General features: G+C 41.0%; 1 long non-coding RNA gene across 4 annotated transcripts; it reads left to right on the top strand.

The window, feature by feature from the left end:
* Positions 1-37,827: 37,827 nt before the first annotated feature.
* Positions 37,828-51,137, top strand: LOC102007947. 4 transcript variants are annotated; one of them, XR_262199.2, is made up of 5 exons: positions 37,828-38,028; positions 38,939-39,179; positions 43,288-43,433; positions 48,361-48,624; positions 49,374-51,137. It is a non-coding gene; the product is annotated as an uncharacterized LOC102007947 (long non-coding RNA). The 4 variants fall into 4 exon arrangements; XR_001235447.1 differs by having other exon boundaries at positions 48,361-49,481; positions 50,430-51,137; XR_001235448.1 differs by having other exon boundaries at positions 38,972-39,179; positions 48,361-51,137.
* The last annotated feature ends 20,952 nt before the right edge of the window (positions 51,138-72,089 follow it).

Raw genomic sequence — 72,089 nt, 5'->3', positions numbered from 1 at the left:
AGCCCAGTGTTCAGGCTGTGGCATGGGTACTTGCCACTGGTTTTAGGGAGATTTACAATGAGAAGCAGGAGCAAAGAACTCATTTAAAAAGTTTTCAGGTTCCTCCAGAAAGGAAGTGCCTGCAAAGTTGGAACAAAGAATGGTTTATTTGTTGAAAAGACTAGTATTAAAAAGAAGCCAAATACTTTAAAACAGAGCAGGAGGAAAGAGAGTGTGCCTAAGTCTCAGAGGAGACTTTCAACTTGAACTCAGCAATGTTGGAGCTACTAAGACTTTAGTGACTCTTAGAGATGGACTAAATGTATTTTGCATAGTGAGATTCACATGAGCCTTTTGGGGGCCAGGGGCATGAGGTTTTGTCTCATATTTAGATGCCCCCAAGGGTCTCCTGCAGTGAGAAGACAACTCATGAAGTGGTGATTTGTAGCAAAATTCAGTCTCTCCAGGATCCACAATCCAGATACTGGAAAATAACAGCTTGTTAAAGAAAAAAATAGAATCAGATTGCTGGGAATTGGAAAAGAACTGATAGGGAAAGTTAGAAGCCACAGAGAAGTTGGAAAGATGTCTACATGCAGAGAAAAGAAAGACACAATTTGGGCTCTCTTTCTGGCTCTCAAGGATTATGAGGGAGGAGAACCAGGCTCCCCTGAAGCAAGGTAAGCACATGGGGCTGGAAGATCCAGGGAGAAATGGCAGTACAGCCCACAGCCTTTGTGAACTGCAACATGGAGTTTTTTGCCAAAGGGATTCCTCCTGTTGTAGTTAGGGATTTTGCAAGAGGAACAACAAGGGACATATAATTTATAAGATTATTTTATAGTAGTCACCCAAAGAGTCAAATGCAAAAGAGTGCAGGAGATCTGTCCACACACTAGAGACCCAAAGAATCCAGCTGAGGGCCTGGATCCCACAGCAATGGCCTTCATGAGTCCAGCTGGAGGCCAAGAGCCCAGGACAATGTCTCATGCAGGCCTGTTTCATGGATCTGTGCTGGGAAGGCCCAAAGGTCAGTGGTAGAAGCTAGAAAATCTGTGCCAGTGGGATGAAGGATCTGTGCTAGCAGGCTGAGGGATCTGCACTGGAGCCAGGAAGTGATGCTCAAAGTAAAAACCGGAGCTCCTCTGAAAGGTATCACAGCCATTCTCAGTGTTAACAAGGTCGCAGGCTCCTCTGATGATAACAGCAGAGTCCATATTAGGGAAGCCAGCAAGACAAGCTTCTCCAGGATATTGAAGAGTGCACCATTTCCCCTCTGGAGCCAGGAAGTGATGCTCAAAATAAGGACCAGAGCTCCTCCAAAGTGAACCATAGCCATGCTCAGTGACAACAAGGTCCCAAGCTCCTCGACAATGGGAACAGCTGAGTTTATCAGGAAAGCCAGCATGACAAGCTCCTCCAGGAGACCCAGCGGCTCCCTAACAACACCCAACAGCTTAACCTCTTCTTCTCCTGTTCTTTTTTGTTGTTGTTGGCAACAACCCTCAGGTGGGCCTCCCACACCCAGCACCATGCTGGTTCAGTTCAGCTGGGTGTTACAAATTGACCACCACTTGTCAACCCACCATTCCTCTTACACAACAAACAACACCCAGAGAAAGATTCAAGCACAGGTGCCTGCCACATCACCAGAAAGTGCTTATTCAGGCACCATTTAAAGAAGGGTTGTTCCCAAATGTCCATCCACTGAGGAATGGATAAGAAAATTGTCATACTTTTATATAATGGAATATTACACAGCTATAAAGAAAGATAAACTCGAGGCTTTTATAGGTACATGGTCACAACTACAGACCATACTTATAAGTGAAATAAATCAGACATGCATGTGCAAACACCACATTGTTTCACTAGTGTGAAACCTGAAAGACTTAATTTAAACTCAGAGGTATGATAGACATTGTGAAATGATAGGAAAATGCTCAAGGGTAAAGGGCAACTGGGATGTGAGAAAAGAGAAAGGAAAGAAGGAGAAATTTTGTATGTATGTATATACAGGATAGCTAACATAGTTGTTCTACTGTCTTCTATTTCTTTGCTGAAAGAAACTGTCAATGAGTCCTTGATTGTTCAATATTGCATGTCTCTATCTGTTTTCATGAGAAACCACTTTGAAGATATCAATATGTAATACAACAAGCATTGTTAATTTCCTACCACTTTGTTTGTAACTCTGTATTGTCTTTACTATTCTTTTGCTATTTTGTAAAAGGTTGTCTGTCTGTTAATGTTTTCCTCCTTTTATTTTTAAAATAAAAAAAAATAAAGAAGGGTTGTTTATTTAAATCTGGGACTTAGAACAACTGAAAAACAACTTCACTTCAGGGCTCCTACTGTTATCCTCCCACAGTGACTAGGTGGTAGACAGCCATAGTAGACAGTTGCTGGACAGGGAGCAGGTTAGAAAAAGCTCCTCAGAGAAGTTTAAACTCAGGCCCAGAAGGACATAGGCTCCACCCTGACACACACCATGAGAAGCCACTTGAATTGTGCTCAGAAATATCTGTGTCTGAAAGTACCTGCAGGCATTAAATACTTGAACCCTTGTCCTGCTGTCTACATCCATCACAGATCTGAGGTCTGATATCCTTCCCTGTCCATCAACATGAGCAAGAACATGTCTCATTGTGTACAGTGCTGCAACCTTGGGGTAAACAAGGGGCCTCTGGAATAGGGGGTGCACCACATAAACCCATAGGCCTTAAAGCTAGAGAGAGAAAACTGAGACTTGCTGGATTCCAAACTTGCAGATTTTAAAAGAAACCACTGATTCAAAATATAGAAAAAAGTTTTCATATTTTTAGATTTGTTTTCTTTCTTTCTTCATTTTTCTAAACCTTTTTTCTCTTTTCCTTTTAATATTTTTCTATTTTTATTTTCTATATTATCTTTCTTCACCTTCTTTTTCTTTTATCTTCTGTTCTGCACTGTTTTTTTCTGGTATATTTAATTCTATAAATGTCCTTCTACCCCTTAATAAGATCCTTTGTCTTGCTTTTCTTTCTCTCTTGTCTCTAAGTGTTAATTTTTCAAATTTTTCTTTTTTAACTCTCTCATTTCCAATTTCTGTATTTTTAATAGTATAACCTTTAAGCTTTATGAATCTTAGATAGTTAACTCTATGTTATCTTTTCAATCATTAATTCTTCTCACTCATTCATGGAGTTACAGTTTTCACACTTAGTAGGTATGTCTCATGTGACAATAAAATTTAAACTATAATTGGAGATTTCTTTTCTATGAAAAGAAATGGGGATACATCACTGGTTCTTATGGAATGCCAATATCCAATTTGTCTTGATGATATTACTTATGGCTGATTTACTTGTAATTGTTGCTATTAATCTCTACATGGCAATACCTGGATTACCTTTGTGACATTAACAATACCATGGGCAATTCCTGGATAACTGGTTGCTGGGCCAATTACACTGCATCCCCCTCTCCCATATTAATAGAGATGATCAGATCTTGGGATGGCATGGAGAACTGTATTTAGCCATGTCCTGATTGAGTCACTGAAAAACAGACTAAAGAGATCTCCATTCCAGCAACAAAGTCTAAGTAACTTATACATAAGCACAAAACAAAACAAGCAAACAAACGAAAAACCCATAGAAACATGAGAAGACAAGGCAAAAAGAAAAAAGCCTCCCTAAACTCCAAATTGTCCCTAAACTGATCTATGGGGCATGGAAGGAGACAAAACAAAAGCCACAAGCCAAATTATTCAAAAGGATAACAGAGGAGGGGTGATCTAGCTGCAACATCTGTCACCCCATTGATTGTTGGGGCTGATTTGACTGATTTGGCCAGCTAGGCAGGTGTCTCCTTCCTCCTTCACCATTCCATGTGCATCCCTCCTGAAACTGCACATTCAGTAGAAGAGGACAACAACCCCTGATAAAGGAGGATCCTTCCTCAGTCAAGGGTAGACGAGTAGCCACACTCCCCTGCTAGAGCCTCCAAAGAAGCTCTCAAAAGGATAACAGAGGAGATTTAAAAAACAGATCAGTGAGTTCCTTGGCATGATCATAGCAAATATAACTAATCAGATAATGGAGGTAATAAAATAATCAGGGAGCTTACAGAAGATACCAGTAAAAAGCTAGCTGATCAAAACAAAACAATATAAAACATGAATGATCAGTTTAAAAAAGAACTGGTGTACATGAAAAGGCTCTAAGCAGAAATCCAGCAGATTACAAATTATATTTCAAGTATGGGCAGCAGATGTGACAAATGTGAGGATTGAATATTAGAATTAGAAAAATAGGAATGCTTTCAAAGACCAGTTATGCAGAGATACTTTAAAAACAAGAGAACATGGATTTAACAACAGAAAAATGGATTTCAGATTTAACACCTGCTACATGATATAAATAAGACTAGTCTAAGAGTAATTAGAAAAAGTGAAAAATCAGAAGGCAGCACAAAAAAACTAAAAGAACCTAAAAACTAAAAAACTAAAAAACTAAACTAAAAACTAAACTAAAAAACTAAACTACAAAACTAAAAACTAAAAACAAAAAAAAACTAGAAAAAACTTGTTCCCAGAAATAACACCAGAAAATTCTGAATACTGGGAAAGAATATGGATAAGTGAGGCACATGAAACCCCAAATAGCCACAATTGAAAGAGAACCTCTCCATGTCATATACCACAAGTCCAAAGAGGGACGGAATCTTAAGAAACAAAGTGACAAATCTCTTTAAAAGCAAATCCATTAGCATAAAAGCAGACTTCTCCAAACAAACCTTCAAGGCCAGGAGCTTGGAACAAGCTAGATAGATTCCAAGATACATATAAACTAACAAAGCCGAACCAAGGAGACATAAAAACTAATATCAGTGATTCATCATTAGATGATAACAACTTCCAACACAGACTTATACATCCTACAGAACTTTCATTCAAAATTAATAGACAACATATTTCCATGATAAAGAGCACCACAAGAATTTTGAGCACCAAACTGGCATTCAAAGATATTCTCAAAGATATTCTCAAAGATATCCTAGAAAGAGACAAGGAAGCTAATAATGACAAAAAAATGAATAGGATGAACATACCATACCTGGTGAGAAGTTAATCAGAAAGGGGCAGGAAGAGGGAAAAAGGGAAATCAGCAACAGAAAAATAATGCAATGATAGTAATGTCAATACCTTTCAGTAATAACTGTCAGTGCGAATGAGATTCCCCAATCAAAAGACATAGATTGACAGAATGGGTCAAGAAACAAAACCTAATGATATGCAGTATAAATGAACCACATTTAGTTCAAAAAGAAATATACAGATTAAAAATCAAAGATGAAAAAAACAATATTCCATACAACAAGAACCTGGAAAAAAGCAGGAGTAGCTAACCTAATTTCAGAGAAGGTGGATTTCAAGCCAAAACTGATCAAGAGTTAAAGAAGGTCACTGCACACTGGCTAAGGAAATAATTCAATAGGAAGAGACAACACTTTTAAACATATATGCACCAAACACTAGCATGCCTATCTTTGTGAAACAAACACTACTAGACACAAAAAAATCAGATAAACACCAACACAATTATAACACAGAACCTTAATACTCTATGGTTACAAATAGATAGATTAACTAGACAAAGAAATCTAAGTTGAGCCAAATCAAATGAACTAAATACATATTTACAGAGTGTTCCACCCAACAATAGAATACACATTCTCAGCAACACATGGGACTTTCTCCAAAATAGACTATATGCTAGTCCATAAAGCAGGTTTAAGTAAGTACTAAAGAATCAAAATTGTCCCATGCATATTATCAGATTATAGTGGAATGAAATGAGAAATAAATGACAAAAGAAACCACAAAAATTATGCAAACACATAAATATTAAACAATACCCCCTTGAATCATCAGTAGGTCATAGAAGAAATTACGGAAGAAATTAGTTCCTGGAATCAAATGATAATGCTAGTACAGCAGACCAGAATCTATTGGACACAATAAAAGCAGCCTCAAGAGCAAAGTTTATAACTGTGAATGCCCACATTAGAAAAACAAAGTGAGCTCAAATAAATAGCCTAATGATGTACCTCAAGGTCCTAGAAAAACAAGAATAATCCAAACCCAAAGCTAATATAAGGAAGAAAATTATAAAGATTAAAGCAGCAATGAAATTGAAACTGAAAAAGTCAATTTAAAGAATCAATGAATTGAAGAGCTAGTTCTTTGAAAGAATAACCAATATAGATAAACCCCTAGTCAATCTTACAAAAAAAGGAAAGCAAAGATCCAAATTAATGCAATTAGAAATTAAAAAGTTGAAATCATGAAAGACACTACTGAAATCCAGGAGATTATTAGTAACTACTTTGAGAAGCCGTACTCTAATAAACTGAAGAATTCAGAAGAAATGGATAGATTCCAAGATACATATAAACTAACAAAGCCGAACCAAGGAGACATAAAAACTAATATCAGGCAATGAGATCCAGATAGCAACAAATTCTAGCCAGGCTTCATGGAAAAAGGGATCCTTCTACAATTTTGGTGGGACTGTAAACTAGTACATCCACTATGGAAATCAGTATGAAGATTCCTCAAAAAACTAAAACAAGAAATTCCATGCCATTCAGCTGTTCCCCTCTTATGTATTTTCCTAAAAGAGTTCCAAACATATTACAGCAACACATACATACCCATGTTTATAGCAGCACAATTCTCAATAGCTAAATCTTGGAAGCAGTTTATATGACTATCAACAGATGAGTGGACACGTAGAATATAGTATTTATATATAATAGAGTACTATTCTGTCAAAAGGGTAACCTTGAATAATTTATAGCAAAATAAATGCACCTTGAGACCATGATGTTACATGAAATAAATCAGATACATAAGCTTAAATATTGCATGGTTTCTCTGTATGAGAAACCCAAAATATAAATAAAGATCAAAATAAAAGACAGGTAATAAAAAAAGAAATTGAGGGAGTAAGGCTAGGGGAAAAATGTAGCTGGGAAGGAGGGGAAAGAAAAGGAGTGTCAGAACAAGATGTGTTTGTACACGTACCAATTCATCATGATGAACATAATCATTATACATGGGAAACATGTATTAATACAATTATAAAAAGAAAATCAAGTTCTTATAGGTGGGGTTTCTGAAGGACTATGGGGTGCCATAGCTGACTCGCTGTTTAGGAGGTGAGGTCTGGTCAGAAGGGCTGGATCACTGGAGTTATGACTTGGAAGGGTATATCTCTTTTCCTGGCTCCTCCTTTCATATATTCTGCTTCCTGATCACCATAAGGTGAGCAGCTTTCTTTCATCCAGACCCATCCACCATATTGTTTCCATGTTTGGACTTGCTGAACATGGAATGAAACTTCTAAAATGTGAGCTGTAGTAAACTATAAACCCCATTTCCTTTAAGTTGTGGGTGTTAGGTATTTTGTCTCAGTGACAAGGAAGGTGACTAAGACATTCATGCTGATCTATTTGAGCAATTCTCTTACATGCTTTCAAGCCCATTTCATTGCACAATCATCTTTTAACTTTATGTTATAGATTTTAAAGAAAGAGTAAGAGTAAATTAAGGATGTTGTCAAATATACTTTTATCCTCCCTTGAAATGTTGCTGTAAAATGTTATCTTTGTATTCCTACCTTCTGCTTCAGAAGATGTTTGGAAAGCTTTCCTACACTATGTCTTATTTATCACGAAAGCATGTAGGTTCTGCACAGCATATGAAAACTGAAAGGAGAGAAACATTCTAGTGGTTCCCTGTCCTGATTCTGGAATGTGGTGGCAGATGTCCAGCCCCACCTGAGCCAGCCAAGACTTCTCTCCTTGTCTTATTTCTCTTTCAAGAGAACCACTATATGGTTTCCATGGTTCTCCAAGTTTCTCAGACTTTAGCCTGCATAAAGATCACCTAAGAAACTGCTGTAAAATGTAGAAACCAGTCTTGCTCTCAGAGATTCTGTTCACTAAATATGGGGTGGGGCCAAGGATTATGGATTTTTGAGAAACACTTCAAGCCTTTCTATTGCATGCTTTCTAGAAGCACTCTTGAGAAACCTTGATCTGCCTGTATTTTCTTATCAGATCCTTTGGATGGACACACTTCACTGTCTCTCTGAATTATAGACTGCATCCCTCCATTTGAGTGATTTACTCACGGGATACATTGGCAGATACTCTTCCACACCCAACCACTTCATAGGATCTCCACATTCTACTTCCACCCCACAGAGAAGATAGAAGGAACCTGGAGAAGAACAGTCCTGATAAGAATCTTCCCTAGACTCACTTGAATTGGCCATGAACAGTCTTTTGAATCCATCTGGAAAAAGCCCAGGCCACCTGGGACCAGGTCTGGTGAACTGGGTTGATCATTTTAAGCAGGGAAATTACTGTCTAGAATGTAAAGCAATGTCTAATTATAGCATTTATTATAATTGAGATTCTGAGTTGGGTCATCAATATATTTATAGATCAGATGAAGAGTTTGAAAAACATTCTCTACAATGACAGTGGCTAGCACAGCCAGGCTGTCCCAAGATAGATGCACAAGCTGCTAGCAGTCTGCTGTGGTTCTTAAAGCCTGGGTGGCTCTGTTTATGGCTGAGCGTCTCATTTGATTGAATGGTACCTCTACTATGTTTCTTCTGAAGAACAAAACTCCTGTGAATACCTCAATTTGAAGTGATATTTTAAAATCAAATCTTATAAATTATAGTAATAGTGTTTGTAAATGACATAAGTCATACGGCTCACATTTTAAGTGAAAGACTATATTAAACCAGGTTAACATTTGTCCTATCACATTCTTTCCAGGTATTAACTCACGATAGATATGAAATCTGTATGTTGTGTCTATTGTTATAAGCATTATCTTCCAAAGCATAAATAAGGTTGGTAACTTGATATGCCAAATACTCCAGCAAAAAAGGTGCCTTTAGCATTCCTGGCCATATCCTTCACTAGTTTCCTACAGATGGTATTCTGCTGCTTCATTTCCTGATGGTGTACTTGAGTTGACTGTTTACTTCTTTAGAAGAATGTTATAAATTGGGCAGTGATCAGGTGGGCTGGGGTTCACTGTTGAGAAAGAACACTGGCTAATAAGAAGAAGCATATGATATAGTTTCACTGAGAACATATTTATAAATAACTATATGTCTGGATATATACATGTATATAATTTATTTTTAAACAGACAAAGAATTTAAACTAAATATAAAGGTATTCATGTGTATATAACAAAAACCAATATACCACTTAAAATTACTTTATTTACTTTGAAGAGAGTAGTATAAAACTATATATATATATATATATATATATATATATATAAAATTTGTTTATTTATATTTTGATTTTGTGGGCAAAGAAAGTGGTGAGTTCTCAATCCTCACCATACCTGATTTATCAGTGAAACATTGAATACTACTCATGACTCCTACCTTCCTTACTTTTTCTTCCAGAATATCATGGAACTTAATTCTTCTCCTGCCTTCCTGACCACACTACCTATTAACTGCCTTTGCTTGCTCTTTTGCCTAACCTCTTAGCATTGGAGTGATTAAGATTTAATCCTTACACCTCATCCTTACCCATATTTCAGATGAGGATATCCCAATTGCCTAGCCAACATTACATGTGGATGTGGCTCAAACTAAAGCTGTCCAACAAATAATAATCTTAATTTATACCCCCTAATTTATCCTATTGTTGCTTTTCTCATATTAATAAAAGGCAACTTTGTTATTCTCTGTGCTCATGTCAGAACCTAAACCTTATAGTTGACTGCTTTTTTCTCCTCAAATATGAATATTTGATTTGTGTACTCATGTATTTTTATTACAATATACCATTACTCTTTTCAAAAGAACCTACCATTCATGTTGTTCTTAGTAATGAGCAAATACCATTTACCAAAACCTCTAAAGCTCCTGTCTATTCTCGTGAATCCTAATTGCTAATTAGGATATGGACAACAACGAAGCACATAAACTCTATTACAGTTGGTAATAAGTGTTATGCAGGAAAACTGAAGCAAGGTGGCAGGATGGAGAATCTTGGTCTACGATGGAGGACTGTACTTTATATAGTATGGTCAGGGTGCCTTTATTGGAATAGGTAACATTTGATCAGAGATCTGAGGGCAGAAAGAGAGCTGTATCTGGAGGAAGAGCTTTCCAGGACAAGGAGACAGAATGTGCAAAGGCACTTAGCATGGTATCTTAGTTACTTTTCTCTCATTGCTGGGACAAAGTACCCAACGCCCAAAATTAGGGAAGGAAAGGTTTATTTAGCTCACAGTTTGTGGAGGTTTCAGTCCATACTTGGCTGGCTCCGAGGCAGAAGATAGCAAAGCAACAAGGGCAAAGGGGGAATGGCAGCGGAACAGCAAACAGCCAGAGCAAAAGGGAGGAATGGCGGCAAGCAGCCTCTTTCCCTGCCTTACTTTGTAAACAGGCTACCCTCACCCAAGGGGCCTGTAGCTCTCACATAATTTCCATGCCTTCCTATTCCCCAGGCTCAGGATGTATACAAAGTAAGCACCCTGGCTTCCTACTGAGTCACTTAGCCAAACCTCTAGACTGCCCAAGTTGACACAATGTATCAACCATAACAGGTGGTAATATCTTGGATCACACTGAGGTTTGGGTCTAGGCAAAGACAGATTCTATATCTCATTTATAAGAAAATCTTGTTGGTTTAAGCCGGTGGTGGTGCACGCCTGTAATCCCAGCACTCGGGAGGCTGAGGCAAGAGGATCGTTACGAGTTCGAGACCAGCCTGGGCTACCAAGTGAGCTCAAGGCCAGCCTGAACTGCATAGTGAGACCTTGTCTCAAAAAGACACACACAAAAAAAAATCCTGTTGGTTCTTCCTTTGAAATATAATCTGACAGTATCGCCACCTCTATCATACTCCTAGTCCATGCCCTTGTAACCTCTCTACTTCACTATTTCCGCAGCCTAATTACTGAGGCTGTCTCTTGTGCTCCTTACATTCTTCTCAAAACAGCGGCCACAGGGATTCTCTTAACGCTCAAGTCCAATCATATCACTTCTTTGCTCAAAACCCTCCACTGGTTTTACAAATCACTCAGCACAAAAGCTACAGTCCCTGCAGTGGCTTATGCAGTCCTTCCCTCAATGCCAACCTTGTCACCAATGCTCTTGCTCACTCTGCCCCAGCCCCTTGGGCTCCTCTGCTGTCCCACAAACCTCCCAAAGATGTTGTCACCTCAAGTGACTTTACACATTTTACCTCCTTGTCCTGAAAAGCTCTTCCCTCTCTGTCTTCAGATCTCTGATCCAATATTTCATTCTCCATGAAGGTTTCCCTAACCATGCTGTGTAAAGTAGTCCTTCATCTTACTTTTTCAATCTCACCCTTTCTACCCTGGCTTGGCTTCCTTCATAACGCTTATCACCAATTGAGACAGAGTTTGTGGATTTCATTGTCTATCTCCTAAAGAGCAATCAGGATTCTTCGAAGTAAGGGTTTTAAAGGTTTTGGCAATTAGTATTTATTTATCACTAAGAATAGCTTGAATGGTAGGTACTCAATAACTCTTTGTTGAAAAAAGTAATGATATATCACAGTAAAGATATATAAGTACTTGAATCAAACATACATCTCCAAGATGTCCTTCCAAACTTGACCTCCTGCTGGTCAAGAACTTGTGTATTCTACCTCTCAAACTATATCAAGGTTAATCTGTGTAACCAATAGATTATGTGATGGTGTGTGACTTCTGACATTAGCTGACAAAGTAGTGTAGTTCACACTTTCCTCTCTTGGATCACTGACTGACTCTGAGAGAAGCCAGCGGCAATGAAGACACGCAGGAAGCCCATGAAATACATCATGCGGCAGGCAACTAAAACCTTCCCCCAACAACTGACACCATTTTGCCAGCCATGTCAGTGAGTCATAGAAATGGGTTTGCCAGCCCAAATCATGTCTTCAAGTGGCTGAATCTCTGGCCCATATCTTGACTAAAACTTTATGAAAAGTTCCAAGCCAGAACCACTAAGCTTATATTGTTCCCATATTTCTACCCCAAAGATAGCATGGAATAGTTTTAACCTTTAAAATTTTAATTCTTAAAATTTCTTGTTTCTTTATAGTGATATTTTTGAAGTACCTTGCCATGAATCAGTAGTAATTAATGTTGATTTTTATACCTGGATCTTTGCTCCTGGAAATGCTATAACAAAAATATAAACTGTAAAAGAAACTTTGGAATTGAATCGGGTGTGGGAACCAGGATTTGAAAAAGAGTTGTTGTGTGAAGAATTAAAGGTCTTGAGAGCGTCAGCAGAAGTCTGACATTCTTTGAAGTTGCTGCCCTTGAGGGAGTAATGGAAAGTGAGGAAAGCATTACTGGAAATGACAGAGAAGCAGAACCTTGTTATGTAGTGGCAAAAAGTGTAGTAGTGCTACTGCCTATGATAACATAGAAAAAATAAAATTTACCTATTGAGCTGGAGACTCTCAAAAGATTCCCAAGCAGAATGTTGAGGTTACTCCCTGGCTTAGTTTTGCTATAACATGTGAATGAGGGAGACAAAGAAGCTAAAAGGAGAACTATTCATCAAAAACAAAAGATCCAGGAACTCCTGGATTTGAACATTTCTAATCTCTCTAGATGTCAAACGACACTAAAATTTACAAAGGGCTTTAGGCACAGATTAAATTCAGAGCCCTCACAGGAAAGCATGATATAAAAATAAAGCCTATCATGGTGGCTATAAAGGCCTTTGTTAAGGCCTCAGAAAAATTCAAGGCAATGTCAGAAAACTATTGAGAAAAGCAATAGAGCTTCTAACGAGGTTAAAAGGTGATGTCTCCAAGAAGTTTCAGCAGAGGCCTAAAATATAGGAATGCTTATCTCAAAAGAGTTGGGGGTGCAGCTTTTGACTTATGCAATGGACATCAATAATATTTATAGGAGAGCCACAAGTTTTTTTTTTTTTTTTTTTTTTTTTAAAGCATAAACGCAGTCCTCCACTACCGCAAATTATGCAGTCGACTTTCCCGCATTTGGGGAAATTGCAGGGGTCAGCACATCCGGAGTGCAGTGGATAAGCCTCACCCTGGGAAAACCACCTTCGTGATCATGGTATCTCCCCTGCCAGGTAAGTATAAGCACCACAAGTTTTAACAGAAAACTACTAGCAAAGTCATCTCCAGCATGGACTAAAAGAGACAAAAAATATACAAAATAAAAAGACTTTTCAACCCCAAACTTTATGGCCAGGAAAAAGACTGAGAAAAGTACTGAACTGCAAATGTGATCTGCCTTTTATGAAAAAGAAAGTTATCTTGGAGTGCAAAACCATGAGCACAAAAGGTGAAGCCAAGAACTACAGAATTATTCTCAGGCCCTCGCTCTCAATGAAGGGACTACAACAAGTGATTTGATAAGTTTCAAAAATGTTATGGGCCAATGGCTGTCATATGCTCTCTTTCTTTTGTAGTTATTTTATGCTTGTCCTTCCATTGTATATTTAGTTTGTTGATTGAGAAAGACAACTTATTTCTCGCAGGCTTTCACATCAAGAGAAATGTATATTAAAGTAATTGGGTTCAAAGAGTCTCATTTATGTATGGACTGATTTAGATGACGATAGTTTGGACTTTGAGTGGATGCTGAGATGAGATGAGAATTTGGAAGGAAATGAGTGTATTTTAATACGACTTCACTCTTTAGAAAGAACAGCCATCATCAAGAAGTCAAATAATAACAAATGCTGGTGAGACTGCAGGGAATAAAGACCTCTTCTGCATCACTGGTAGGAATGTAAACTAGTACATCCACAATGGAAATTAGTATGGACATTTCTTAACAAACCAAAAATAGAAATTCCATTTGACCTAACTCTTCTCCTTTTAGGTTTGTTCCTGAAAGAGTTAAACATATAATGTTACAGTGATACATGCACATTCATATTTATAGCAGCACAACTCGTAATAGCTAAATCTTGGAAGCAGACTATATGTCTATCGATAGATGAAGGGATAGAGAAAATGTGGTATTTGTACACAGTGGAGTAGTAGTCTGCCATAAAGAAGGATAAAATTGAGTCATGTATGGGAAAATGGATGTACTTTGAGACCATAATGTTAAGTGAACTAAATCACAGAAGCTTAAATATTATATGGTTTCTCTTATATGAGGAATCCAAAGTATAAATAAATTAAAGCAAAAAATAAAAGATAGATAATAGGAATTGGAGATTTTGCAATTAGCTATTTTGCAGATTGGAAGAGGACTAAGAAATGGAGGGAGACAAAACTCTTAAAAGAAAACATAGGAGAAAATTTTTATGGCCTTGAATTTAGTAATAAACTCTTTTTTATTTTTGTACCAGGAATTGAATTCAGGACCTTGTGCTTGCCAGGCAGGCACTGAGCTGCTGAGCTATATCCTCGGCCCCTATTAATAAACTCTTAACTATGACACACACACACAGAGAAAAGAACAAGTGACAAAAGAAAAAATAAACAGGACTTTATCAAATTGAAAACTTTTATATGAAATCAAAAGGAAAATAAAAAATATGTTGAGACCAATGAAACAAACACAATGAACCAAAATTAACAGAATACAGCAAAGGAAGCTCTGAGAGAGACATTTATAGCGATAAGTGTCTATGTTAAGCAAAACAGAAAGATCTCTAGTAAACAACCTAGCTTTCTATCTCAAGGAACTAGAAAAAAGAACACACTAACCTCAAAGTTAGGAGGTGAAAGGAAATAATAAAGATCAGAGCAGAAATAAATACACTAGAGACTAGAAAAACAACAGAAAAGATCAATGGAACTGAATTTTTTTTAAAAAAAATAAAACTAACAAACCTTTAGTAGACTAATTTAAAAAAAACTCAAACAGTTAATGCTTGAATTTCTTTGACCAATTTTGCATGCTTATATTTGGTAATCTGAACAACTAATTTCAAGACAACAATATGCAATAAAACAACCATTGGTGAATTCCTCCCATCTTGTTTAGTAAAGCTCTGTACCATGTCTAATTTTTTTTTACGTTTTATTTTCTTCAACGGTTTGATCGATCTTGCATTCTTACATCTGGTAATCTGAGCAACTTTGTTGAAGATAACAGTATGCAATATAACAACCACTGTTAATTCCTATCATTTTGTTTTGAAAACCTGTGTCATTTTTATGGTTTTTGTGTTGTTCTGTTTTTGTCTACATTGTTGTTGTTATTGTTGTTTCATTCTCTTTAAAATAAAAAGACTCAAATCAATAAAGTAACTATAAATGAAAGAGAAAGCTTTACAACTTGATATCACAGAAATAGGAAGGATAATGAGAGACTACTATGACCAATTATATGCCAACAATTTGGATAGCCTTGAAGAAATGGATAAGTTCCTGGAAACATACAAGCTACCAAGACTGAATCGCGAAGAAAGAGAAACTCTGAGCAGCTCAATAACAAGTAAGAAGGTGTATCAGTGATCAAAGAGTGATCCCAAAGGAAAGCCCAGGCTCGCAGTGTACATAGTGAAGTGTCCAGGAGCAGAACAGAGTGTGAGCCTTCGCCACATCTTGCACTCAGACTTTTTAACTGTCTTCGAGTTGTTTCTGCAGTGAAATCAACATCTGTCAAATAGTTGGTTTGAGAGCGCACCCCTCATGTGTGTGTTTGTTCATGGTTCCCTACGATCAAATCTCTGAATTACGGGAGAGCAACGGCATGTGCTGTTGAGATGAAGACAGACCTGACTTGTAACCTTGGGTTGCCCATCTGTCAAGTGATGAAAATTAACCTAGTAGTTGCCGCATGCCCCTCTCACTTCCTCTGCCTTGGTCAAGAAGGATTGCAAGCATTACAGTTGATCTGAAAGTAACAGTGATAAGCTACAGAGGAGCCAACTCGCAATGAGACCTGCGACACCAAGCAAAACCCAGGAGGTGTCCGATTCTGCTGAACTGGCTTGGTGTTGAGGTAGCTCACGTCTTTAGAGCCTGAGGTACCCCAGAATCCTTTTGCTAAGGAATGTCAACTACAGGGGGAATCCCTGCCTTACCATTTGCATAGAGTTAAAAGGAAATGCAGATGTGATCATTTGGTTTCCATGTAACTTTATAGTCAAAATGAAACTAGAATGTGAATATTAGAGTGTGTGAACCTTCTTAGTATAAAGGCTGGATTCCCCTCTGACTGCTGTGGCACTTGGGAAATCATGCCTTGTGCTAGCAGCACTCAGTATGTACAGTATCCTTGCCACAAGTAACAAGAATGACTGCTGATGCTTAGAGTTTAGGGTTCTGTAGAATCCTGCGAATGATTGTTTGGATACAAGAGTGCATGTCTTAATGATATTCACTGTACACTTTCTGTGTATTTATATTCTAGTCCTCTGTGGATGAATTTACTAAAAAACTGCTTTAAAAGTTTTTTTTCTTTAATAGATAAGAGTTAGAATACACGTTCATCATTGAAAAAAAAAGCCAGGTATGGTGGCACACATCTATAATCCTACCACTTTAGGAGATTGACAGAGGAGGATTACAAGTGTGAGTTCTGTGTGGGCAACTTACTGAGACCTTCTCTCAAAAGAAAAATTTAAAAAGGCTAAGGATATAGCTTAGTATGAAGGTCCTGGGTTCAAAACCCAGTACTGAGAAAGAGAGAGAGGGGGGGGGGACAGAGAGTCAGAGACAGAGACAGACTGAGACAAAGACAGAGACAGAGACAGAGACAGAGAGAGCAAAAGGAACCCCACCCAACCCAAATACCACCACTGTTGACTGGTATAATACATTCTTTTATTTGATTTCCACTTAACAAACCCACCAGATTAAGTGATATAACCTCCATTCTCTCTGGCAAGCATATGTCTGATGTTCTCACCAGGTTTAACACATGCCATTGGCTTTCTTGGAGTGTATCTAATTACATCTCCCGTCTGTTGAGTGGCCTGCTTATTAAGTCAATTTTGTGTGTTCCAGGATGCATTTATAAAAATTGCAACGGAAAATTTGTCATATAATCTTGAATGATGAATGAAAATATAATGCAGAAAGGACATTCTTAAGAAAACCAAGTTGTTTTGAAAGACTACATAAAAGTGAGCTACATTCTTTTCCCCAAATTATTTTCCTCAGATGACGTATGGACAAGCAACTATAAAAGATCACAAGTAAATCATTAAAATCTAGGTGATTTGCCTGTAGATTGCTTTGGAAGCATCTTTAAATGTGTGTTCCACTAGGAGGCAATTGAAAAATTGTAGTTGAGGCATTAAGGGTGTGAGGCTGAGTTGCCGGGTGTAGGATGCAAAATCACAGAAGACACTCCTACAGAAAAGCAATAATAACAACAATCATTACAGTAAATCCATACAGTATTTAATGTGCACCGTGGAGTGTTCTAGACACTAGAAAAATTCTAGTCATTTGTAAGTAGGTGGCATTTGTAAAATGAGGAAACTAAGACATAGCAACATTAAATTGCTTATCCTGGATTTTCCATCTGATAAATAATGGAGTAGGCATTTAAATTAAACACTCTGGTCCTTAGTCCAAGCTTTCCACCACTCCCTTCTACTTGCTCTCATTTCTGCACCAAAGGATTTAAAGGTTTTCAGTAAGAACACAATTAAGATCTGTCTGTACCTTAAAAGATTTATTATGGAAATTCTGAAGCTTGTATAAAAGTAGGGAGGACAAGGGTACGAGTCCCCACATACCTGACCCTCAGCTTCAGTAATTACCAGCTTAGAACTGATCTTTATTGCATTTATTGTACTACCTTCCCTCTTGCTCTTGGAATATAATAAGGTGAATCTAATAAGTCACCTTTTCTCATCCATAAATATTTCATAATGCATCTCTAAAAGACAAGGGCTTCTTTTTAAAAGTAGAACCACAATACTATCATTGCACCTCACAAAGGAACAATAATCCTATCTAATCAAATATCCAGGCACTATTTAAAATTTTTGATTTTCTCAAAAATGTTTTGAGGGATCCTTCCTAATATAAGATCACTGCAGTTAGTCTCAATCTATACGAACCCCCCATCCCTTTCTCCTTATAATTTATATACTGAAGAAACCAGGTACTTTGTCCTAAGGTGCTCAGCAGTTTGGATTTTGTTGATTCATCCTCTTGTAAATTGGGACCTCTATAGAAAGGGTCGATCTGATTCAGGTTTTTGACAATACTCCTTCATTTGTGATGGTGTGATAAGCCCATCAAGAAGTATATGCTGTCTGGCTGTATTCAGTCCTGTAATGTTGGTGCCCACTGCCTAATCCATTATTTTATTAAAAGTGAGAAATTGTGCTAGTGTATTATTCTTGCTTTGTTTGTTGTCTTGAATATTTCCTTAAAAGAAAATTTGCCCATATCAATTATTTAGTTACCCTAAATTCTACACAGCTTATTTCTCCCTTATTAGCAGGGTTTTTTTTTTTTTTTTTAAATAAGTTTCTTTAGCTCCTGTAAAGGTGACCAGTGAGAAGGGTTGGTGGGGAGGGATAATTTGAAACCAATGGATTTATAAATGTTGCTGTTTTCCATCTACTGCAGTTACTGATGCTTGATTGTATTGTCTTTAGCTGGTGGAGAATTCTTCTACTTAGCTCTTGAATCCTTCTAAAATCAGCCCACATATTGTAGGCTTGTCCTACTGTATGTAGTATTTTTAATGATGTCATTCCATATTATCCTTTCTCTGTTTTTCAATTAATTGATAACAAGCTAAGAGGCATTGTCATTAAGAGATCCTAGATTCATCAGCCAGATTTTACCATATCTGTTGTGTGACTTGGGCCAGTCACTTACGTTTGCTCTCTGTTGGTTTCTCCTCCCATAAAATGGAAATCATAATAATTTCACATATTGCAAGTTGTTGTTTTAAGGATGAACTGAGTTAATACACATACAACAGTTAATACACTTGCCTAGCACATACTAAAAGCTCAATAAATACTAATTACTATAATTAGATCAAAGACAGATTTAGAGTATCATTTTTTTCTAAGCATTTTTGACACAGTCATGATAAAAATTTATATTCTTTGTCTCCTGATATTTCTTCCCATAGTAAGCCATGTAGGTACTTCATATGTTCCAATAAACATTTCAGAAATATAAGTTCTAAAAACTAGGTAACATTCTATTATGCAGTATATACCATAATGTACCCAACTTACAAGCTCTCCCTTAGCAGCTGGTTTCCATTTTGTCCCTGATTATAAGTAATACAGCAGTGATTATCTTTGTGGAGAGAGGTTTTTGTTTTTCTTCTGTGTTTAGCATTATATCTTTACTGTGAATTTCCAAAAGTTGAATGGCTAAGTTATGACCAAATTTATTTCCCACTTACCTTGAATTTTTGCCATAGTTTAAAGTATGTTTATAAAATACCAATTATTTTTCATGCTGTTTTCTGTATTCAAAGACAAAAGCAAACCATTGAAGCTGGTGAGCCCTGTAGGGAAGAATACAGTATGGTCACAATCTCTGTGCTGCCCATGTGGAGTAATGTCACACTGGCCTTGGGAGTCAAACCAGTGAGGTTGGGGGAAATTTGCCTACCACAACCATGAATGTGGTGAAAAGAAAGAAAAAAGAAACCCAGCACTTTGAGTAATCTAGTAATTGGGTTCTGCCCTTTTATGCGCTGACATGAGACCACAGTCACGTGAAACAACCACCAAAAGATGGTAACAGCTCAGCAGGAAGGACTTGGGCTTAGCAGGTGCACGGTCCTGCTTTGGAAACAAGCTCGACTTACCAGGGCCCTGCTCTATCCTTGCACCCACTGCAGGGGCAGGAAGGGAGCTGAATCTGGCCCACTCGTGCCAAGCATTGAGACCTAGTGTAGGCATCACCCTTGCAGGAGGAGCCTCCAAGAGGGAGCAAGTTTTTGCTCTTCCTCCACTCAGGAGAGATGCAGCTTTGGAATTCAGCTAAAGCTTTGTGAGTGCCACATAGCACTATAGTCACCAAAAGAGAAAAGAGAGAAGTCTCGATTTGAGCCCAGTATCACTGATACTGCCTGTGTCCCACGTCCCGCCTCACCTGGAGAGAAGCATCTGCTTTCCACCTCGTAGGATTGTCATGAGAGTGAATCAGGTCTTCATCTGGAAGACCTGGCATGTTTTAAATATTCTCTAACTGTGAGTGGTCCATTGTTACTGTGCATTTGAGACATCTCCACCTCCTAAGCCCATTTTGCCTGGGGGTGACTTTTTCTTCTTGTGATAGAACTATTTGTGTTCATCTAAGTTATACAGTCTTGGTTCTGGAAGCTACCTGCTCACTATAGCAGCATTAGGGAGGGGCTTACTTCTAAAACTCATAGAATGCGTGCTGTGTCCATGAGATTTCCCTTTCTTATTCTCCCAAGAGAAATTCCATGCATCACTGTAGGCATCCAGCACTGCCAGCAAGCACGAACACTCACCTTTTTCCCTCTGACTAAAATGAGAAAGTCAAAGCGATGAAACACATTCCTGTCAGTGCTCACTCAGGGAAATTCATTCTCAATATTAAAAAGGAGCGAGGGAGTGAGAATGGTGCTTCCTGCCAGAGCTCTAGTTGAAGTGCTTCCAATCCCAGGTGGGGTAAAAGCAGAAGGTCCATAGCCCCAGCTAGACTTAGGGAATTCCTCGCCCCAGAATCTGTTTAAAAATATGTCTACATGTCTAAGAAAGCCTTGGCCTTCCCCACCGCTCTGGTCTTGTCTTCTCTCTGTATGGAGGTAAGAGATTAAATGACAACCAAATCATCATTTTGTTCCAAGAAGAAGGCTCTACAGACAAATATGTGATAGAGCAGAAGAGCAGGTTTCTGGTGTTAGAAGACTCAGTTGCAGTCCTGATTCTGTACTTCATCCACTTCGTGAGCTCTGGCTAGAATGTTCATCTTCTAGAAAAAGGAAGACTTCAGCATAAGGTCTCGACGATACATGGCCTATGAAGTACTTTTGCCAAACAAAGAAATGGGAACTTAATCCAGGCACTAGATCTAACTACCAGCTTGCAGGAATACAGGGAACGGAGGAACAGGTTAAACGATACTAAGCCGTAAAATCTAAAATTTGAGAAATGTACAGTAGAAAAAATGACTTGGCTTCTTTCGTAAATGAATAGCTGAGGAAGGAGGAGCCCTAAACATGAGAGATCTAAGATCTTAACCAAGTGCAGTGTGTGGACTATTTTTATTCCAATTCAAACAAAGTAACTGTAAAATACACTTGTGGGACAATCTGAGATATTGGAACAGTATGTGGATGTCTGATGATTTGAAGAAATTCTTGTCATTTTCTGTAGGTGTAACTCTAGGGTCTTAGTCACTTTCCTTAGAGGAGGAGCATTTGGTTCGGCTCACAGTTTCAGAGGTCTCAGTCCCTGGTTGGTAGCCTCAGACATAGAACAGCTAGGCAAAAGGGCATGGAGGAGGAAGAGCTGTTCACATCGTGCTGACCAAAAAAGTAGAGAGAGAAGGAAGGAGCCAAAAAGGAGATACATACACTCTTCTAGATCACACCCTCTTCCTCCAAGTTCCCACCTCCTAACATCACATTCAGCTATAGCACTCCCCAGATCTAACCACCTCCCAAAGCGCCACCTTGAGCACATGAGAATTTTGGGGGTGATTCTAGATCTAAGCAATAAAAACTAGATTGTGGGTAAAAAAAAAATCTATTCTTGGAGATACATCCTTATGTACAGCTAGTAACTGGAAAGTATGATGCAAAAGTAACACACATGGTATTTACTTCAAAATAATCTAATAGGGGAAGCCTAAAGGGAGACAGAGGTTGAAACAAGACCTGTCTTGTGTTTATAATGATTGCAACTGGTAGGTAAATTTATGGTGATCATTATAACAGTCTCTCAAATAACCTTGTGTATCTTCGAAAGGTTCCATCATAAGAAGTTAAAGATTACAAAAGAAGGTGGGCTTTGGAGTGTGGGAAATGGCTTGGATTTCGCTCTTAAAGGGTCCATTAACATCTGATGCATTTCCCTCATGAAGAAAAAAATAGCATGTGCCAGATAGTTGTAGGCACACAGAAAGCACACAGCGCAGAGCATGGCACATAGTAAACACCCCATCATTATAGTTCTCCTTGTTAATACAAGACATTCAGGCTCACTATTCTCTATGGCTCTTTCAATCTAAAAGGTCTCAGATTGTCAGGTGTCCACAGTCACAATCTAAAAGGTCTCAGATTGAAAGGTGTCCACAGTCACCTTTATGGGTACTCTGACTTCCTCTTTTGCACACCTCCTTTTGCCTAGGGCATCTGGACACTCTACCTGGGCAGCCAGGTGTCAGTCTCATAAGGTGTGTTGGACTGCTTCCTGGATTGGCAGGTGCACGTTTCTGATTTCTTCACCTGCTCACTCACTAGCTGGCTCTTTTTCTAGCAGCTTCCTGTCATCTGAAATGAGAGCTCAAAGCTTTGGGCTTGGAGGTCAAAACTTGAGGTGGAGAAGGTTGAGGAGGATGCAGTTATATCCTGACTCCATCACTCCTCAGTGTCTTACCCTAGGAGGGCCCAGAGGAGGCAAGAGTCAGGAGCAAGTACTTGTCTCAGGTCTGCTTCTCCCTGGCAATGTGGTATTAGGCAAATTGCTTGATTTCACTGTATCCCTGTTTCCTCATTTATAAAGTGAGGACAGTAGCAGTCATGTTTTTAACCATACACAGGTGGTTAACAGCGCTGACTCCGGAGCTCGATGCTGAGCAAACTCCAGAGCTGGGTTATAACGCTGGCTGGCTCTGCTTGGTGTCAACCGTATGATCTTGGGCTTCACTGTGAAAGTTTCCTTGCTGGTAAAATGGAAACAGAAATACTACCTTCCTTGTTCAGTGTTGAGAAGGTCGAACTGAACAGCACTGGAAGACACTCAGCAAGCATTGGTTGTTGCTACTGCCTTCATCGTTCCTATGGTTTTGCGGAGAGCACTCTGAGAGCTCACTCGCGTTCCTGGCACCTCATTTCAGCCCTTCTTGCAGGCCCATTTTATTTCCACACCAACCTTGGCATCCATTCACCGGGAGCTGGGGCCAACAGGGTATCCAGTGAATGTGTCACACACCAAGGTCATGCAAGGGAAAACACTGTCTGTCATATCCTTACAGTTCCAGGTCTTTCCTTCCCCTCAGGGCAGTTTTGGACTGTAAAACTTCCAAAGAGGAACTTGGCATGGGCAGGTGGGAGGGGGAGGAGGAAAGGAAGGACAGCAATAGCCTGTGGGCTGTCACTTCTCCTGTGAGGTGAGAGACCTCCCTCAGGAAGGCCAGGAAGGGAGGTGCAACTAGCATCATCCTTGCCTCTCCTCCGCCCCACCCAAGAACAAATCACTCCACCCTGGTTACACCCAACTCCCCCCAGGAGTGCCTTGAAGCCACAGCTTGTGGGTCAGGAAGGTGGTGGCCCACCATGTGGTACCTGGAGTGGCAGCTGAACTCCTCAAAGCTTCTGGCTCATTACTCAGTATTGGATGGAGCCCAAGAGACTTGGAAAACAAGAATGGAACCACTGAATCATATAGGCAACAGCTTTGTAGAAACTTTGTCTTGGTCTAAGCCTGGTAGGGAGTTTGATGAGGTCCCCAGAAGCAGCAGTTGCTCAGAATCCTCCCTCAGAATTACAGGGGGTGAGGCTTGGTTTCTGGGCTCCCCTAAGGCACCAAATCTACTTCTTAACTTGAGACCCCGTACTCGTTCCTACACATTGCTACCTCCTCCCCCTGCACCCCTCAAACTACAGAATTGCAGGCACAGAAGCTCCAAGGACAATTGGCCCTTGTGCTTCCTCCTCTGTGTATTAAGAAAGATCTGGAATGGAATTAGTTGTCTGGGGATTTCCAGGTGCTGAGTCCCTCGAGCATGTTTGAACTGAGCTTGGCTGTTTGCACCTGCCCGACAAGGGGCAGGCCAAGCCGCACCCTGTCATGTCGAGTCACGGGTCCAAAGTATTTGTCACAGTGTCTTAGCAAAGGTGTCAGGCCAGACTGAATAGAAACAGAGGTGAAATGACTGACGGTCACAACACCACAAGCCTACTTATAAACAGCAGTAGACATTTGATTTCAGTATATATTTCAAAATGTAGGTAATGTAGGTTCCTCTTAAGTGGAAAGAACATGTAATCCTTCTGAATGTGGACATCAAGATCCCAGCTCCAGTGGCCGTGTGTGTGTGTGTGTGTGTGTGTGTGTGTGTGTGTGTGTGTGTGTATGTGTAAGAAGAGTGAGTGAAGAAGGGGAGTTTGATCTATACAGCACAATAGCTGGAAGGATTTTTCTCCCTCTTCGTTGGATTGTATAAAGGCAAAGCAAGGATTTGTTAAAAATAACAGGACCCATTCTCCACAATGCGAACCACATTCAGTATACAGAAAACATGCAGTGAGGGGCTGGGGATTTAGCTCAGCGGCAAAGCGCCTGCCTGGCAAGAGCAAGGCAGTGAGTTCGATTCCCGGTGCTGGAAGAAAAATGAAAAACGAAAAAAAAAAAAAAAGAAAGAAAACATGCAGTGAATGATAAAGCAGGGGTCTCGCTCCTACTACTTTCTGCAATACACCTGAGGAACACAGCCCTTCTGCAGGCTCCGTATGGCTTCCCTGTGGATGGTGAGGTGGGGATGTGAGGCCTGAACTTCTGGGGTGGGAGGATGCTGGGGGGTTGTTGTTGAACAGTGATAGTATGGGCTGAGTACATCCCCTCCAGAAAGACACGCCTGAGGCTAAGTTCATTTGGTGCTCCTATAACAGGGTGTTACAGATGGGGCAACTTATAAGAAAAGCAATATATTTCTCACAGTTCTGGAGGATGGGAAATCTGACATCAAAGCGCCGACAACTGGTGTGGGCCTCTGTGCTTCACCATCTCGTGGTGGAAGGCTGCAGGGTGAGAGTGCACGTGTGAAAGAACAGGTGAGCAAGAGGGAGCTGAACCTGTGCGTGTGACAAACCCACTCTCGAGATAAGGAACCCACTCCCTGGTAACAACATTAACCAGCTCACAAGGGCAGATCGTTCACACCTGATCACCTCTCATTAAGCCCCACCTCTCAGCATTGGGTATTAAAATTCCAACACATGAATTTTGGGGGACATATTCAAGTCACAGCAGAGTCCTAAACCTTTGATACTTTCAGAATGTGACTTAATTTATACATGGTGTCTTTAGAAAGTTAATCAAATTAAAATGAGGTCATTAGGGTAAGATCTAATCCAATATGACTGGTGTCCTTATACAAAGTGGGGCTTTGGATACAGACACCCAAAGGAAGGACAGTGGGAAGGGTATAGAGAGAAGGCAGCTTTATATAAGCCATGGAAAAAGCTGCAGAACAGATGAATCCTCAGTTACCCCAAAGGAATCAATCATGCAGACACCTCGACCCCAGATTTCTAGCATCCATCACCACGAGGCAATACGTTTCTGTTGTTTGTGGTGCTTTGTTACGGCAGCCCTAGCAAGTTAATACGAAGGTCAGCAGATGCTTTTGTGACAGCCTGACCCCCAGCTCTCAGGATCTGCCACATCAGCAGCGCTGGAGACTTGGAGAGCCTTACTTGTTTCTAGTTCCTCCTCCTGAGCAACCGTGGTAAAGCCACAGCCAGTGGGCTGGGGAGAGTCTGTGTTGACAGATCTGTGTCATTTTCTGAGTCTGGAGCAGCTTCTACACAGATTTTCCCTGGAAATGGCCAGCTGTCCCAGTCAGTGAGTGGCTGAGAACTCCAGGCTTGCATCTGGAGTCTAGTCTAGTTCCAGATCAGTTAGGGACCCAGGTGTATGGGGCAAACCTACCTAGCTGGAGCCTCCAGTGCTTGAACTTGCTCAGGTCCTCCGGTCTGGCTGGACTGTGCAGATCAACATCCATGACCCCTGAGGCTTCCAGGCAGGAGGAGGATGGGTTAGGCCAATCTATTCCTACTTGCGGAAAACCAATTCAAAATGCAGGATGTACACTCCTGTTATTGTAAGACCACAAATAATTATTATGAGTACGTTTGTGTATATTTATAGTTTCATAAAGAAACACAGGTCAGGAAAAAAATGTAAAAATGATTACCAACAACAGAGAGAAATAAGCAGAGAAATCAGATGAAGGGAAAGAGGAGGCAGCAAGACTCCTCACCTATACTGTTTTAGAAGTTTGACTTCCAAATCATGTAAATAAACCATTAAAAATACAAGCAATGTATTCTAATGTAAAATCGTCTATCTATTGAAAAGGACCCCAGAATCTGATTTTTGCATAGGAAACACAGCCCTGGGTCATTTCTAACAGAAAAAATTACCTTGTTTTAAGTATGTATGCTACCCTGTGTGTAACAATGGTGACAGCTGATTTGTTCAGCATGAACGAGAGAGCTGCAGAACCGGTTGGTAGTAGGCCCATCATAGGCAGGAGCAAGGCAAGGAGGAGCATTTAGACCTTGGTCTCTTAGGCCGGTTTCCTGGGAAAGTGACCTGGCTCTGTCAGTGCCTCGGTGCTCCCCACTGCCCCATCTGTGTGTAACACCAGCTTAATTCCACCTGCTTGCTGTGCTCCGGAGCTTGTTATGAGGCTCAAACGTGAAGCACTTGGAGATCAGCCCTCTGCCTCCATATTGTTTTCAATTGCGCATGCGCTGCAGGCCATTGCAAAATGTACAAAGCCTAAATCGGGGGTAATCCACATTTAAGAATATTTGCATTTGTTTCTAGGCCTTGGGCTGGGCTCTGCTGGAGGTTGGATGGGAGTCTCCTTACTTCTCAACCCGCATTTGCACCAAGCATTTTGCCCAAGGCTGGAGGGACCCTTTAGGGAGGAGGGATGGAGGCCAAGGAGGCAGGGACCAGCTTCCGCTTAGGGACCAGAGCAGGAACTTGGTGCTGCGAACAAACGAAGTGCTTTAGGAATGCTGGGGGATGACTTAGAATTCAAGAACCACTGGACTCGTACACAGAATGAACCACGTGTGGAAGCTCACACCTGTAATCCCAGCACTCTGAGAGGCTGAGGCAGGAAGATTGCAAGTTTGAGCTTTGCCTGGGCAATTTAGCAAGAGCTTTGCCTGGGCTGGGCGGGGTTGCTGGAATGTAGTTCAGAGAGGGGGCCCTGGGTTCGACCCTTAGTACCACAAGAGAGAGACAGAGAGACAGAGACATTACTACTCAAAATTGAGGAAGAAACAAGAGAGGTTGTCAGACTTTCGAAAGAGCTTTCAACAATGAGAAAAGAAAAACAAGAAAGTAAACAGCACAATGTGTCTTAATCTGTCGGTATGTTTTCCTTTCATTTTTTTTTCCTTCTCTTAAAAAAAATATTTAGGATTTTGTCTCCCCAAAGCACAAATTTGGAAGGAAAAGCTGACATACTCTCCAGAGTTGTAAAACGTCTCGGCGCGGCTGCAACTGAGCTGAAGCGCCACGCTTCCACTCCCCGCAGCAAGCAGCCGGCCCAGCATGCTGCAGGGCTGCGGGGCCAGGAAGCCAGCGGGCTGCCCGGAGCAGCTGGGCGGCGGCGGGCGGCGGCTCCCGGCCAGGCGGCCCCTCCCAGCCCAGCCGTGCCGCGCGGCCCCTCCTAGAGCCACAGGGGAAAAGGAGGAGAGACCTACATTTAAAAAGGCAGGAACCTACCAACTACAAAGCTGCGAAAATGTAGAGGGAGAACTCCCATTTGTGAGGTCAAATCCAGGTCAAGAATTACCTAATCGTCCCTAAAACTCCCCTATTTCGGGGGTCGAGCCAGGCTGGCAACATCCCAAATCATTAACTCTAACTTCATTTTAGAAAAACTCACAACCCTACAACTGTGTCTCTCTCCCTCTCTCCCTCTCTCTCTTTTCTTTCTTGTCAGTCTGTGTCTGTCTTCTTTCTTTCTTTCTCTCTTTTTTACACCCTCCCATTCTCTCTTTCCTTTTTTGCTTTTGCCGGAGACAGTTTTTCTGCTGGCATTTGTTACTTCCTGTTTGTGACAGCGTTCCTTGACTGACTTCCTTTCGTGGGGGCCACATTGCCTGATTAGCATGTCCACTTAGATATGTGGAAAAGGAGTGTGTGTGTGTGTGTGTGTGTGTGTGTGTGTGTGTGTCAGACTGAAAGGGAAGCAGTTCAGGGTAATTTTTGTCATAAAATGCTCCTCATAGGTTCACATTCTTTCACTTATTTCCCACACCATCACTCAGCAATGCCACTGTGCCCAAATTACAGATAGCAAAACTGAGGCCTAAAAAAGAGCACATGAAGTGACCCAGGTCACTCAGGTGAAACAGCAAAGTCTGGCTCTCCGTTCCTAATTCTGAATCCAAATTTAAAGATCTTTTCACTTATTCAACCTTCACTGAAACCCTACATTTATTTGACAAAACTCTATTCAAGGAGGATTTATTTACTCAGGCTTTATTGCAGAGTGTATTCCTGAAATGTAAAGAAAGGGTTGAGTTGGGGCCTTCACTAGAGCACTGCAAGAGTTCTTGAGGGTTTCATCTTTTGGCAATTCCTTTGCCATCTTTCTACACGGATATCCCGAGACCAGCCTGGGCGGCCCTTGCCGCCCTGGACTCGCCGGTGCACTTCCAGAATCAGGCAGTAGGGGGAGTATGAGCGCTAGAGGAGGGAAGCTGTAACTCGGGCAGGAAACGTCTGAGCCCGTGTGTCCTTAGCGGGCCAGAATGAAAAACTAATTTTTCTTTTTCTTTTTCATTATTTTTCATGCCTGAATCCTTAGAACCTGTATATGCAGGCTTCCCTGCAAAGATTCATGCTTACTGATTTGCAGAGTGGGAAAGAAAAACAGCCTAAGGGATCTGTAGAAAAATATTACATATATCTGCTGGATCAGAGGAAGTAAAAGGCTCCAAACGGCTGTGGAGGAAGGATCCAGACCTCCTGTCCTCTGGCCTCTGTGGGGGAAGGAGGATACAGAGGCCAGGACGCTGAGCCATCCTGGGTCTAAGTATCACGGGTCCTCTGCTCAGAACCCGCCCGAGGAGATGGTGTTGTACAGCTCACAGCAAACTGCACATGGGGAAGACGGTTGTCTGCTTTTCCACTGTATCGCGGGCTTGTCACACAGTGCAGGCGGCTGGTTTGGCTCTCGGGTTCCTTCGTGCGCTGCTCACATGGGCAGAGCCTGCCAGCTTGTGCCTGCTGCACTGGACAAGGGCCTGGGAGTCAGATAAAAGAGAAAACCCCAAGCCCAGGGAGCCTGGGAAGGCGCTTGCGGAGCTCCCTAAGTTCTGGAGCAATGCAAGTGCGGCAGGTCACCTTGCTCTGCCTGTCACGTTCTTCCATTTTTCCCTTGTAAAGCAAAACTAGGCTCCGAAGCTGGGAAGGGAAAGTCTCAGAGGTGCAGCAGTGGAGATAGCCTGCAGGCTGGGTGGCAACAATTTCTTTCCCAGGGAAAGAGAAGCAAAAACTGATGTTTATCTACAGCTTGGATTCATCAATGACAACTGATTTTCTCTATCGGATGGTAGTTATTTACACAAAATATTGGTCTCAATCCCAAACACACATGAGATTTTTTACTCTAGTACCTATATTTCTGTTGTAGTTGTTGGCTAACATGTTGACTTCCTGGAGTGTCTTTCTAGATCAGTAGGAAGACATTAACCAAAGTTTCCTGTGGAAAGGAACGCGAAACATCTGGGCTCTCATGCTATTATGGAAGTAAAAACTTCTTCACAGTGGATAAGTTAGAAAGAAATAATCCGGGCAGTCAAGATGGTAATGGGAGAAGATAGTGACCCATTAGAATAGATGGATTAAATGGCAATAATCTTTGGGTCTCCATCCTTCATGGGCTTTTCCCTAATATAAAATGATATCTGTGTATCATCATGGAGATACCGGTATCTCTAATATAAATGTGACTGATACCATGACTTCCGTTGGCATATTATGAGGAGCTTAAATAATCTTTGGCATGTTTCTCACTTCCATAGCCAAGACCCCATCATCGAGTTTCCCTTACATTTGTGAACACTCTAACTCAAGTAGTTGATTTATGTAATTGCCGATGATGTTGTACCTTCTCTGAGCTCAGCACAGGATACAAAGATTAAGAGCTCTGGGATGACATGGCCGGGGAAGGGAGACCTCCCCCTTTACGGTACACGTGACAGGAAGGAGCGTTTGGAGTGCATGGAGGAAGGAAAGCTTTGCTCCGCCTGCTGGAGGCAGGGGTTGCAGCCCTGGTGAGGAAGTCAGGATTGAATCCTGGCTCCATCATTTACTGGCTGTGTGACTCTGGGAAAGTTTCCTAAACCCCCAAGTCACCATCTGTATGATACTGGGAGAATTACAGTGCCTTGTCAGGCAGTTTCCCAGGGAGGACTCCATGGGGGGCGCACGAAAGCCCTGGTGTGCGCTGGGATGGCGGCCATAGTGAAGGAGACAGAGACTTCCTTGAGGAGTTTGGGAGGAAACTGAGGGAAAGGTGGAGAAGCAAGAGCCTTCCAGGTGAGGTCCGGTGTTCTGTGTTGGAACAAGTCCTCCAGGTGACGCTAACGCACGTTAAAGTTTAAGAACCACTGAGTCATGGGCTGTGGATTTTAAGTAAAGGGAAACTATGCTTAGATTTGCATTTTTGAAGAGAACGCATTGGCGGCCAAGGGTTGGGAGGCGGAGAGGAAGAGAATGAAGGTGAGGAGCCCACCGGGTTCAAGGGAACAGTAAGTGATGGGGTTGAGCTTGGGGGGGATTTGTAAAGAGAAAGGTGCAAGCTGGGTCACAGGCGGAGGGGAAGGCGGTACACCAAAGACTGAAAGAGGTAGAGTTGACCAGACTTAGGGGCAGGGAAGAGGAAGAGAACAGGGTAGATCCAGAGTTCCTGGGCACACACAGGGCTTTTCATGCTCATGACTGCACAGTGCCTCTGTGGTCTTGCTGAGACACTTCAGCTACCCTCCCCCTCCCTTCTTCTGAAGCCTTTGAGGTGACCTCCAGGAGGTCTGGCTCCCCTCTGGAATGCAGTGTGCTCTGGAACCACACCCACCCCCTCCTCCTGACACCCCCCACAGCCCGGGGAGTCATTCTGCCACCCTGTCTCCTGCCACATGGGCGGATGAGTCACTCTCCCAGAACAGCTGGTGGCCAGTGTACTTCTCTCTTCTACAGTCTGGGAGCGCGTCCAGGCCTGGCCCATCCCCCGCTCCAGAAAACCACATTTCGACCTACCCCTTAACGCAAGCTCTCTGAGCCTCCGGCATCCGAGGATCTCTGCTCCAAAACTGTGCTCAGGTCACTGCTCTGTCTACACTGGAAAGCAGATCAAGAACTCATTATCACTTCATTATTGCTGTGCCTGCAGCGGGAATATTGCAGGAGGAACGGGAGTGAGGCATCTCTTTTCTCTCCCGCAGTTAGTGTTTCTCTAAGTGTGGCCCATGGACCACCTCTTGCACCAGCATCACTTGACGTTTTGGCAAAAATGCAGATTCCTGGGTTCCACCACAGAACTGCAGAATCATGCAGGAGAGGAAGACAGAGTTACAAACCAGCGACTCTGACTTTTGGCAAGCATCCTCTAGTTACTTTTAAATTACCTATTTAAAAGGGATAGTGATAGCACTAGAATTTCCATTTGGAACATTTTTTGGGGGGATTGGACGCAGCACCTTTGCATTGAACTACATCTGCCGCTTGGAGGACTGTATGTCAGACTGTACACTGTAGATTGCAAGGGATCAGTGTAGTTGCTGTCCTGTTCTTGTCTTGGAGGCATTGGGGCACCATGCAAATTAAGTACATGCACGTAAAACAAGTCCAGTGTAGCTGTTTAAAATAAATTAAGTGTATTCTCAGGGGCTGGGGATTTAGCTCAGCGGCACAGCACCTGCCTGGCAAGCGCAAGGTCGTGAGTTTGAGTCCCGGTACCAGAAAAAAAACAAAAATTAAAAACAAACAAACAAACACACAGTTGCGGTCTAGCTGGGCGTGGTGGTGCACGCCTGTAATCCCAGCACTTGGGAGGCTGAGGCAGGAGGATCGTTGTGAGTTTGAGACCAGCCTGGGCTACAAAGTGAGCTCAAGGCCAGCTTGAATTGCAAAGTGAGACATTGTCTCAAAAAGACAAAGAAAGAAAGAAAGAAATTAAAATAAATTAAATGTATTCTCATATTCAGAATAGTAGTGTTGGGTCAATGTTCCTCCTTTAAGAGGCAAATTAAATGTGCTCCCAAATTCCAAATGGTGGCATTGATTCACACTCATGAAATATTTTGTGGATTGCTTCTTTTGACTGCAGCAGTGCATGCCTCCTGAGTTAGGTGCTTTCTGGTCTTTCCCCTTATGCCCACTGACTGGCCGAGGTCAGCAAAGCAATCTGTACTGGCAGATATTTGATTGTGTGCAAAGTTAATTGAGTACCTGAGAGTATTACAAGCAGGCCTTGTCACCAAACTGCTTTCAACTCCAGGGAGCACCGAAAAGTGCGAGGAAGGAAGGAAGTGCAAGGGATTCTGAAGAACATGTTTGCCAGGGGTCTCTGGGTAACTGGATCTGTTTTACCCGTTCAGCAAGGATTCACTGAGGCCTGAGCAGAACGCAGAGCTAGGGGCTGCGAGATGAAAAGGTAGAAAAGGCTAGGTCCCCACCCTGCACACAGTGTGGTTGGCAAGTTGAGACCTGCACCTCAGCACTAAATAACAATGCAGGCAGTAAATGTTAATGAGTGGTTGGACATCAGAGAAGAGGGAGGGGAGGAGGGGATGGGGGAGGAGGAGATTGCCAGGCTGACAGGCAAGGAGAAGGAGTGCCAAAAGCTGCCCACAGAGTTTGCAAAAGATGGAGGACACACAGAGCAGGGCAGCGCTCCAGGTGGAGGCCTTGTGATTGACAGGCGCAGCTCAGCTCTGGGAAAAGGCAGCAGTCATGCAGGGGCAGCTAGCAGCTGGGTCTGCTGAGGCCTGGGCTGGGGCTGGAAGGGGTAAAGGTGATGTTCAGGTTTCATTTCTAAACATTCACATGTCAGGCACCACATGCCACACGTACTGACACTTTGTTTAAGTGTTACCACAACACCCAGGAGTTGGTATTTTCTCCTGCTCCCTTCTAACGCGAGGGGGTTGGGGCTCAGAGGGGTTTGCAAAGGAGCCCAAAGTCACACAGCTGGTACTCAGAAAGGCCAGGAAGGAAGCCAGGCCTCCCAAAAGTGTGTGCACTGCTCTTCACAGAAGAGACTTAGCAGAAGGTGTAGGAGAGGCCAGGCTCGCTCCTGCCCATGTGGCCCTGGAAGCTGTCTGACAGAGGCTGTGCTTCTGAGCTCACTCACATGGCCTGGGAGTGCAGGGGCAGCCAGTATTTCCTCATAGTCTTTCTGGCTTACGTTTGTATTTCTGATATCCTTGATATGTATTTCTTTAAAAAAAAAAATCTTACCTTCACTGTACTAAGTACACGTCGCACAATTCTGGTTAGATTTAAGATCAGCAGGTAACAGCCCCCTCAAGATGGAATTTTATTTTTGAATTTTTTTAAAGGTTAAAAGTTCATTCTCTCTTTAGGAAACCCAGAGACAGGCAGTTGAAATGTTGGGCGATGATGGCCCCACAAAATTTCACAGTGGTGCAGCCTTCATCTTGCTCTTCTGCCATTTATTATGCTGCCTCCTGGAACAAGAGGGCTGCATGAGCTTTAGCCATCACTTCCACACTCTAATCAGCAGGGAAATAAAGCAAGTAAGAAGGCATTGCTTTCTCAATTTAAGGGCTTTCCCTGCAGGTTGCTCACAGAATTTCCTTGGATAACCAATTGGCCAGAATTTGGTTAAATGGAACAACTAGCTTTAAGAATACTTGGAAAAAGCCAGGTGTGGTGGTGCACACCTATAATCCCAGCACTTAGGAGGCTGAGCCAGGAGGATCACCGTGAGCTTCAGGCAAGCTTGGGCCACATAGTAAGTTCAAGGACAACCTGGACTACATAGTGAGACTTTGTCTCAAAAACAAACAAACAAACAAAGAAAAGAAAAGATTCTTGGACAATGCAATCTTTATTTCAGGTAGTCATGAACCCAGAGCCCAGGTGAAAATTCACCACTAGAAAAGAAATAGGAAACAAATATGTAGGCATAATATGCACGGCACAGTTGGTGGCTACAGGATCGCGCCCCTCCACTTACCCCAACCTGAGGCAGCACCTCAGAGCCAACGTAAATCCCAGGGCTTATGTCAAGGTGGTCAAGATAAGAGAAGCAAAGACCGTTAAGCCCACCCAGGAAAATTCTAAAAATTCCAAACCAAAAAGCAGGTGCACTAGACCTCCGGTGTCCCCTGGAGTAACCTTCCTTTCACCGGAGCTCATTGAAAATTCATGCATGTGGACTGCACCTTGTACCGTACACACAACTGTGACAGAGAGAATTGTGGGAAAGGACATGTGCAGTAGACACAGCCGACCTGACTCAGCACCCTGTCAATCATTCTGCCAATCATGCTCTGGAAGACCCCCCCACCCCCCATGAGAGGTTCCTTAAAGCAGGCAGGACATTTAAACCCCTATACTCTAGGCACTTGTGCCATTTTCCTCTCACAGCGTGAACCTGCTCACCCTGGGTGTGCTTTTGCTTTAATAAACTTTGCCGCTGTTTCCTGTCTTGTGCTAATCCAATTCTTTGTTCTTCACACACAAGAACCTGGAAATCTGTCCCTGAACTCAGTAACCCATGGTAACAGGAAATGCGTACCAGTTTCTGCCATAACCCTTATTTGATGTTTATCATCACATAATCCTGGAATTGTGGCTGAAAGAGAACAGCTTGTCTAAAGTTGCATGAGCTGTGAGGGAGGGGATGGACCGGTGTTCCTCCGACTCCAAAGATGGCCCTGGATTGTACATCCATGCACCCCTAGGCCACGAGTACTTGTTTCCATTGTTTCCTCCTAGCTAAGATGTAAGCACAGTCTTGATACCTACACAGCATTCAGTGGAGAAATCATTAACTTAATTCAAAATAAGTGTAGCTAGGAAACCAAAGAAGAAAGAAGCCCCAAGGTAGGATGTAGAAAGCAGATTCAGTGTCACCAGATAGCTAATGCCCAGTCAGTCTGGGCTGGTAGAGCTCCGAGGATGTGCAGCCTCCACAGAAAGGGCACAAGGACCTCTCTGCCTCTCCTGGCCTTCTCCCAGCTGCCGAGAGCTGTGTTCATCAGCTGATGCTTCCACCAGCTCTGCTTTTGTGATGTTTGACTTTGATCTAGACTAGTACTCTGGCCTCCTCTCACTGCTGTTTTGTGCTGGGCAGCCAGCACTTCGCCCTTGGCCTTACCCCTGGCCCTGACTCATTGAATGCAGCTGCATCTAAAGATCTGTGTGTGAATCTGGGCTCCTAGAGGAGCACTCCACCAGCCCTGCCCAGGCCCTGGGGAGGCCTCTGCCTGGAAGCTAATTAGTAGAGCAAAGGCAAGGACACTCCCCAGCCTCAGTAATGCGCAAGACCCGTCAAAGCCCTTTCTCCTCTCAGGTTTCCCAGACTTCTTATTTCCCCAGGTGTTTTTGCAATTGCTTCAGGCTCCCTACGCTCCAGCCAAGGAAATGATTAACCAGGGACCCGACAATCTCTGCCCGTAGAGTAGCCCTGATCTCCGGAAGGCTGGCTCTCTGATACACTTGTTTCTGAATGATTTTCGCTCCTTCCCTCCCTCTGTCCCTCTCTCTCTCTCCCTCCCTTTCCTTTCTATCCCACTCCTCCCTCTCTCTCCTTCCTTCCCTCACTCTCTTTCCCTCCCATTCCATTCTCCCTCATTTGCTCTCTCTTTCCTTTGAGTTGCTGGGGGCTCAAACCCAGGCCCTCCTGCGCTCTGGCCAAATGCTCTAGCACCAAACCACACCCTGTCTCTCACTCGCTCTTGCTTTTGTGCAGTGTGGGTGGGAACCTTTCTGCCCACAGCATAGAATGAGTTGCAGGACCCATGATGAATCCGGCAGGAGCTCTTTCTTGGGGCATGTTTAGAGAGGGCTTCCAGGGGGACATGACCTCAGCGCCCGCTACCAAGTAGAAGAGGAGAGTCTGAAAACAAGACGATTTTGTTCTCTGGCTCCTCTGTGGGCCTTTTCCTGCATCTAGGAGTCACCACCCTTCTTCAAGGAAATAACAGCTACTTTGAGGTGAGCAAAGCCACCTCAAGATGACAGTGAGCTAGCTCTGGTTCTCTCAAACTTGCCTCCCTGGTTAGTTGGACAATTCATGGTTTGTTTGCCCAGAGAAAGGAATGATTTAGAGGTCTTCTGAAGCTGTTTTTTTTTTGTTGTTGTTTTTGTTTGTTCCTCTTTGAAGAAGTTTTAGGCGTCTGTGGAGAGGAAATGTTCTGGAATGAATGTTCTTCTACGTCTCCATTCTGGTCCTTTGGACTAGGAGAACTTGGCCTGGACTATCTACCTTCCAGACTTGCACAAATACCTTTATCTGGCCCAGCTCTGCAGAGCCCTAGATGTGAAGCAGGACAGCTCTGCCGATTTCCTCCTCCTCCCCCTCCCCCTGTGCACACAGGCGGTACCAGATTGAATGTCTGCCTGTCTGCTGTACTCAGAAGAATGGAGGCTTTGTTCTCCTGCTCTGTGTTGGAATGGCTTCCTCCCTCCTGCACTTGGGAAGATCCAGGATGCCCCTCTGAGATCTTGTTCATTTTCAGGTCTTCTAGTAGAATCCTGAACTCAGCAGGCAGAAGGGATGCCACCAATTGTCCAGCAGTGGGTGAATCATTTGCGCTTTATGAGAGAAGCCATGAGAAACAAAACAGAGCTAGTGTCTACTTTGTAGTTGTAGAGAGCCACAAGCTTGTGACGTAGCTACCAAGCCTGGCTTCTTTTTGGCTGATATTTCAAGATATGGTGAATTCCCACTTCCCATCCTGTAGCCCTGAAAAAAGTGTGTCAGGGTGGTAGGAGAATGAGCAACACATACTTTTTGCCCCTATCATTCAGGTAAACTTATTACTCCTCATTCTAAAATAATGATTAGAAAAGGTCTTTCAAACCATCACTTACTGATAGAACCAGACCCCACATAGGAGTTCATGTTGGGTCAGTAAAATCTAATTACACCAGTGAGCCACGATTATTCTAAGCACTTTTCTCCCCATTCAGCAGATCCTTATAATGCACTCTGTTGGAAATTCTTAAGATACCTAAGATCCGGTCATTACAATGGCTATACTTGCTAAGCAGGCCAGATGTGGCAAGCACTTTGCCTCCCCTCTGAGCAGCTGGAAGCCCCATTCTTATTACAAGCAAACTCAGGGTCAAAGAAGTTAGTAATTCATTCAAAGTCAAGGAGCTAGCCGGTTACAAAATGGAGAATTCAAATTCAGGTCTGGAAGCTAATTCTGGTTCCCTCTTCTCTGTGCTGCCTCTGGATTTTAGGTAGGGACATTTTCCAACCTGGTCTTGTCCAGGGGCAGTAACCAGACCCCTTACTGGCAACTGTTCGTTCACTAGATACCTGCAGGGGTAAAGACAGGTCTTCAGTGTCAGGGAGGTACAACTGCAGGAAACAACTACTGCAGGGCTGAGGAAACAAACAAAAGGTGTTGCACTTCTCAAGACTTAGAGATTCTCAGGATGGGCCCCAAAGAGCCGAAACTTGGGCCTCTGAAGAGTGAGTGGGTGCTGCTTGCTGATGCTGATGGCTTAGAGTTCAGATGCTGAGGCCTCCCCGGACCCTAAGAGGCCTGGTGCCCGCGTCCTAGAGAGTGATGCAATAAAGCTGCTCTTGGAGTGTCTGGGACAACTGCAGATCGGGTTCAGTTGCTGCCGTGGGTGGATATGGCCAAGTTAGGGTGAAGAAGTGTTTCCCAGTGACACTCACAGGGACAGGAAGCAGACAAGAAGGAGCAAGTCTCTGCTTCCTCCTTCAGTCTCCTGCCTCCTTCTAGCGCTCGTACTGACAGAGCCTAAAATATTACCAGCTGGTAAAACAAATATGGCTGCAAGACCTAACTACAGCACATCAAAACACGTTGAAGACAAAAGGATGGACACTGAACTGAAAGACAGCTAATTAATGACTGGCCCGGGAGGCAAGGTATGGAATAAGGCATAACAAAGCATAGAGGTGCTGTACAGCCTCTGGTGACTTGCACACTTGTTATGGTTTCTGTCTGTGTGTCCCCCCAAAGCCTCATGCGGTCATGGGGCAGGCTTTTAGAGTTTGATTGATTATGGGTGTGAGAGCTATACCCACCCTGGGGTGGATAGTTTGCATATGTAAGGGAGAGGAAAAGGGTGCTTGAGGCCATTCTGCCCTGGTGTGTGCTTGTTGCTTAGCTGTGTTCTGCCGCCATGAGCTGTAGCCCTCTGCCATGTGCCACTCTGCCTTGTAATCTGCCAAGTATGGACTAAAACCTCCACGAACTGTAAGCGAAATAAACCTTTCCTTCCTTAATTTTGGGCGTCAGGTATTTTGTCTCAGCAACGAGAGAAAAGTAACCAAGACAACACTGTAAGTACTACAGAACTGAGGAACTGCTTAACTGCTATGCAGAGGGCTTTCCCTATTGGGCTTGGATATTCTCAGGAACATGAACTATGTTCTCTTATACCTCTGTTCTCAAATAGGATGAAGAGTAGCCAGTGCTAAGTAAGAAATGGCTCTGCTGCTATAAGCTGTTATAAGGCTCTGTGTATTTTGTTACTGGAGTGGTAAGGTTTAATTCTGGACCCTGGAGGGTATTGTGTTCTTGACCCAGCCTCAGAAGTGTGGTGGATAAGAGGGGAAGGTAGTGTTTTTACTGGGAGTGAGGGCAGGTTATCACAGTCCTCACTATGAGAAGACAGTATGAGAGTCAGTCTGGGCAAGGCTCTTCCAGCCCTGGCAGGAAGAAGCATAGCTTCCTTATGGTGCTGTTTCTCCTCCTGTGTGATGATTGGTCCTGCTTGCAACACCAGAACCATCTCATCCTTGCTGGTTCCTGCCCCTCCCTTACATCTCACAGTAATAAGCCTTTGGAACATGTGTTCTCCTGAAGTCATGGACACAAACACTTCCGTAATCACGACACATCTTCAGAGATCCGGAACAGAGTCTGCACCCTGAAGTTCCTGGGAACTACCGTGGATACTGCATCAACTCCTGGGGCAGCCCACGTACCAGCTGTGTTGGAGTGCCGGGAGGAAACTCAGCTGTCTCCTGATTCAAGGCCTTCGTTTTACAGTTATCAAGGCTGAGACTCAGAGGTAAACTGGGATTACCTTCCCCAAACTCTGTAGCTGGTTAGCCAGTCCAGACCATGTTGCCCAATGCCCTGCTCCCCTTTTCTGCTGAACATGAATATTTCAGTAGAACTTACTTGATACAAAGCTTTTGTACATTGTCAGTGTCCTGAGTTGAATTAAATATCTTCTATAGGAAAATATTTGGGCATTGTGGATTAGTTTCACCTTAAAGGTTATATTTAGTTTAATATAATGTGACATTATATAACACCATGTAATATAATACTATTTTGTTCTAAATATGATAGATAAATAATGCACACAGATACATAGGTAAATATATATTAAGAGTAAAAGAAATAAACATATATATTCTAAAGCCCTTGAAACTAAGCTTCCCTGGCTGCTATTTTCAACTATAATTATTAAGTATAAAAGTGGCTTACTAAGGGTTTCTCTTTAGAGAGTCAACATAGATCCACAAGGAGTCAATATTTGGTGGTAGTTCCATCAGTATCCAAGGGCTGTTCTACCTTTTCATTCCACTTAAATTATAATTCTAGCAACCACGATGCTTGGCATCAAGACAGGCTGATGTGAGTGACAGAGGAATGTAAGGTCATCTGCAGCCCCTCAAGGCCCCAGAACAGCTGGTGAATATCACCTCCTCTCCTCCTTGCTCTTCCCCCTTGTTATCCAGCTCCCTCCTCACTCTACCGGCCTGGTCAAGTTTGACTATTGGGTTCACCTTGCCACTGTAAACACAGAGTCAGACAAACTCACCAACACTTCATGGAAAAGTCCTGGAATGGCAAAGCTGAATTAGGAGATTCATTCTTGTTCCTCTTGCAGATTTTCTTAAGCCTCTTGCCAGAATTCATTTCCACGTTTGTTTTTGCTTGACAGGTGTAGTTGTGGGATAATGGATATAGTAAGCTTACAAAAAAGACAGCAATTCCAGTTGCTCAATGATATTTGAATTGGCGCGTGCATGCGTGCGCGCGTGCGCGCACACACACACACACACACACACACAATCGTTGGGCTCTAGTCCAGTCTGTAAGTCAAGATGCTGAATTTTAATCTATCATTAATTTTCCAATTCTCTCTGGGAAAGAATTAAATAATACATAAGCAATATGTAAGTCTGGCACAGATAAAACAGAGAAAAAGAACTTATGCAGAATTAAATATAAGATAAGATGACAATTGAGAAAAACAAAATAAATTCCTCCCGCATCCTCTGGCACACTTTCCCTTCGCTTGGCATCTCCAGTGTTTTGTATCCACGAAAACAAATATATCTGTAGCTACCACGTGACTTGTGGAGAGGGGAAGTTAAAATTTTCTTATGATTATAAAAGTAATAAAATTTGCTGTAGAAATCTAGAAAGTACCAAAACAGAAGGAGGAAAATAAAGCATCCATAATTTTGTTATTTTTGATGTTTCTTTTTCCAGATCATTCCAAATATACATTTTATAAGAGGCTATTTTCCATTTTCATTAATAGAAACTATTTATAAATGCTGTATTTGAAAGCTTGTGTTTCGTTTAACTGTGTGGATGCCTCTAGTTTTTCTACATTGTTTTTATCTTTTTAACAACACAATATTTAAAAGAACTCTGACATGAAAATATTTGTGAAGATAGCTTTTTCTATATTAGGAAAGAGTCCCAGAATTGAGGATTTTGAATCACACAGTATAAACATTTCTAAGTTTCTCTCTATCTATTGCAAAATTTCTTTCCCAAAAGAGGGTTCTAATATCACAGTTCTTCTTCTGTCTATTTCATACATACTTATAACTTTTGAATGTTTTCCTTTTGTTGTATAACACTGATTTGATATAATTCTCAATGTATTCGTTTGGACATTAAGAAGGTCATGCATTTTAATTACATATGTCAGCCACAGAGCAAGGGTGATTCCTGTTTGCTTATTGCTTAATCCCTAATGTTTAGAATGCTTGCTGACATATTGGCATCCAATATATATTTTTACATGAATTTTAATATTATTTTGCCTTCTTAACTATTAGGAAATAATGTCTTTAAGGATAAGATATTTGAAAATGATAATACCCTAGGCTGGGAAGACTAAGAGTTTATAAATCTAATTATAAGAAGTAGTACACAAGTTATACTCCCACATTCACAAATTGGTGTCCCTTTCTAATTTCGGAAGATTTGTATATTCTTGAGGGTAGAATGATAGAAAAGGAGTCACAAAAGGGAGTTTTGTCTTGTTTTCTGTTTGTTTTGTGGTTCTAGGGATTGAACCCAAGGCCGTCACACTAAGTTACATCCGTAGGCCTTTTTTTTATATTTTATTTTGAGACAAGGTCTTGCTAAGTTGCTAAGTGCCCAGGCTGGGTTCAAATTTGCAATCTTCCTCCTTGGCCTCCCCGAGTGCTGGGATTTCAGGTCTGCACCTCCATGTCCAGCTACTGAAATGAGTTTTTATCTTGGCTTGACAAAGGGTTACCTGTATGACTTTGTATGTTTTCTGTTTTCCTGTCTCATGTATAAAACAAATCAAAATAAAACAAAAGATAGTGATTTATCTTTTTTTATCTTATGGAACCATTGGAGCACTATAATAGAAAATTTCTGGGTAATAATTAAAAATAAAGCCTTTAAAATGCAAAAAAAAGTCATATTTAAAAACAAGCCTAGAGCATTAGTATTTTTGTCTTAAAGCTCACTTTCCTTATTCATAAAAGGAGAGGGGGCTTGGACTACCATAACACCTAACGTATAATTAGTGCTGTTTTTTATTGAGTATTGGTTCTAGAAGTTACTTCTAATTTCTTGTTTTGACTCTATCAGTCTGAAATGCCATCTAGGTGAAAAAAAGTAAGGAAAGTGATTATGAAAAGTAATTGTTTCTTGAATAGTTGGAATGAAATTTGCTTACAAAGAACTAACTCAGAATAAAGTGTTTCTTCTAATTTTCTTCCCCAGAAAGCTTTTTTATTTAATGATACACAAATTATTTTATAATCTACCCACTGAAAAAATGTTCGTAATCTATTTTAAAGGAAGTAACCCCCAAAGAAGGGGCAAATTAATAGTGAAATCCTTATTTGTTGAATATTAAAAGAGTGAGTAGCAGTTTAAAAACAATTCAAATCCTCAGCAACAGGAGAATACAAGAGCATACTAAATTCATCGTAACAGTAACATGACCAAATGGTACCTCGCTAACAGTGGCAAATGTGGAATTTATGCCTTTGTAGGGAAATATGTACAAAGAATAGTGGTAAGTAAGAACCACAACACAGACACGCAGGCCTTACAGTCTTGTGAACATAGAACATATTTTAAAAGTGGGAAAAGAACTCATCATGAGAAAAACAAAGAAATGTGTGTGTTTATTAAGTTCCCATTTTCCCAAATGAAATCACTCAGTCATGTCACTTCTTTAAAGTAAAAAATAAATGTTTTGAGGTCATGTATCATTTTTGTTGTTTTTGTGTCGTTTTGATTTTGTCTTCAGCATTGTTTTGTTAGTCTTTTTAATTTTTAAAATTAAAAAAAAAATAAAGTAAAAAATATATTCCCATGATTTTGAAGCAGAGCTCCATAGTTTTATCCTGCAGCACGATGGCTTGAAAATGTGAGGAGTTACATAAATAAAACAAAGGAGTCTTTCCACAGAAGATGCATCTTCTGTCCAGGCTTGTCCATTGCTTGATTTTCTCCTTGACTAAACAGTGATTAATAGGCTGTATAAATATGCGCTAGGTATCTGCATTTGGTTGTGGAAAAAGAAATTATTTATAGTTGCCTGCAGCCAGTGTGTCTGTCTGGTATTTCTATGGGATTATCTACATCTCAAAGTGAAAAGGAAGAAGACAAAAAAGAACTAAGAAGAATCTGGGCAAGTATCTGTGCAGTCACCTTCTATACGGTAAAAGAAGAGATGGTATCTTTGCAGGTAGCCTGGAAAAGAGACGAAAATAAGAAACTGAAAATGGAAGATGAATTTCTGAACTTTGTGGGAGGAACCTTCACAAAAACCACAAAAAGTTGGCTTTTGACTAAGTTCCCAAAAGAAAAAGTCAGTTTCCTGTTTGCTTAGGGTTATATTTTAATAATTTCTTTTCATTTTTGGCCTTGCTTAGATAACTTTCAAGAACATATGGGGAAAGATTTGGCAGTACCCTTCATCCCTAAAGAATTGCAAAAGAACTGTGCAAAAGAAAATGGTTCAGAAAGCACTTCAGTCAATCTGAGACTGCACCCCATTAGATGTCAAGCTTCTCTGGAGGTAATTTACAATCTACAGCTCTAATACTCACAAAATAATGCTGAGCAGCACTTTACAAAACCTAGGACAGGAAGTGAAGGCTCCCAAGACAATGTCACACACACACACACACACACACACACACACACACACACACACGACAAACACTGTTATCTAAGGTTAAATCTAACCAGGCTAGTAATAGTGGTAGTCAATAATTGCACTTAGTGCTTTAAATGTTTTTTCTTATTTAATCCTAATATCATTAAATGATTAGGGCCAGGGATATAGCTCAGTGGCACAAACAAGCACCTGCCTACTAAGCACAAGGTCCTGAGTTTGATTCCTGGTACCAAAAAACCCCCTAACATCATTAAATGATTGAAAAATAAGGTAATCTGCTTAAGGTTCCCCACCAGCAGGCACTACAGCTAGGATTTGAACACAAGTCTGTCTGATTTCCAGAGCCTGAGGTTTTATCTAGTAGGATATACTGTCTAATCCTGATGTTGTACCGATAAATTTTGGTAAACAAAATTTTTACCAGAATTTTTTTTACTAGATATGTGTTAATGTATTATCACCTGAAATAATGAAATAGTGGTATGATATTACTTTCAGTAAATGTTTCCTGAGAGGACCCTTCAGTAGAGCGTTTTCGAAAGCAACTGACGTCACTACTTAGTCCACAGGTAACCTGAGGCTCTAAATTATGCAACAGTTGTCTTCTCAGCATCATGTGATTCATAAAACCATAGGTAAAAGAGACATGACACAAATTAGGAATACTAGGAACAAAAGAAGGAATACCTATAGAGAGCCCATGGATAGAAATAAAGGGAATACCTCAGGGAAATTTTTGCAATACATTTGAAAACTTATAATTCTAAAAATATTCTTAAGAAGTACAACTTTGCTGAACTGATGCAACATAGAATAGAAAATGTGAATAGACACATGTGTGTTAAGGAAATTGAATTTTTATCTAAAATACAAACACAGAGAAAGATCCACATCCAGGTAATTTTCTTTTTCATTTTTCTTTTTTTTATCTTTATGAATTTTTATTCTTTCACTGCTTATTGTTCCAATGTCTCCAAATAACTAAATCTGTAGCATTCTTTGTTATTAAATATAAGTAAAGAGCTTACAGGAGTTGACTGAAAAGAGAATAATCATTACAAATATTAATATTACTTTTTCAATATAGTTCTGGTTGTGTTCCAGTGAATGCTATTGATTATTTTTTATATTTTAGCTGTTAACAGTTTTATTGATGTATAATTAGCATATAATTAGTAGCACATACTTTAAAAGTTCAATTTGATAAGTTTTAACACATAAATATGACCATTAAACTACCACTATAATCAAGACAGTAAGCATTTTCATTACATTTTAAAAAAATTTTTTCCTCATGCTTGTTTGTAACCTTTTTCTCTTTTCTTCCCTTACTAATTTCCCTAGGACAGGAAATTATCCCCAAACCAAATTATTTTACATTTTTGTATTAATTAAGTTTATTGGTGCATTTTAAATATATATAATGATCATTTTCATTACAAGGGCTTTGTACCTGTACATGACTTAAACCAATTCATTTTTTTCCCCATTCCCTTACCCTCCCTTCAACCCACTTTTCCTCCTTATTTATGAAAGCTTTGTTTCCATTTTTCCTTCTTTTCTCATTTTTTTCTGTCTCCCTCCCCGTCCCCAGTTCCTTTCAAGTTACTATTTCATAATATCTAATATACATTCTGGTCCTTATTTACACTTTCAGTTTCTCACATTGGAGAAACAATGTGATATTTACACGTGTGTTTGATTTATTTTACTTAACAGTATGGTCTCAAAGTCCATCCATTTACCTAGAAATGTCTCAACTTTAACATTTTTTTTGTGCCAGCAACCTAACTCAGGGCCTCACAGTTGCCAGGCAGGTGCTGTGCTGCTGAGCTACATCCCTGACCCAAGTTTATCCTTTTTTATGTCTGAGTAGTACTCCATTATATTAAAAAATCACATCTTTATCCATTCATCAGTTGATGGGACTTTAGGCTACTTCTGACAAATTTTATTAAATATTTAAGGGCAAAATAACACTCATATTAGCTAAACTCTTTTCAAAAACTTGTTTTATGAGACCAACACACCTTGAAAAAAAACTATAAAAAGAAAATAAAAGAAAGAAAATAAAATTACTGACCAATATCCTTTATGATTATTATTATCAGAATATTGACAAAGTTAATTCAGTAATATATAGAAATAAACTATGATAAAGTTGTGTTAATCTCAAAAATGCAAGATGGATTTTAACCATTTTGCTCCCAGAGGGAAGTGGAGACATTTTATTTTGCTTTGTTTTTGTTTTTGTTTTTTTGTTATTTGAGGAATGGTTTCACTATATAGTCCAGGTTGTCCATGCACTCTCTATGTAGCCCAGGCTGGCCTGGTACTCTAAGTGGTCCTTCTGCCTCAGCTTCCCAAGTGCTGGCATTGCATGTATGTGCTAACACACCTAGTTTTAATCCATTTAAAATCACTGTAATTCACCATAATAACAGAGCAATTGGAAAAAAATCATTAATAGATGAGGTTAAAAAAAGTTTGACAAAGGTCATTGGCATTCATGGAAAAAATAACTGAAAAAATTAGTAACAAAAGTCAACTTTCAACCAGATGAAGGCATCCACAAAAGAATTTATAGTTTCATACCTGATGTTGAAGTACTAAAAACTTTCACCCAACATCAGCAACAATGCAAGAATATTTTATCTTAAAACTGAATAAACACATTCTGGAGTCTGAATTTAGGACAATTAGGTGACAAAAAGAAATAGGATACGTAAGGATCAGAAAGGAAAGAGTAAAACTTATAACATCTGTAGACAACTTGAATGTTCCCAATCACCTTAGAAACCTACAAAGCTAACAGATGAATTTAACAAAGTTGCAGGGACTTGCACTAGTAGGCAAAAATTTCTCATTTTATATTTCAAAAATGCACAAGTAAAAAGAAAAAATTTAGAATTGTATTTCCAATAATTTAAAATAATATATACTACATATACTCTTAGGAATAAATTTACTAAAAGACATGCAAGGTCTGTTTCGAAAAACTAAAAAAACTGAGCACAATTAAAGATCCAAATAAATGAAGAGATATACCATATTCATGAATTAAAACATTTATTTCAGTAAGACACCCATTTATCTCAAGTTATCAGTTGATACAGCTCAATTCTGATAGTACATGGAATTTTGCAAAATTAAGATATTTCTAAAATTTACATGGAAAATTTAAAAACCTTACTATATTAAAACATACTAGAAAAATAAATTTGAAAAACCCAGAGAATTTTAATTACCTAACTTTGAAATATCTTTTACTACGTTAATCAGTATAAACTGGATCTGGAATGCTCCCAAAGCCCACGTGTTAAAGGTTCATCCACAGCCCATGACACTATTGGGAAGTAGCAGAACCCTTAACAGTTGGATCCTCGTGGGAGGCTTTAGGTCATGGGGGTGTGGCCTTGAAGGAGCTTGAGGGATGCTGGTTTCTTCCTCTTTCTCTTTTTAATATCTCCGCCACAAAGTGAATAGTTTTGCTCTTCAATGCTGCTGCAATGATTGGCGTCCCAACACCTACCCCTAATACAAGCCTAAAAGCCATGGGTCTGTCATATTATGGACTGAGGTTTCCAAAACCATGAGCCAAAATAAACCTTTCCTCATTATAAATTGGTTACCTGGGGTATTTGTGACAGTAAGGGGAAGCTGACTAGCACAGTCATCAAGACAGTGTAGAGTACTAGGGCAAATAAATTAATGGAAAACAAGAGGGATCCCAGAAAATGACCAACATTTATCGGTTGATTTTTGAAAAAGATGCTAAACAATAAGAAAAGAAAAATATTTTCAATAAGCTGTTAGAAAAATTGAGAAAGGAAAAACTTTAAACTGCTGCCCATAAAAATATTTAAAAATGAATACTATAGGAGAGATTCCAAGGAAATAGTCACAACACACATATAACAAGGATTTGCATTCAAAATACATATGCAACTCTTTTGACTTAATAATGAGATAAGTAATCCAATTAAACAATGGGCCAAAAATTTGACTAGACCTTTAGCAAAAGAACATATATAAGTGGTAATATCTTTAGAAATTTTTCATAGTGGGAAACTAATAATTATGTAGCCAGCTCTAATTAGGGAATCTTGTTACTTAATATATCATAAGAATCAAGTTATAATTAAAGCATGACTTAAAAATAGTGCTAATCTTTGAGAATTTTAAACACTGTAACTGTTTTAATATACTGTATATGTGTCTGTTGTATATATACATGCTGAATGCTTTTTCCTCTATGCTTAATTTTTTATTGATTAGAAATAAGTAAAAAGTCAACTTTTATTGTAAGATTAGATTTTTTAAACTACATAGCAAATTAACTCTTCACAGCACTATTGTAATTTTTAGAGGGACCTCTTTTAATACTAAATAGTTCCAGGTTAATTAAAAGCAATATATATAATTCTTCTCACAAAGGAAATCATTTTTACTCACAAAATGAGTATGGTTTAACTAAAAGGTGATTACATTTGCAAAGCACTTTACCAAACGGGAGACATAAATGGTTGTTAATTAGAGTAAGGCATTGCTTAACAGTTTCTATGCTGCTCCTTTAGATCTTTAAATTTACTGCTTTCCAGTTAAACAGTTTACAGGAGAGAGTGTGGTTCAGCTCCTATTCTGCTAAAACACTCAGTGTGATTTGAAGGCAGAAAAGAGACAAGATAGACTAATAGGCCACTTTGTCTTTTAGCAAATGCAAGAACAGATGAATACTGTGTGAAACTAATCGTGTTTGAAAGGACTCCCCATTGCAGAACACTAAGTAATTTTTTTCTAACCTTTGCTCCCTTCTTCATGATAGGCAAGACCATCAGAGAGACATCAGAACATCCAAATGTCTTCTGACAGGTCCGCTGCTTGTAAGAAAAATGCCCAACCCTTCAACAATGGCAGTGAAGAACCTTTCCTTGAATTCTATCTGTGTGATTTTGCACTGATTCTAACTACACAAATGCTGGCCTGTTCCTTGAAGATGGGTGTGGCAGAAAGAAAATAATCTGGAGAAATACACGAAAATGTTTACAAATGAGTGTTCCAAGGGATGGAATAGGAGGTGGGGGAAGTGGTAAGAGCTGCAGTTTTGCCTCTGGGGGGTTGCAAATGCTTCTGTATGTCAGTGGCCTCCAAAAGGCTCCTGCCTCTGCCGCTCAACCAGGAGAAACTCACTCCCACATCAGTCTCCATCAGTACAAACACTACTGACAATTTAAGAAAATATAAGCTTCTCAGAATGTTAAAGCTGTATTTGCATAGTATCAAATAACCAGCCCACACTTTCTGAGCACCTTTTCTAAGCAAGGCATTGTAGAAAATTGATAGACACAAAGAAGGAAGAGTCACAAGAGGGAGTTTCTTCCTCAAGGAGTTTATACTCTGGAAGTGGGAACAGAGCCATGTAGGTGGTCTCCGTGGAGACCATTTGGGAACCCAAATACCTTAGTGCCTGAAAAACCAAGACGGAGCATAGACAAATGATTCATCACAGGAAGCAGTGGCAGGACAAAGTAAAATTGACCCCTCCTAGTCTGTTATATTCTACTCACAGGATAATTTACTCTATTAATGTAAAACGGAATATTGAACATAAGTTGTTTGAAAGGAAGTCACTGAGTACAGCATCCTAGAATAGGGGTGGGGGGGTGACTAAAATCACCTAGCTCAGCAATGCTGTAAAGGTCTATGGCTCTCCCTACGTTCCTCTGGGTGGATGAGGCGGAGAGGCCAGCAGGGCTGTGGCGGGGGTCCAGCCACCCCAACACTGTGACTCTGTTGTCCAAATTCCATCCTAACAGTGTGCCTGTGATTTATCTCTAGACTGTGGTTTCACCTAAGATGAGCTAAAGCAAAATATTTGTTCTGCTGAGAAAAAAAATAAGGAAGGAAGGAAACGAGGAAGAAAGAAAGGAAGGTGTGCCCATTAATGTAAGTTCCCATTTGGGAAACAAATGATTATGCTCTGTTTGCACAGAAAGGAAGAAAAGCAAGAAGGAAGGAGGGGATGCCACCCATCTAAGCCGTCTATCTTATTAGGTGTGAGAGGTTAAGCAATTAAGCCAAGGCTGAGCGTTTGCAAATCTCCTAATCAGGGCACTTTCAGATGTATCATGCTGATGCATTAACACTGGTTGCACACATGGGTTTCCCACCCAATAACCGCCCCTCCCCTCCCCTTGTTCCTCTGTCCCTTTCTTTCAGGAGAGCTTGTATTAATTACATAGGGGGTGTCCCTGTGTAACACAGAAAACTGCGTCCTCTCTAGAGCTAGCAGGGAATCTTAATCCACTAAAACTATGATGTAGTATTTTAAGACAAATAACATGCATTAATCCATTTTATCAATAAATACCTCATCATGCCATTTTGAACACAGTTAATAGCATCTAAATTAATATCCAGTCCATACACGAATTTTCCTGATTATCCCTCCCCCATTTTCTTAATACACACATTTTTTTATAATTGGCTGGATTGATCCAAAAGTGTTCAGACTTCTGCATCTGATTATCATACCTTGAGTCTCTGTTAGCCTAATGAATCTCCTCCTTTCTTTTTTCATGCCACTGTCTTTTTGGAAATATGAGATCATTTGCTCAATAGAATGTAATATCTCTCGATTTAGAGGGATTTCCCCTGTTGTTTGACTAGTTCTTCTATCCCTAATATTTCTTTAAACTGGTTGTGGATCTGGAGACTGAGGGAGATTCAGTTCCATATCATAATTGTGCAGGAATACTTTTTGAGAGGCATTAGGTAGTTATGTTGCATCACATTATGAGATACACATGGCAGATCCTCCTTTCAGTGAAGCTAAGCTTTATTAGTTGGTTACAGCCCATAACTTTTAAAGAAACTCCTTTCCTCTTTTATCAGCAGGAACTGGCTTCTGAGGACATTGCTGAAGTGAGTTGACTGCTTTATATGGTGGTACTTTTCGTGGCAAGGCCCCTAGGTATATTCTGGCTATTGAGATGGGGTGGACAGTTTGCTAGGAAACTGTGAAGTCCTTCCTCACCCTTACAGTGGGCCTAAGGAGAGGACTCTCTCTCCTCTGAATTTTGGATATTGCAGCACCAGGATATAACATCTGAATCACTACAGCCATCCTACAACCAGGAAGGACACTGAGGACAAGAGCCAAAGAACTATGTAGTTCAGGCTGGCCTTAAACTCACTAAGACAGAAAGAACCATGGGCGCTCATGGTACCACTGAGCATCTCAGTGAGCCAGGAGCTGGGCCTACCCTAACCCTCTTACCTGGGATAATCCATTGCTGTATTTCAGTGGTTTTTATTTGTTTTTCATGACATGGCACATAGATGATGCTATATGATAGGGTTTACGTGTCACACTGGCATAGGATTTTTATGGAAGTTCATATGATATAATGAAGATATGAAAAATAAAATGCAAATTATGAGGCAGTACACACAGTACTGAATTTGTACAGCATTCTAAATAAAAACATTTGTTGGGAACTTGGTCTTGCTTGCACGACCCTAATACTTTTAAGCCAGAGATTTTATGCTTGAAATGGCTACATGATGTTGCTAATAAAAATTTGTAACATTATCTTCAAATACTTGAGTGTAACTGTTAATAAGACACTTTGCAAAAGTAGAGAATAAAAAAATCTTAGATCATTAGAAAAAACTATTAAAAACACAATAATTGAAATTGTATTTGACAAGCTCAACACATGATTTTTCTCTCATTAATGACTGAATGCTGAAATTTCTTGTATTCATGTAAATGGACTTCTTATCTAATGGAATTTTCTCATATCAAATATTTCAAAACAATGCAAAGTTCTAATTTATAGATGCACTGCTAAAGTAGGAGCCCTGCAGTGAGCATCCTGTAGCAGATGCCAGTAAATATTAATATAAACTACAGATGGGTAGATGTTTCTTATTTATTTATTTAGGTTTTTAGAAATAGAGTCTTGCTATGTAGTTCAGGCTGGCCTTAAACTCACTATGTAGCCCAGGCTAGCCTTGAACCTAAGGCAATCCTCCTGCCTCAGCCTCTCAAATGCTGGGATTACAGGCATGCAGCACCACACCCAGTTAGGCATATCTAATACATACAAAGACAAATGTTAAAGTCACCACCTGGAGCTCTGCCTGCCACAGTCCCTGGATTACTCCTTCTTCCTTCTGTAGCTCTTGGACACCATGCCATGATTTGAGAGCACTTAGAATATAAACATTCCAGAACCTTCTCCAGAGGGGTGCGTATCTGGGGATAGAACACCTCCTTGACTGTACTTATCATGTCATGCTAGACATCTAGGAGCTGTCCCCACTCAGACCATTCAGTGAGAAGCCCCGATGAAGCTATTTGTAGCAGGGGATGGATGACCTTCCCAAAGACTACAGCTGGCAGATTGAGACCTAGGTTATCGATATCTCATAGCCCAGAGTGACTCTCACAACATGGCGGACTCTAGCCATCTCTTGATACTGTCATGAGATGGGTCTTCTTGTACTTGCAGTGTAAAGCACCCTACCTGATGTGACTGTGACTGGTAATCATGGTATGTCAACATGGATAAACTAAGAAACACCAGGGGGTTAGTAAGGCACACTTCTGGGTGTGTCTGAGTGGGGCATGGGGATGAGGCCTTGGGTAATCTGTATGGTCCTAGGCCCCTTCCTCTCTGGTGCTGATGCCAGCGTGGCGTGAGCAGCTCTCCTGGTAACTTCCTTCCGCCATGATGTTCCTAGCTTGGAGCCAGCTTACCATGGCCTGAATTTCATTAAACCTTGAGCAAAATTAAATTCTCCTTTTTTAAACTGTGGGTGTCAGATATTGTGTCCCAGTGTAAAAAGCTAGCACAAGAACATTACGTGAATTATGGGATGTTACAATGCCTCAGCTGTATTTTGTAAAAGAATGTACAATATTCCACTTCTAATACACAGGATATTTAAATTTCAGATGACAGCCACAATGAATATTATATCCTCTACAAAAAGGAAAGCCAAGTGTGGTGGCACATGCCTATAATTTCAGCAGTGGGGAGGCTGAGGCAGGAGGATCACTGCAAGTTCTGGGTCATCCTGAACTACATGGTGAGAACCTGTCTCAAACAAGTAAATAAACAGGAGTAATTCTAATGTAACATATGTGTCCAGTGCCTGTGTGGCCTCCTGTTAGCCCACATTTGATTGAAGCTGTAGCTGTAGGAATGGTTACAAGTGAGTTAAGTCTTATGAACTCCAGCAACCTATGGTAAGAATATTCTGTTGACACATCTTCTCCCAGGTGAGTACAGATTAGAGAGTGCAAGGTAGCAAACTTCCCCCAGAGACAGCCCTTATTCTGTTCATGGAGGAAGGCAGGAGAATCTGTAGCCTTTATAGCTTCAAAAGGACAACGTGGGGAGGTTCTCTCTATGCTTTCCCAGTGTCATGGTAGATACAGCCTCCGTTACTGGTGTCAGTGACTTTGACCTTGACTGTGCTGCCCTATTTCCTTTTCTTTCTGTCTGTTACTCTCCACACTTGCTCTCTTCTATTTCCCGGGACAACCACTCAAATAAACCACCTGGACCAGAGACTTAATCCCAGGCTCTGATTTTAGAAGAATCTACACTAAAAAAAATCTAATATTCAAGTTATGTTTGTGTAAGTTAGAATTCTGTCTAATAAGTGCATTGATTTTATGAGTCTATCAAAAAATGAGATTTTTATATTGGATGGTATTCATTTCTTACAAATCAAGCAGACAGTGTTATCTGGATGGATTGCACTGATGCTGGAGTCCCACTGGGGCTCTGATGACAGTCTCAAATCCTGTGTGAAGCCTCATTAACAATGCAGGCACCCCACAACATGGAACTGACAGCATTCCTAAAAATAGTTTGTAGATTGACTGTTTGCAGCTTGAAATCTATTTTCTGAAAGAAGATACTGGATTCTTCAATAGAAAGTAATCCCAATAGTGAAGCACAGTCCCAATCAATGCAAAGAATTGTCCGCTTGTATTCTGCTTTGCCAGGCAAGAGGTTAAGTGAAGAAGGACTGGACTTTGGAAGCTTTCCCTTGATGGTGGTTATGCCTCAATGCACAGCTAGACCAAGAGAGACAGAGAGAAAGTGAGCATCAGAAGACAAGTAAATGATTCTCATAACCAGAAGTTACAGGAGGGGAATATACCTAGAAAGAACTGTATGCCATCAGATAGGGTTTCCTTCCAAATTTATTTCCAGACAGAACCTCAGACTATGACCTTCTCTGGAAGGTCATATGTAATTCCTTAAGTTAACAGGAGATCATCATTTAGGGTGGGCTCTAAATCGAACAAAGCGTTACAGACAGAGATACATGAGACAGAAGGAGGGAATACGGTGATGAAGGCGGAGGTTAGAGTGACAGCTGCAGGCCAAGGGCCACCAAGGGTTGGCAGGAGCCCCTAGAAGCTGGGCAAGGCCAGAGGAAGGATTCAACCCTTGGGCCTTTAGAGGGCACAAGGCTCAGCCAACACCTGGAAATCAGATTTCTAGTCTCCTGACCTGCAGAATAAATTTCTATCGTTTCAAGGCACCTGGTTTGTGGTGATTTGTTGTAGCAACCCAAGAAACAAACATAATAGCTATCAAAATCTACAATATTTTCAAATATAAAGGTCCCCAGTTCCCTGTTTCTGTAATTGCTAACAGGCTGGAGCAGAAGAGAAGGTTTCATTTTACTTTCAAATGTGATGATGTGAAGTAACAGAACGCAATGTTACAGCATGTCCAAAATCAGGGTTAAACTCCATTGAAATGCTTCTGGACGTGGGAATGGCAGGGATTTATTAAGGGTTTGTAGTGTGACTAGAAGTATATGATTCATCAACCTTCACAACAATCTCTGGTTAGTGCAGGGCCTACTATTATCCCCATTTGACAGATGTGAGACCAAACAGAAGGCACAAGGCTGAGTGGTCAAATCAGAGATTGACCAGCGCCCATGGTCTCACCACTATGCCATACTCATGGCATGCCTCATAAACATGCAGATGCCACATAAAATTATTTTGTTTTTCAAACATCTAGCTTTTCTTAATTAGCTGAAATATAGTATTAGCAAATTAATAATTGGAGAAATTCTGGTTAAAAGAGCAACATAGCCATAGGATTGTCACAGAAAGCTGTCTGCAAGAATATTCTGGTTAGGTATATCATGTCTTAATTCTCTCTCTGTCTGTCTGTCTGTCTCTCTGTCTGTCTGTCTGTCTGTCTCACTCTCTGTCTGTCTTTCTTTCTATCACCTTTCAACATATGATACTGGAGCTACTGGACACCCAGTGATAACAAAAAAAATTAATTAAAAAACTTAATGCAAATTCACAATTTATAGGAAAGGGAACTCAGAGTGGATCAAAATTTATAGATTGAAATATAAAATGTAAAACAACACAACTTTCAGAAGGAGATGAAATACAGGAAGGAAATTTATCATTTCCACACAATGCAAACATCTTTCTGAAGTAACTCTTCTAAGCAAATAGAAATGCCTCAGCCACACTCTCCACCCCTTACACACTACACAGTTGCCCGGAACTTTTCTCCACTGAGTCTGATGGACAGCTTTCTCCCAGTTCAAGACTTGGAACATCTGCAACTCTAAAATTTCATTACCTAAGCGCGTATAGTACACGGTTAACTCCTTTTTTGAGACTCATGTATACCCTGTCACAACATTGTGCTTTCTACCCTCTACTCAATTTTGTTGTTACAATGAACCAAGAAGTAGCCATAATGATAGGGAAAGAATGGACATGGCTGGGTTTCAATAAAACTTTATTTGCAAAAACAAGCTAGAGACCAGATCTGAGCTGAGGCCCACAGTTTGCCTACTCCTGCGTCCTTCAGGAGCTGGATACTGCCTGACACTATCGAGACATGCTGCCCCTTGGATTAGATGCCCCATCCCAGTTATACTGAAGTTCTTATGCTTTTCACGCTCTTACTCCTCTGTCCTTCTGTATAGGCTGTGTCTTTTGTTTATATTCCTCTTTTTATTTCTTCTTATTCTACCATCAGGTTAGCACACTTCTGTGGAGAGCAGACCGTCCCGTATGAACCACTAGACATTTATCCTGTTGTATTGTCCTTATTCATGGGTTACCCTATAATTAACTATAACTGTGATCACAGATTACGGAGATAATAGATCAGAGTACCTCAAGGAATATAGCTGGTCACTGAATACTTCTAGCCAGTACTCTTTCTGCCATGTCATTTTATATTGCACTAATCATACCCTGGTATAGTGCCTGTTTCCCTTTACATATTTTCTTTGGCCAAAGTAAAGGCTTAATGCCCACAACAGAAGACTGTACAGTGTGCATTAGCACACTCCTCTCCTTTACTCTGGTCTATTTCCTTATCCTCACTTCTGTTTTCTATAGATTTGATGTTTTCTTTGCAGTTTGTAATTTTTTGGTATTTCTTAATTGCTACCTCAAATCTTTGCATAAAAGTACAGAAGTTGTTTGTTCATTTATTCATCCACAAATAAGTTCCCTGGATCCCTTCTTGCAATTTTTGAAAGTAGAAAATTCTGCATTTTTGCCTATATGGTGTACTCAATGTATTTATGACAACATTAGCTCAGGAAGCATTGCAAAATGAAAGGATTAGTAATAATGGCCGGTGGGGAAATGAAAACAATGAAAATTTTCTTTTATTGAACTTTGTACCATAGGGACTAGAGAAAAACCCAAATCTACAGAAAAAGTAAAGGAAGGAAGGAAGGAAAGGAGGGAGGGAAGGAAGGAAGGAGGGAGGGAGGGAGGGAAGGAAGGAAGGAAGGAAGGAAGGAAGGAAGGAAGGAAGGAAGGAAGAGAAAGAGAGAGAGAGAAGGAAAGAAAGAAAGAAAGAAGGAAAGAAAGAAAGAAAGAAAGAAAGAAAGAAAGAAAGAAAGAAAGAAAGAAAGCAAGCCACTATCTTTGTGAACTTGCTCTCAAAGTTAACAGTGCATATATCTGTGTCATGGGGCTGAGGCAGCACCATAAGGTAACTGCCATGTAGGCTGTAATATATGTTAAAGGATAAATAAGAGCAGCTGCTCATCTGAGGTGTAACTACATTATTACATTCAACACTAAGTACAGCAACTAGGTAGAACCAGACCAGTAAAAGATCTTTGGAGGAAAGTTATTTTGTCTCTGACCTTTTTGAAGATTGTCCAGTACCTGATGATACTAAAAAGACACCCATCTCTCTGCCGGTTTTGTCACTGTTTCAACTTCACAACAAACCATGTGCATTTTCTCCCCTCCACACTCACACTGCACACACACCTTTCTACCGCTGTAGAAGCACCATTGCCAGAACTTACAGACTGGATTGAAATTTCGTATTTTGGTGGTCTTGACTTGAAAGTACAGTACAATGGTACCTATACTGCTTTTTCCTTTAGTCCTTGCTAAATTAAATGTCTCCCCATACCAAGCTAACCATCTCTGGATACCAAGTCTCCAGCCTTGGTTTATACCAATAAACTCAGGCTGGCTTTGTGGGTGTCAGAAATTTTTCTAATGTTACAGTTCTACTTTAGACTTGGATTCATGATTTCTGTTCAGGTTGGATTCATTTCCAAATTTAGAAGAGCAGTGAGATCTTTAAATCAGAACAGATCAGCATGCATAAATCACTGCTTCAGTGAGTCATGGAAAATGAAACTTAGTGAGCAGGACTTGCTTCATTAACACTGAAATCAGAATGCATTTCCAGGAGTAGCTGTGATGGAAGCCACCAGGACCAAACTGCTTTTAAAATGACAGCAAGCAAATTTTGTGCTTTATTTTGAAAAGTAGTTAAACTTTGGTTAAGTGGAGACCAAAGAAGAGTTCCAAATTTGTTTACTTAAGTATCTGTAGCTTGGACAAAAATTCCCCCTTTTAAAAAACATTATCATCCCATTTTTTGGTGCTAGTGAATACAGAGTCCTATTTCATAATTAATATTAAGAACTGCATAGTCCTCCAGCATGCTCATTCTAACACCTGTAGAATACTATAAATGTACAGGGGTGCAGAGTCAAGTCAAAGGAATTAGGATCTGTTATGACTGAAATACACATGTCAAAGTGATCCGCTGAGGACAGATTTTGATTATTGCTTATCTATTAACTTTTATTCAAAAAATATAAAGAAAAGAAGAGAAAGAGAATTGAGCCAGGCACAATAGCACTTGCCTATAATCCTAGCAGTTAGGTAGGATGCGGTAGGAGGATCATGAGTCCAAATCCCACATGGACAACTTAATAAGACCCTGTTTCAAAAGAAAAAGTATAAAAGTGGGGGTGAGGATGGGGATGTAGCTCAGTGAAATAGCACCCCTGGAATTGATACGCCAATACAGGGGAAAACTCTGGATCATCTCTTTCCTAGCTATCATTTCTTTATTTCTCCTAAATGCTTGGCTTAAGCTTGGCTCCGCGTAATTGAATCAGATAGTGCAAGCAACTGTAGTCATTTTATATAATGTTTGCATCTAAAGAAAGCATATTGAAATTTGCAGGAACACACTGTGTTGGTCATCTCCACTTTGCACAAATTGAACTTCCGTGCAGTTCTCAAACTCTCAAGCTCTGTAGGACATAGTTGAGGATTCCAAATTCTGAATATCGCCAGGGGGATAATTGAGACTGGACTACAATAAACATCTCTTGTTAGTTTTAGAGTCACCATCATCCTGACCCATCAACCTCCCCCGTTCTCTCTCCTCCGGCAGATAACAAGATGTGGCATGTACAATATGCACTTCCTCTCCTCTTGGCAGATCCTGAATGAAGCAAAGGGGAATGGTTACAAAACAGAAAATTGACTATGATGGAACACTCTTTGGTGCTACATCTGATATGATTAACAATTTATTTTGGCAACACCCACGATGGATTTCATATGGTTTTCTTGAATTCAACAGGACTACTGCCAGCAGAATCAGGAACACTAAGAAATAATCCAGGCAGAGGGAGGGGGAAAATGCCATCTTGCAAAGTGTTTCATAGCGTTGCCTCTGTGATCTGGAAACCAGCCATTGCTCAATCTCTCTATTTCCAACTGCTCTTCAACCATTGTCTCACTAGGCTTGGGTTGATGGATGGGTTTATAATGAGCAGGGTAGACTGCCTCGAGGAGAAAGCATTGTAAGAAGGGGGAGGAAACATGGCAGCTGAATATTTTGCAATGTACAAGCATTCTTGAAGTATGGATGGTCTAACCCATCGCAGCTTTAAGAGGCACAGCTGCTACTTCTTCACAGTTAACTTCTCTAATAGAAATTTATTTTCAAGATAAAGGACAGGTTGATCTCTTATAGAAGAACCCTTCTTTGCCAGATTTCCATCTATGCCGAGGACTTCTACTCGCTTCCTCCTCCTCCCCGCCTCCCTCCTTAGGACAAGCTTGAAAGAAGGACCTGAGCGTGCATCCCAAACCCCTGTTTCTTTTCCTTCCCTTTTTCTTGGGAGCATAGGTCATCATTAGTCTCACACGTGGGAAAAAACTTCAAAGCAAACCTGACCTTTACTGCATGTGTCAAACTCATTTGGTGGACGTATAAGGCATGGTCTTTTATTAGTAAGTACTAGGAAGCTCTTTTTAGTTGTTAAGTCATGTTCTTCTTTTTTCTCTATTTTCTTTTTTCAAGACGGGGTCTCACTCTGTTGTCTGGGCTGATCTCAAATTCCTGGGCTCAAGTGATCTTTCTCCCCAGCCTCCCAAGTTAGTGGGAGAAGATATGTGCCACTGTGCCTCACAGTTGGGTCCTTCTATTAACATTATTAGCATTAAAGGTAATGTTTCATTCTCTACTTGCTTACCCTATGATTTTATTCCTCAACTAGTTCAGAATGTAGACAAGAAAAAATGGTGTTCATTGTTGCCCATACACACCAGTCCCAACGTTTAGCTTGTAGCAGGTGTTTACATGGGGGAACACATTTTCACATTGTTTTCTACTTACAGTTTGACATTTCCTTCACCTTACACTGGATGAAAGGAAATATCTGAGTACTCAGCTTTGAGTATATATAGACAAAAGGGCCTCAGAGTCAGTCAGACTGTGATGCAGAAAATCACTGGCCTTTGTGTTCAGTCGTATTTCTTGAACAGTCTTCATTCACACAGAGGTACAAGACTAATCCACATTTCTCTTTACACATTCTCAAGATGCAGATTCTCAGGATCATAGTGGGATGTATAAAAGCTTCCATATTTGGACAGCATATAGATAGACTGAAATTGGCAGTAAGACTATGTGTTTTGATCCTTAATTGAGAGGTCAGCCAGGAAGGGCATGGCTGCTATTAAATTAAATATTAAAGTGAGAGAGAAAGGGAAGGAAGCCAAAAAGGAAAGAATGGCTCCCACCTACCTTGACCTGCAGCTAGGAAATTTGAAGATCAATATTTGCGATAAAATATTTGAGATTTTTTAATAACAATGAGTTAGCAATAAATAATGACATTTGTCCATGACTATAACACATAATCAATAAAGTAAGACCCTAATATCAGTTTTTCCAAAGCTTTCCACCCACATTATCACATTTGAGCCCTGCTTTGCTAAGTAGATGCTGTGAGACCCAATAGTTACAGTCACTTGCTCAAATTTCCCCAGCTATAAAGTGTTAAATTCGGATTCAAATCTGTGTGTTCTAATTCCAAGCACAGTGATCTTTTCATTCTATTACTAACACTTCCAAACCTATATACTTGTGTGTGTGTGTTTACAGGGAGTCAAACTCAAGACCTTGCACTTGCCAGGCAGGAGCTTGAGCTGCTGAGCTATATCCCTGGCCCCAAACCTATATACTTTAGAATGGACTGAAAGTTTGATATCTTTAAAAGAAGTAGGAAGCCGGGCATGGTGGTGCAGGCCTGTAATCCCAGCATTTGGGAGGCTGAGGCAGGAGGATCATTGCGAGTTTGAGACCAGCCTAGGCTAGAAAGTAAGCTTAAGGCCAGCCTGAACTGTATAGTGAGACCCTGTCTCAAAAAGACAAAAAGAGGAAGAAGGACAAGAAGGAGAAGGAGAAGGTAAAACAGCTGGGCTTAGAATAATTGAATTTTCTTATTGAACTTACCTTGGACAACCCAGTAGATTTCACCCCAATGATTTTAAAAAGTTACCGATATTCCTTTGGCTCTATGATGCATAATGATAAAGAAAAAAAGATACAAATGTAAATCAGAGTCATGGTGCTCTAGTGTTATTCAAGGGGTACTCTGAGTGACTTTAAATTCTTTGTCTTAAAGTTTGGAAATTATACTCCTCAGAATATATGTTACTATGTTGTGTGTGGATGACTGAAGCCGGATGTCATTAAGTTCATTTCATGGATATTTAAAGAGGGAGGGGACATCTAACTCAGATAAGTGGAATTCTAGTGCTCTAGAATTCCTGGCCCTCTTCCCTCCTTCTCAGGATGGCCTGGGCCCTCCTCTCAGCTCTGCTTATGCCCCATCATCTTTTCTATACCATCCAAGCTCCCTCTGCTCTCCATCATCCATATGGCCTGAAAAGCTAAGTCTACTCCCTGCCTCTGAAGCCCCGCCCCAGCACCACGGCCACATGGCTGTGTGGACAGGATTTTCCTATAAAAGGACAATAGCCCTGGAAATGTACAAAACCATAATATCTTTTCATGGGCGAATTTTTATTTCACATTCACCATTGTTCCATGAGGTAGGCAAGGAGGACATCGCCCTCATTTTATAGACCAGAAAACTGAAGCTCCAGAGTTAAGCTAGTAAATGGCAGAACCATCACCATTGTCAACTTTAGGATCTTTCCTTCTCAACAGCAATTATAAGCCTCTGCACCAATAGCTCTTAAATGTCCAGGGGAATAAGTCCATACTGATAATAAAGTAAGTTCTCCTCATTGTATAGTAATTTTTTAAAAAACCCATAAAATTATATTAAGTCTATTGAAGCGAACACTGTAGTCAAATGCCATAAAGTAACTATATAAATGTTTTGCTTAAAAGGACAGCACCCTAATTAAGAAGACTGTTAAAAAGGATGGAGCATATGAATACATCTATTACGCAGGATTTACTAGAACTCATTGTACCCACAGCAATAAAGTGGGACCAGCTGTTGCCTGGAACGTGGAAACAGACTCATGAGTAGAAATTCGGTATTAGAGTTGATTCTTGTTAAAAAACGAAGGTACCTGAACATTACTTTACCCGCTTCCCACCCTGCGTAGCATTCAACCAATGGTTTCATAGCATCTTCTGGTTCCCAGGTTCTTTGTTTGTGGGCAAACTGTCCTTGAATCATTTCATGCTTGAATTTGCAGAGCAAAATACTCTGCAGTTCTGGCCCTTTCCTCTTCTATAAATGACATCCCTGAAAAAAGCCTTCTGTTTTTGATGGCTACAGCTCCCACTGACGTGACTTCTAAGAGCCCACTGCTTTTCCTACATTCCTTGGGGGTGGGGCTCACAACCCACAGAGTGTTCTTCTTTTGTTTACTCTTCCTTTGGTGCTTCAATTTGGCTGACACTTGGCTAATTGCCAATGGCCATGGGTTCCTGAGCATCCGCTTTATTAGAGAAGTTTTTTTGTTAACACATTGGGCCAGGAAGTATTCTGGTGAGATATCACACCTTATCTCCTTATGACATTAGCAACTTGGACCAAGAAAGTACAGGGCCTGTGTATGCTGGGACCAAGTTTCAGAGCCATAAAGCTTTAGCATTACAATCCCTGCAGCAAAACAAGGCTCATATTTAAGAAGCAATTAGCAGACAGACTAATAGGGGAGGGGTAGGGGGGCAGTGAGGGTAGAAGGAGGGAAGGGCTTAGAAATTTCCTTAGCTCACATGTGATTAGTCCCTGTTCTCCAGCATTCCTAGTCCTCTTCCCTCACTCCCAAGAGAGGGCAGAAGAGATGATGGACATAATCAAGTTACATTATATGCATGAGTGTAAATGTCGCAGTAAAATCCGTTAATTTCTATAATTCATTTATTTGATTTCTGCAAGGAGTCATCTCAGTACTCAGGGATCCAGTTTGCTCTATGGTCATCTCCACGTTGCTCTCTGGAAAAAGGGCATTTTCACTCCTGTTACCTCCTATGTCCTCTACAGGTGTGGAAGGTGGCCTTGTTCACTGGTGTCAGGCTTGGGTTCAACGCAGGAAAAAGAAAGCCATTACAAGTATTGCACTCCAAGAGAGGAAATTAAATGCATGCCAAATATTTGGAAGGAAAGAGGACAGAAATCAAGGGATGCCTGCCAGAATTTTGGTTTCAAGGTCAATCACTGCAGCTGCAGCTCGAGGTCAGAACACTTGCCATGTTGCCATCTCTGTTCCAGGCACTGGTGATCAAGAAGTGGAAGGTGAGTCTGGCTAGTGCTACTTGATTTTGTTGGCACTTGCATGTCCACAGCACATCTGTAGGAAAAGTCTCACTTCTCTCCTGCCTTCCAAATACCATGGAAGTGCATTTCACTGGCAGAATGTAAAGCTCTCTCAGAGTCTGTCAGTCTGCCTTGCAGACCCTGGGAGGGAAGATAAATGAAGGAAGGAATAGATGTCTAATGTTACCAGGTAGTATCTGGCATGGGGCTTTGGTTACTGTTTAGTGGCCTCCTCCTCACGCCCTATAGGACAGGATAAGATTTTTCTTAGTTGCTTTTCTCATTGTTGAGACAAAATACCTGACACCCAAAGATAAAGGAGGAAAGGTTTATTTTGGCTCACGGTTTGTAGAGGTTTTAGTCCATAGTCAGCAGGCTCCATGGCAGAGTGGCATTGCAGAGGGGAATTGCAGAGGAGAAACAGTCCATGGTGTGGCAGGCAGAAGGCAGCAAGCAGCAAGCAGTCAGCTGCATTTCCTTTTCATCTCATCCAGGCTACCAGCCTTTTGGGTGGTGCCACCCACAATGATGTCAATTCCAATCAGTGGACTAATTTAGTACCACACATCCTTAACCCTAGTATCACATGCCATAGATCCAGCCAGCTCTGAAAAGACCATGTATGAGTGCATGAGGCTTTGGGGAAACATCTAGATACAAGCCATAACAAAGTTCTCTCATAAATGGTGGCCCCAGTTGGATTCCAATGGCCCAAATCACAGCTAAATCTGAAATTTCTTGAGAAATGACCTAAAATTTTAAAGCCCCTCAAGCCCTACTTGGACTCTTGTGTAGCTGCCTATCACATAGGTTGGCTTGTGCTCTGTAATGTTCAATGTGACGCAGGCAAAATTAAATAAATAAATAAATAGTCACTATCAGCCTAGGGTTTGAGTTTCATCTCCACTTCTATCAATTCATTTAATGTTTCTGAGCTTCAATTTCTTATTCAAAGAAATTGACCATAGTATTATTATTAGAGTTCAGGGTGATGGGCTTGCAAACTGTAAAGCTTGTGGTGGAGACTGGGAATGCTGCTGATAACTAACTAGTCTCAGCTACATCCCTGACCAGGAGTGGCTGTCAGCCTAAGGGAATCACCTCATCAAAGGACATGCCCCTTCTTTAGGGCAGTCTGAGTTTAATGCATGTGGACAAGGTGGGGGATTTAAACAATTCCACTCCCATGGCTTAGTCAGGGCAACTCCAAAGGGTCCCCAGCCCTAGAGATTCCCATGGGATTATATGAAGATTCTACTGGTATCTCATCACAGCTAAGTGACACCCCGATCCTGTGCCCTACCCTGAATTCTTCACTTTTCACTGATGTTAATTCTAAAAGGAACCTCCTCTATCAAAAAAAAAAAAAAAAATCCCTCCTACACACAGATCTCTGTAAGTTTGTTTCCTGGGAAATTCAAGCATCAACACTGGCTTAGCAGAGAAAGAATTTATTAAAGGATAATAAGTAGCTCATACAATCTCCCAGGATGATTGGCAAACCAGGCATGGAGAGTGTGTTCTAAGAAAGAAAGCCCTGTATCACTCCATATGATGGCTCCCAGTGAAATCTGTAGAGGAAGATGAGACTATAAAATGGGGCAATTTTTCAAATGTAAAGAGAATCGGAGATTCTGGATCCACCAGAAAATAATGGTAAATGCCCCAGGAAGCATCACTCTGAAGTTACTTTTGGAATCTATGGTAATGGGTCCTTGTAAGTAGTATAATTGGATTTTATTAGAGGTATTTGTAGGGTCATTAGCTTAACCCACAGTCACTTTCCCAGGTCAGTAGAGGAACTGTTTTGGTTGGAGGGCCGTGTACTGCCATTAGAAGCACTTACCAACCTGACAGTCCAAACCAAGAATGGGTGCACAACAAATAATCAACAAAATAATCCTCAGTCCTCAGTAACAAAATAATCCTCAAGGGTTGGGGATATAGCTCAGCAGCACAAGCATCTGCCTGGCAAGCGCAAGGTCCCAAGTTTGATTCCCGGTATCAAAAAATTAAAAAAAAAAAAAAAATCCTCAATACTCAGTTCTCCTTGAGTTCAGACCTAGCCCCTTCCTTTCTGTAAAAATGCAGTTCTTAGTTGGCCTCACTCAATTGCATCACTTAAATACCATTTCTATAATGATGAATCCAATGTGTATTTATAGCACTAGTAATAACCTTGCCGCTGAGGTTCACATTTCTATATCCAAACATCTCCACTTCTGATACCTAATAAAACCAAAACAAAATTCTTGACTTTGCTCCCACACCTACCTCCTTTGCCACTCTTTCATCTCAGCAAACCACACTGCTCTTAGTCATTCTGGGACTCCATACACTCTACATGTGGTTTATCGGCTATGCCCAAAAAGATGTCCTGAGTCCATTCACTTTTCTGTGTCTGCATTGTCACTTGCTGAGTCACCTGCCAGTACTACCTCACACTTGTCCCACTACAGCAGCCTCCTGCATGAACTCCCTGCTTCCAGCTTTCCATTTAATCTCTTCGTCACTGAGAGGACTAGGTAACTCACCTTTTACCTGAAGTAGAGTTAAAGTAAAGTTAAAGTTCCCTGGCATTCTATGATGATGACTCATAAATCCAGTGCTCCCGTTCTGACTTGGATGCCTACCACCTCAATCTTCCATGGTACTTTCCCTGTGGATTATACTGCTCCAAACATATCCAGCCCTTTAGCCACAGGACCTTTAACTGTAGGGCTGCCCTCGTATTCAGGTGCTACTTCCAAATTCTGTGTGGCTTGTTCCTTCTTCCTACCAAGCCTCTACTCAAATGATGCTAGTGGCTACCACATTGCACAGTGCAGCTCCCTACCTCCACATTTTATGTGGGCCTTTTGGTGGTGGCCACCAGCATCATGTGAGCATTTAAATTTAACACAAATAATTGAGATTAAATTAAATTTTCAGATCTTTAGAAGCACCAGTCACATTTAAAGTGATGGAGAGCCAGCTGTGGCTAACGGTTATTTTGCAAATGGTGCTGATACAGGATATGTCCATCATTCTGGAAAGTCCTGTTTGGTGGTGTTGGTCAAGAGTTGAATGCTTCATATATGATTTGTCTTTTCTCTGCCATACTTTGTCCTTAGCTGTTTTCTCTTCTACATTTAAACCTTTACTGTACCTTCAGTATCTGCCCTCCTCTGGAGATTCAGAGAGGCAAGCTATCCAGGGCAGTGCAGCAATGCAATACAAATGATCCTTGGTGTAGGATAGGGTTATACCTGATGAACACATCATAGGTTAAAATACAATTAAATCAAGATGTATTTTTACAGCTAACCTGCCAAACATCCTTGCTTAGCAACACAGTTCACTGTTGAGTATTGGTTGTGTGTCCGGCTGATCATGTGGCTGACAGGGAGCTGTAGTGGCTGCCACTGCCCAGTGTCACCAGAGAGTATCATTCAGCATATTGCTACACCAGGACAAGATCAAAAGTCAAAATTTGAAGTAGTTTGTGTACCGCGTGTGTGCTCCTTTTGCATCATCCTGAAGTAAAAGATCTTAAGTCAAAACATCATGAGTTGAGCACCACCTGTACCACATTTGCATCATTCTCAGGACCCTATCCTGGTCCAGACCAAAGGGATAACTGAGAATAACTGAAGTTAGAATGGAGAAGGCCAATGGGACAACCAGAGCTCCAAACTGTCCTTTTGAAACCTAGCCAGTACCTGCCACTGGCCCCAGAGGGAAGAACTGCTTGTGGACCTGGAAAGGAGCCCCACTAGATCTCAGAGAGCCTAGAGTGCCAGGGAGGGCTGTGGCAAGGCTGAGTCAGCAGGGAGGACCTTGAGCCCCGTCCGAGCCAGCAGAAAACATGCCACCGTGCCCCAGCTGCACACTGCAGTGTGAACTTCCTCCTTGCAGTCTGGCTAACAGCAGCCCAACCAACACACAAATGGCAGCTGGCTCACAGCTACAGACAAGCACAACTCAAGGGGCGTCCCTCTCCTCAACAGCCAAAAGTCCTTGAGCCGCCACAGGCCCAGATCCCATCTTGGAGAGGAATAGGGAGAATGGCATAAACTGGAAAAACTGACTCACCCCAAAGAGACAGCTTACTGGAATAGCCTGAGTTTACTAGGTTGGGCTAAATTTCAGTCCTGCTGGCACCTCCCATTAGTCACAGTGTGGCTGTTAGGAGACATTTAAGAAACGTAGATCAATTATAGAAAGTTAAGAAACGATGTTTTCTTTGCATATTGGAGCCTGTTGTGACTAATCCTGGGACTGCATTCTATATGTCTTGAATTATGCAGACCCCTTGATGAACCAAAAATATGGCCCAAGACATCTTTGGCACATGATGGATGAGTTCTTATAAGATCTCCTTAGCTAAGGACAACAAGGAACTATTAACTACTGCAGTCATGTTCCACTGTCACTGTCTTCTGTCCACCTTCCTGAATTGAATCCCTATGACAAAAAGCCCAATAGCCCTTGGTCTTCCATCCCTGCCCCCCCCACACACTGCTTCTGGTCAACCTGGACAACTGCATTTCAAGCCTACATCTGAAATAGTGATGCTTGTCACCAATTGGGACAGTGTCCTCTTCTCCCAAACAGAGGAGACAAATAACATTGTCTGCAGGTACTGGAGGTGCAGTAGTCAACATCCTCCATAGTCTCACTGGGGGAGAGAGAGAGAGAGAGAGAGAAAGAGAGGATACACATACACAGGATATGTAGGAAGAGTAGTTTAAAGAACACAATCAGAGGAAGATAGAGCCATGTTTAAGATCAGGCCCAGAAAAGACTAGAGGAGTAGACTACTTCACTTCAGTTCCTTTCTCAAGCCACTTCTACTGGCTTTGTCTCCAACTCTAACCCACAAGATTATAAAGACTAAATTCAATTGGATAGTATGTTTCATTGTGTGTATATGAGTGTGTATGTTTCTCTATATTCTGCTTTGTACTGGATTAAATAGTGCTCCCTCATTCTCTTACACCAGGAACCTCAGAATATGACCTTATTTAAAAATAGCGCTGCTAGAATTTAAATATGGTTTGACCCCTCTGAACTCATGTTGAAATTTCATTGCTATTTTGGTCATAGTGAAAGGCAGGGGATTTAAGGGGTGATTAGGTCACTGAGAGGGAGTAATGCTTTTCTCCAGTGAGTGAGTTCTAGCTCTCATGAGACTAGATCAGTTGCCATGAGAGTAGTTGTAATAAAGTGAGTCTGCCCCTTGTGTTTTGTCTCTTCTATATGTGCTCACTTGCCTCTCACCTTCTGTCATATTATGACACAAGTTGCCATCATGCTCTTAGACTTTCTTGTCCCCAGAACTGTGAGACAAGTAAACTTTTTTCTTTATAAATTTCTCAGTCTCAGCTATTTTGTTATAAAAATAGAAAACTTACCAAGACAAGGGTCTTTGCAGATGCAATTAGTTAAAAGAAGACATAAAACCTATAGTCTTCATATAGGTTAGTACTCTCTAAATATAGTTAATGTCCTTACAAGAACCTAGAATGCACATGCATGTGCACACACACACACACACACACACACACACTGAATGTGACAATAGAGATAGAGAATGGAATGATGCCACTGACAACCAAGAAATATCAACAACTGCTCAAAGCTTAGGAAGAGGCAAGGAATGTGTCTTAGACTTTTCTCATTGCTGAGACAAAGGGCCTGACACCCAAGTTAAAAAAGGAAAGGTTTATAAAGGTTTCCTTTTATAGTTGCTGGCTCTGAGTCAGGGTGACATGGTAGAGGAGCATCACAGAGGACAAATAGTTCATGGCAGGGAGAAGGTAGAAGGCAGCAGGACAGCAGGACAGCAGGCAGCAAGAAACAAGTGATGGTCATTTTTTTGTTCCTTATGTCTTATCCAGGATACCCACCCTTAAGGCAGGTAGCACTCATACTTAGGGAGGGGAAGCCTTAATCCTAATATTGTACCATGAATCAATCTTAGAATCATATCCTTTATCTTAGAAGCATACACCCTAGATCCAGCCACCTCCAAAAATCTCTGTCTATGACTGCATGAGGCTTTGAGGAGACATCAAGATACAAGCCATAGTATTCTGCCCCTCACCCCCAAAGACTCATGCACACCTCTCTATGCAGAAGGCATTTAGTCCATCTCTAAGAGTTGTCACATTCCTAACATTTTCAGCATCCTTAAAAGTCCAAGTCCAAACAAAGTCACCCCTGAGATTTATGGCAAACTCTTAGCTTTGAGCCCCTGTACAAATGAAAAGAAAGTTAAACCCTTCCAACATACAATGGCACAAGATACACACTACCATTCCAAAAAGTACAAACAGAGGAATACAAAGGAATAGTATCAAAGCAAGTCCAAAATCTAGCAGGGCAAACATTGAGCCCAGTATCTGAGGTAGTCTGTGGCAAGAGGAGAACTCCAAAGGCCTTAGATGGTTCTGCCCCTACAACACTTCTTTTAGTCATAGCTCCTATGGTTGGCATCTCTCTTGGATCAGCTTTGCTCACTCATTGCATCTTTCCAAAGACAATCCACATTCCTGGATTCTCCAACCTTCTGTTGTCTTCACTACCTTCAGCTTCATACTCACAACTCCACACAGTGCCCTTTCAAGCACACTACCTAGCCTCCCAGACCTTCTCCTTAAATCTGGGTAGAAGACTTGCTGACCCCAAAACTCTTGCCTTCTGGCATCCACTTAAAACCAGCACCACGAGGATGATGCCAATGTTTGCTGCCAGCTGGAGCAGTATCCACGCTTCCTTCTGTCTTGGCTTAGGGGTCAAGTGCCTATGAACCAAATCCAGAGGAACAACTTCCCTAAGCCACCACCATCCTGGAACATGGTACTCTGGGACTCTTGTCTTGAAGTAAAGTATTCTACTTTTGCAATTTCAAAGCTGCAAAGGATGGAGGCCTGCTGCTTCTTGTGATATCCTCCAGCCATCTTTTCTATTGTCTTCTTCTGAAATACTTAACTTTTTCTTGCTAGTCTCCTCTGCAACCAATTTCTCCTCTGTTCCATGTTTGCAGACCACAACTTTATCAGAGCTTCCTTTCTGGCCAAACTCAAAACATTTTAAATCATTCTGCTGGGCTCTTTGCTCTTGATTCTCAACATAAATCTGGCTAAAAGCCCCCAGTAGTAGCCATGCCACCACCTCAACCTTAGGCTGCTTTGAAATTTCTTCTGCCAGATTAGTCTGCTGCCCTTAGCTCAGTCTCAGGTGAAGTCTCTCAACATGAGTAAAATGCAGACAGGCTTCCTGACAAGGAATAACACATATTATCTGGTGTCCAACAGCCATTGCATTCTGGCTTCCTGGAAGAAACCTCGTGAGCCTGGTCTTTATTAGCAGCATTCCTTTCAGCATTCTGGTTTTCTGAGCTCTGACCAGAATCTCCAATCAAGTACAACTTAAGGCACCCCAGAGCTGCTTTTTCAGCTGGCAATCTCCAAATTATTCCAAACTCTTCCCACAAACCAGTTCCAAAGACTAGCAACAACCCCACTCCTGGTACCAAAATCTGTTTTAATTACTTTTCTCATTGCTGAGACAAATGCCTGACCCCCAAAGTTAAAGGAGACATTTATTTGGCTTACAGTTTGTAAAGGTTTTCAGTTCATAGTTGGTTGGTTCCAAGGCAGGGAGGCATGGTAGAGGGGACTCACAGAGGATAAAGAGTTTACAGCAGGCAGCAAGGCAGCAAGGCAGCAAGGCAGCAAGTGACATGTAATGATCTTCTTTCTGTCCCTGATAGCTTATCCAGGCTACCCACCTTTACAGGAGTAGCACTCATAGCCAGGGTGGGGAAGCATTAATCCTAGCATTGCACCATGAATCAATCCTAGAATCACATCCTTTATCCCAGCAGCCTCCCTAATCCAGCCACCTCCAAAAAGCCCCACCTATGACTGCAGGAAGCTTTTGGAGAGACATCCAGATACAAGCTATAACAGAAGGACTCCTGTAGTTCCTGTGGGAGCATAATTTCAGATTCCTGGCTGCCTGAAATATGAAACAACATACTTATTTTGTTTGGAGGCACCCGGTTTGTGGAACTGTGTTAGTTCAGGATCTAATACATGCTTAAAACATATTGGAATGATATCATATTTAAATACATTGAGATTAAGTGCAAACAACAGTAATCATACCCTTTAACATTTAAATGGTCCAAATATGAAAAAGGCCCAGTTTGCTCTTGCCCTGTTTTCTAGCTACCTCATTCCCTACACAATTCCTAGTCCAAGGACCTTTGTTAGCCAAGAACCAGTGTTTCCTCTCCTTAGTTTCTCTTTTACCTCTCCAGCCCAAGAAGAGCACAACACTCAAAACACAGCCTCTGGCTGAGTCCAAACCTACCCAGCCTCCTGCCCCTACACATCTAAGGAATCTAATTCTTCTCCTTCCCTGTCAGCTCTTCTCAAGCTAACTTGATACCAGGTTTCATTTCTTTAGATATTGAAGACTGGGATATGAGCTGAGGTGGGGGTCTCTGAACACTACCCATCACTATTTTTACAGTATGCACAAAAAATCTTACCTTGTTTTCCTCTGTAAGGAAATTGTTTAATTAATGAAGAAGTTACATAGAGCTCTGGCATTATAGAAATCTCTTCAGTATTTCTTGCATGATTGTAGGCACCCCCCCATCTTTTCAGTCATTTATAACTCATCCATAGGCCAGTTTGTTTTGATCTAACTGTAAATCTAGAAAGGGAACTACTTGGACAAAGACACTGAGACAAAGGATTAAGTATTTAAGAGGTATTTTCTTCTCTTCCTCTTCTCCCCTTCAGGTTTTGATGCTATCTGAAATAATACTAATTATTAGCAGTGATAAACAGATGTCTCGAGTACACAATGTTTTCTTTTTAAAATGCTATATTACAGATACTTTGCAATTAAGTCAATACTTAATTAGATTAAATTGAAAAATATGGAATGATAGAAGTATCCCTCCATAGAAGTTAAAAAAGGAAGGTAAAAATGTACACATTAAAAGGGAGCTCCTTTAGTGTTCCATTTTAATAACACGATTCATACTATGTTTTTTAAAGATGTTTTTAACTGTCTGCTTCTTTTTGTATGTTTTAAGTTTTTAAAAGGTTGTGGAGACTCAGGGCTAGGTCTTGGGGAGACATAGTAATTAGA

Source organism: Chinchilla lanigera, unplaced genomic scaffold (genome assembly GCF_000276665.1).
Source record: "Chinchilla lanigera isolate Chin_1 unplaced genomic scaffold, ChiLan1.0 scaffold00042, whole genome shotgun sequence".
In the NCBI taxonomy this organism is placed as follows: Eukaryota; Metazoa; Chordata; class Mammalia; order Rodentia; family Chinchillidae; genus Chinchilla; species Chinchilla lanigera.
The sequence above is the reverse complement of the archived record's forward strand: the minus strand, read 5'-3'. Positions and strand labels throughout refer to the sequence as shown.